This window comes from Coregonus lavaretus (assembly GCF_964263955.1).
Source record: "Coregonus lavaretus genome assembly, chromosome: 5".
Classification (NCBI taxonomy): Eukaryota; Metazoa; Chordata; class Actinopteri; order Salmoniformes; family Salmonidae; genus Coregonus; species Coregonus lavaretus.
In genome coordinates, this window is record NC_139992.1 from 29,387,436 (window position 1) to 29,445,219 (window position 57,784).

Sequence of the window (57,784 nt, forward strand, 5' to 3'; positions counted from 1 at the left end):
AAATTATAATTTGAAATAAATTGCACTTTTCAAGTTTTGAATAAAAATCTTTAATGAATATGAATTTAAATACAATTGACTTGAGGATCAGAGCAGTCAGGCTGACTGGCTAGCCCTGAAGGCCCTCTGCCTCTACCTCTGTGTGGTTAATCTCAGCCAAGAGGTTGTATGGGTTGTCTGTCTCTCTCTGGGTGTGAATCACTATCACTATGACCTCTTGCTCAGCCTGCCCGTTGGCCTGATCAGAAGGCTTCCCCTCTCATTCCTTGCTCACAGGAGCAGGGGTGATGGCATCTGGGGTAACCTCTTCCTCTCCTGTATCTAACCCATCTTTCTGGCTGTGAGTTCGACTGAGGTCACTCGTTCTCTCTCCCAGGGTGTTGGATAGTTCCTCCTCCTCTGTGTCTTTGTGTGTTTGGAGGGAGTTATCCTCTTCCGCCTCTCCCTCTCTTTCTCCCTCTTTGGGGGTGTGCACCTTAATCTCTTTCGGTGTGTTGAGGGGTTCAGTGGTTTTGGGGGGAGTCTGAAGTTCGATCTCTAGCGATGACTGTGGGGGCTGTCCCGTGGTGGTGTCCCCCTCCCTCCTAAACTGTATCCTCAGCAGAACAATGACTGCAATGATGAAAAAGTAGGAGGAGCCACTAAGACATGTGATGAGGCCCAGGAAGATCACCCTGCAAGGACAGGATAGGACACATCACAACACTGCTGCTCATTCATATTCAAACACACCTCAGAGTATGCACAGACACATGAACGCACGCACACATTGGCGCATGCCCACACACACACACTATGAACTTACCTGTACATATCAGAGTCATACAATCGACAGGCACCTCTGCCCCCGCATTTCTTGATCCCCCACCTCAAACATGTTGTGTCAATCAAAGCCCCGAAGTACAATGGTGCTGGAATACCCCCTACAGAGAGATCAGAGTTCAGTACTCTGTATTAAGGACCTCTATGATATCAAGGCGTCTTTAGGTACAACAGAGAAAATTGAGACGTTTACCTAGGGTTCTCATCACCAAAGTTTGTATACCTAACGCCAGGGATTTTAGCTCGGGCTTGATGCACCTACAAACACACATCACACATCACATACACAGTCCAACACAGTCTTATGGCAGCAGGTGACCCAGGTTCCAACCCCGGTTGGTCACACAAGTATTGGACATGGCGACTGACCGTATGATGACCATGTATCCAGGTGTGGTCCCAAGGGAGTTGATAAAGGAGCTGAGTACGGACACAGCCATGTAAGAAGTGAAGCTGTGGCTGCACTCTCTTCTGCGAGGACACTGGCCTAATGTTACTGACATACTGCCCCCCGGTGCAGGGGAGGACAACACACAGCTGCAGTTGTGGAATACCTGGTAGAACAACAACAAATACAGCAGCTATAGTTTCTCTGTTATGGTCTATGATCTCTCTTTATGGTTGTTTTTTTTCACTATTTTGTAACTTTGAGAGTGCACATATCACAGACTTTTCTGCTATTTCACAGTGTCAGTATAGTTCAGTGGAGAGAAGAGCACAAACTGTTAACCTCTACTGGATCGGTGTCCCGTATTACGGACGGTTGAGCTAATGTGCGCTAATGTGATTAGCATGACTGTTGTAAGTGACAGCAAACTTTCCAGGACATAGACATGTCTTATATGGGCAGAAAGCTTATATTCTTGTTAATCTAACTGCACTGTCCAATTTACAGTAGCTATTACAGTTAAAAAATACCATGCTATTGTTTGAGGAGAGTGCACAACAACAAAATACGTAATCACGGCAACTGTTTTGATACATTCACCTCTGAAGGTAAATAATGTACTTACATTCAGTAATCTTGCTCTGATTTGTCATCCTAAGGGTCCCAGAGATAAAATGTAGCATAGTTTTGTTTGATAAAATACATTTTTATATTCAAATGTGGGAACTGGGTTCTACAGTTTCAACCCCTGCTGTCTCTGGCTCCCCACCCACCCCGCCCGGCCATCATGTATGACATTCCTGGGAGTGTGTAAACTTACATTTTATATTACCATATCATTTTTGTATGTTCTCTATAGTTATGTACTTGAAAATGTATCAATTGACCAATTCGGCACATTTGGGCAGACTTGATACAAAATAGTCCTTCACTGGATCAATCTGAAGCTTTGCACACACACTGCTCCCATCTAGTGGCCAAAATCTAAATTGCACCTAAACTGCAATATTATATTGTGGCCTTTCTCTTACATTTCAAAGATGATGGAACAAAACAATAAATAGAAAAATCATGTTTTTTTGTTTGTATTATCTTTTACCAGATCTAATGTGTGATATTCTCCTACATTAAGTTCACATTTCCACAAACTTCAAGGTGTTTCCTTTCAAATGGTATCAAGAATATGCATATCCTTGCTTCAGGTCATGAGCTACAGGCAGTTAGATTTGGGTATGTAATTTTAGGCGAAAATTGAAAAAAAGGGTCCGATCCTTAAGAGGTGAATTATTTACACCTTGTAGTTCAAACAATAGACAAAACATGGCTGTAGACCACAGGAGGCTCATAATAATAGCGTGAACGGAGTGAATGGAATGGCATCAAACACATGTTAAAAACGTGTTTGATGTATTTGATACCATTCCACTAATTCCGCTCCAGTCATTACCACAAGCCCGTCCTCCCCAATTAAGGTGCCACCAACCTCCTGTGCTGTATACTGAGAGACTTTCTCTGCTCTGATCTGGTGAAGTATTTGCTCTGACATGACTATCTACTATTAGAAGCCATAGGAGACTATAGCCTTGTCTCAGGATAGGTGCAGTAGGGTCTAGTATGTAATGATGGGATACCATGTTTACCCCATATCCTGTGTTTGTGTCGATTGTCACACCAGCCTTCGCTTTGGCTCCCCCTCCTGTCCAGCTCAGGCGTTCGGTGTCGCCGGCCTTCTAGCTGCTGCCGAACCTACTGCTGGCAAACGCCCTTCACTCATCAACACCAGACTTGTCTCGTCATCATTACACACACCTGGTTCCAATCCCCACTCTATCACTGTGTATATATACTCCCTCTGCCATTTGTCTTTGTCAATGTTACTTGTTTTCCTGAGAGGAATCTCGCCTACTATTTCCTGAGTACTTTATATTTTGCACTTTGGGTTCGCCCTGCACCTTTTGTGTATGATGAGAGATTTTGAGCACAACAGCGTTTGGGTTTCGTCCCGCTTTGATCTATGGTGCTTAAATAAATTCAGTAGTTCTAAACCTGCGACTGCCTCCTGCCTACGCCTCGCTACACCAGTGACATTGATGTTGAAGTCATATTGAACAACTACCAGACAGAACCTTCTCTACATGGGACTTGCATACCATATTTTTCCATACATTAAAATAACTTTATTGCCAATCAGCAATTACTTACTTCGTCCCAGGTGGGAGATAAGGCCCCAGGCAATGGTTGAAAATAACTTTTTTCAGTGCCATTGAGTTACACTGAGTGTACAAAACATTAAGAACACCTGCTCTTTCCATGACAGACTGAGCAGGTGAATCCAGGTGAAAGCTATGATCCATTATTGATGTCACTTGTTCAATCCAGGTTAAAAAAGAGACGGGTAAAACAAATATTTTCAAGCCTTGAGACAATTGAGACATGGATTGTGAATGGGAGAAACCAAATATTTAAGTGCCTTTGAACGGGGTATGGTGCCAGGTGCACCAATTTGTGTCAAGAACTGCAACGCTGCTGGGTTTTTCACGCTCAACAGTTTCCTGTGTATCAACAATGGTCCACCTCCCAAAGGACATCCAGCCAACTTGACCCAACCGTGGGAAGCATTGGAGTCAAGATGGGCCAGCATCCCTGTGGAATGCTTTCGACATCTTGTAGAGTCCATGCCCGATGAATTGAGGCTGTTCTGAGGGCAAAAGGGGGTGCGACTCAATATTCCGAAGGTGTTCTTAATGTTTTGTACACTCAGTAAATGAATAGTATTTGTACCGTGTTCTTGCCGTATCCTGTAGAGCTGGAGCAGCCTGCGAGGCAGGGGGAGGTGTAGGTGATGCCGTTGTCTGAACACACAGGGTCCCACTCCCCAGCCAAACAGGAGCAGTCTCTGTTACACTCTGACAACAACAGGCTGCCATCAGAGACCACACCAGGGGTCCTGGGGGACAGAGACAATGGCTGGCAATCATAATGATGTTTAAATAATAGTTGCTGAACTATCCTAGACATAGGCACAGTGACAAAACAGCCAGGGGTCCTGGATCAGTAACAACCATACTGTGTATTCCCACAAGAGGGAGCCCCGGCACAAGCACATGTGTGTTTTGGTCTCACTCTCCCACATATTCCACTGATCAAAACGTTTATTAAAAAATATATAAATGATTGAATTAATGAATCAACCAACCAATCAGATGTCATATTTACCCGTTGTAGGACACGGTCAGCCCAGCTACCTGAACGTTGTCACACTTAGTGCCAAACTGCAGAAGGAGGAGGAGGTAGGCCATGAAGGAGGTGACGAAAGACAGCTGAGCTCCAGACACAACGCCAAGCTTATACCTCTTCATCAGTAGACCGCCCAGGAATATCCCCACAGCAACAGCAGGCAGGTTCAACACACCTGGAAAAGTTATACTCACACATTTATAGATCATCAGTGTGCTTGAGTTTCCTGTCTACTCAGGTTCAACAAACCTACAGGGGACAGGAAAGAACAAACCAAATGGTAGTTAATGCCATTTAACATCAATGCAGACAAGAGGGAACATTTCAGTTGGAGTATGTCCAGGTTTCCATGGCTTCGTTTAGACAGGCAGCCCAATTCAGATCTTTTTTTCAGTAATTGGTCTTTTGACCAATCAGATCAGCTCTGAAAAAGAGCTGATGTGAAAAGATCTGATGTGATTGGTCAACAGACCAATTAGTGGAAAAATATCATAATCGGGCTGCCTGTCTAAACACAGCCCTTGTCACTCTGTTTCTGACCCAAACCCAAATCTCAGGCCCACTCCAACCAACAGAGTTTGATTTTACAACAAAAAAGGAGCAGAAAGAAACGTGACGGAGGGGCCATAGTTGGTTTATAAAGAAGGTCGCTGATTGAGAAACATGTAGCTACAGTGTCTAACCAATGAGGAAGTTGGCTCTGGCTGCTGATTGGCCAAACTGCTGTTCCATGTACTTGGCTTTGAATGTGAGCAGGCCAATGAAGGAGTTGAACTTCAGGATGCTGCCACACAGAAGCAGAAAGTACGCTGGTGTGCTCAGTAGCTTCTTCAGTGACGGTATGAAACCTGAAGATATAAGAGAATATCATACAACACGGTTACTTTTTCTGGTTTGGGTTATGTGAATGATTCAAGTCTTTTTTATCTGCAGTTAGAGGGCCCTGTATATAATGTATTGTTCCTGTATAGGAATATAAATGTCCATCATAAAAGATAGGCACAGGATTCTATTTTCTATACATCATATATAGGGCCAGGCATTTTTCTTGTCCACATGACCTGAGTGACTAAGACAAACTTTGGGCTCTAGATTAGTCATAAATTATCTGAAAAGCGCCAATGAAAGTCTGACCACCTTTTGCAATCACAGCAAGCGTCATGGTCTGATGTGGGGTGGCGTCGCTGTTCCCTGCCCCATCCTGAGTAGTGGTGCTGGGGAGCAGCTTGCTCTCCTCTCCCTGCTTGGGCAGCGAGCGGGGCAGGAACCAGAAGGGGATGCCTGACAGGAGCATAATGACAGAGGAGACCAGGAAACCCAGCCACCAGGCCCCCACCCACCGGGCATCCTTGGGAGTGATGGTCACAGTCTCTGGAATAGGTGAGCGACATCTCTGTAATAAGCATTGATACACATACTATACTGATAATAGTAACAATATAAAGGAGAATCATTTGGCTATTTTTGAGTGGTTTTGAATTCATTTGGATCCAATATTAATATGCAGGACTAGTAAAAGTTTGGACACACCTACTCATTCCAGGGTTTTTCTTTATTTTTTACTATTTTCTACATTGTAGAATAATAGTGAAGATATCAAAACTATGAAATAACACATAAGGAATCATGTCGTAACCAAAAAAGTGTTAAACAAATCAAAATATATTTTATATTTGAGACTCTTCAAAGTAGCCACCCTTTGACTTGATGGCAGCTTTGCACACTCTTGGCATTCTCTCAACCAGCTTAATGAGGTAGTCACCTGGAATGATTTCAATTAACAGGTGTGCCTTGTTAAAAGTGCATTGGTGGAATTTGTTTCCTTCACAATCAGTTGTGTTGTGACAAGGTAGGGGTGGTATACAGAAGATAGCCCTATTTGGTAAAAGACCAAGTCCATATTATGGCAAGAACAGCTCAAATAAGCAAAGAGAAACGACAATCCATCATAACTTTAAGACATGAAGGTCAGTCAATCTGGAACATTTCAAGAACTTTGAAAGTTTCTTCAAGTGCAGTCGCAAAAACCATCAAGCGCTAGGATGAAACTGGCTCTCATGAGGACCGCCACAGGAAAGGAAGACCCAGAGTTACCTCTGCTGCAGAGGATAAGTTCATTAGAGTTACCAGCATCAGAAATTGGCAATTAACTGCACCTCAGATTGCAGGCCAAATAAATGCTTCACAGTTCAAGTAACAGACACATCTCAACATCAACTGTTCAGAGGAGACTGCGTGAATCAGGCCTTCATGGTCGAATTGCTGCAAAGAAACCACCACTAAAGGACACCAATAAGAAGAAGAGAATTGCTTGGGCCAAGAAACACGAGCAATGGACATTAGACCGGTGGAAATCTGTCCTTTGGCCTGATGAGTCCAAATTTGAGATTTTTGGTTCCAACCGCCGTGTCTTTGTGAGACGCAGAGTAGATTATATTTTGATTTGTTTAACACTTTCTTGGTTACTACATGATTCCATGTGTGTTATTTCATAGTTTTAATATCTTCACTATTATTCTACAATGCAGAAAATTGTAAAAATAAAGAAAAACCCTTGAATGAGTAGGTGTCCAAACTTTTGACTGGTACTGTACATTGCTTAGTAGAAAGGACCCTAACACAATAATGTGTACAGCATGTGATGCTCTTACCCAGATCGACATATCCAATGTCTACATAGAGTCTGGCACACAACGACCCCAGCAGGAAACCAAACATGGGACCTAGCAGTGTGATGGTCTGTAGACATGCTGTTATCATAAAACACACAGTTAGGCCTACAGCCCTGTCTCCTCAGTTACATATGTCATGACTATGGTTGCAAAATTCCTGGAACTTTCAATAAATTCCCTGGTTTTCCCGAAATCCCAGTTGGAGTAGGCAATCCGGAATCATCCAACCAGGATTTCTGGAAATCCAGGGAATATTTACAATACATGACACACACTCATTGTACAGTTAACAAACACACACACACACACACACACACACACACACACACACACACAGTGGCCTCCTCTCTGCTGCGAGTAGAATTAACTCACCAATGTAAAAAGCAGAGTTTTCAGCTTTAGCGAAGTCGTCGATGTAGGAGATACCTAGTGGGGTGACGGGTGACTCTCCTATCCCCCTCAGAGCGTTCCCCAGGAACACATAGATCCACATGTGGGAGCTGGAGTCCCGCACACAGTCTACAGAGGGAATCATACAGAGACACACAGGTACACAGCCTCCCTCCTTTATCAGGGACCATGCATATATTGTACAACTTGCATGTTGCACCACGGTTACCTATAAAGCCAATTGGCATCTGTAGTTCCTGCAGAAATAGTCTTGTAAGTAAAGTCTCATGCTAGCTCAGCCTTCGACAAGTCAGGCCAAGTGAGACTACTGCAGGGAAGTACAATTATAGGTGTTAGAGACAGGTGAAGATGTTTCTCAGCTGTGAGTGGTACCTGTGTTGAAGTCAGAAGATGGCTCCATCTGGATCTCTGGGATGTCTGTCTGCTTTAGAAGGTCCAGACATGGAGTTATACTGACACTGTCATTCATTGAGCCTTGGATGACTGTGTCAAATGTGTAGCTGAAGTAAAGACAGACCAGTTAGTTGTCATGACATGTTCTGTTCTGTAGGCCTTATGATGAATAAGGATTCAAGTTTAAGTGTAACAAAGATATGATTATTTGAGATGAGACATTGATTAACATCTAATCTCTCGTGGAGAGACCTACATAAACATACAGTGGGGAGAACAAGTATTTGATACACTGCCGATTTTGCAGGTTTTCCTACTTACAAAGCATGTAGAGGTCTGTAATATTTATCATAGGTACACTTCAACTGTGAGAGACGGAATCTAAAACAAAAATCCAGAAAATCATATTGTATGATTTTTAAGTAATTCATTTGCATTTTATTGCATGACATAAGTATTTGATCACCTACCAACCAGTAAGAATTCCGGCTCTCACAGACCTGTTAGTTTTTCTTTAAGAAGCCCTCCTGTTCTCCACTCATTACCTGTATTAACTGCACCTGTTTGAACTCGTTACCTGTATAAAAGACACCTGTCCACACACTCAATCAAACAGACTCCAACCTCTCCACAATGGCCAAGACCAGAGAGCTGTGTAAGGACATCAGGGATAAAATTGTAGACCTGCACAAGGCTGGGATGGGCTACAGGACAATAGGCAAGCAGCTTGGTGAGAAGGCAACAACTGTTGGCGCAATTATTAGAAAATGGAAGAAGTTCAAGATGACGGTCAATCAACCTCGGTCTGGGGCTCCATACAAGATCTCACCTCGTGGGGCATCAATGATCATGAGGAAGGTGAGGGATCAGCCCAGAACTACACAGCAGGACCTGGTCAATGACCTGAAGAGAGCTGGGACCACAGTCTCAAAGAAAACCATTAGTAACACACTACGCCGTCATGGATAAAAATCCTGCAGCACACGCAAGGTCCCCCTGCTCAAGCCAGCGCATGTCCAAGCCCGTCTGAAGTTTGCCAATGACCATCTGGATGATCCAGAGGAGGAATGGGAGAAGGTCATGTGGTCTGATGAGACAAAAATATAGCTTTTTGGTCTAAACTCCACTCGCCGTGTTTGGAAGAAGAAGAAGGATGAGTACAACCCCAAGAACACCATCCCAACCGTGAAGCATGGAGGTGGAAACATCATTCTTTGGGGCTGCTTTTCTGCAAAGGGGACAGGACGACTGCACCGTATTGAGGGGAGGATGGATGGGGCCATGTATCGCGAGATCTTGGCCAACAACCTCCTTCCCTCAGTAAGAGCATTGAAGATGGGTCGTGGCTGGGTCTTCCAGCATGACAACGACCCGAAACACACAGCCAGGGCAACTAAGGAGTGGCTCCATAAGAAGCATCTCAAGGTCCTGGAGTGGCCTAGCCAGTTTCCAGACCTGAACCCAATAGAAAATCTTTGGAGGTAGCTGAAAGTCCGAATTGCCCAGCGACAGCCCCGAAACCTGAAGGATCTGGAGAAGGTCTGTATGGAGGAGTGGGCCAAAATCCCTGCTGCAGTGTGTGCAAACCTGGTCAAGACCTACAGGAAATGTATGATCTCTGTAATTGCAAACAAAGGTTTCTGTACCAAATATTAAGTTCTGCTTTTCTGATATATCAAATACTTATGTCATGCAATAAAATGCAAATTAATTACTTAAAAATCATACAATGTGATTTTCTGGATTTTTGTTTTAGATTCCGTCTCTCACAGTTGAAGTGTACCTATGATAAAAATTACATACCTCTACATGCTTTGTAAGTAGGAAAACCTACAAAATCGGCAGTGTATCAAATACTTGTTCTCCCCACTGTAACTGGTTATGTAGAATCTGTCAGGAAGGAATGGGACGTGTGGCCTAACGAGCAGCAGTAGTTCCGGTGTTTTTGTTTGTTTTGTCACTGGTTATTTTGTGTGTTAGCATCTTTCAAATTTCAGAAGGGGAGGGGACATTCGGCCCATAGACTTGTCCATAACTTGTAAAAAGATAAGGTGGAGCTCCTCGTTATAGCATCTCTTAATCCCATTTCTTAACATATATGGCCCCATAACATAATCAGGCAGCTGACCGATTACGCAAGGCTTTAGTTCTAAGTTAACCGTGATTAATCAACAAATGGATACATTTCTTTATTTCTAATGTGAAACTATCATCCGCATAGGAGTATCTCTACAAGTATAAGTTTAACCAGTATTTCAGTTGTTTTACCGTCCCATGAAGAAGTGTGGCAGGCCTGTGAGGAAGGATCCTACAGCCATGAGGAAACAGCCCATAGCGATGAGCCTGGGCCGGTGCAGCTTTGCCCCAAAATGGCTGACCACAGCCAGGAACAGCAGGTTACCTGCAAGAAACCACAACACTACAGTTTGGATTCCAGACTACCACAACATAGCAGCACATCGAACAATGTTAGGGGTTTGACAGTAGAGTTATGGACAAACTTCCAGAACAACTACAAAACTGGACAGTATTGAGAGCAGACTCTGATTGAACCACAAAATAATTGGACCATACTGTAGTCTGTAGTGTATATCTGGTTTTTACTACATGAATTCTCAAGCAACTCAATGTTATGGTTGATACCCATCTCAAAGCTTCCGTCTATGAGTCCGATGAGAGAGCTGGACAGGTCAAAGCGTCTCTCTATCTGGGTGATGGCACTCTTCATGTAGGTCCCTGACAGAGCCTTGGAGAAGTAGGCGAACGACAGGGCCACGATGAACAGCTGACAAACACAAGGGAGAGAACATTAGTGTGTGTGTGTGCATGTGTATGTGCTTGCCAATGGTTGTTTGTCTGTGTGTGTGTGTGTGTCTGCATGCCAATGTGTATGTGTGTGCGTGCATGCTTATGTCCGTGCCAATGTGTATGTGTGGGACCGACGTGAGTGCATATGTTCGCACGTGTCTGTGTGTGTGTGCCTGCGTGGGTGTGTGTGCAGACAGAGTGCATGCGTGTGCATTTTTTAAGTATTATTAAGCACCTTGAGTGTGGAACAGCAGGAGCGTTTGGTGGCCTGCTTGTCAGGGACACACAGTTCCTGTTGGCTGGTCAGCTTCCCTCTGTCCTCCGCTGGATCACCCATCCTATCCAGTCAGATGCAGGACAGCACACTGCCTCTCAGCTGGCTCACCCTTATGCAAAAAACCACATGAATTTCACATGTTTTCATGTGATCACATGTGATCTTATGTGAAGTTAATGTGCTAACATGTAAAGCAACATGTGATTACATTAAATTACACATGAGAAAACGTGATCACGTGAAGTGTTCCAAAACATGTTTTCACATGATTTCACATAAAATGTAACATGTGAAATCGTAAGGGCAGGAATATAAGATGCTTTTTGATGTTATGTTTGATGTTATATGATCTTGAAAAGACAAAGGGTTCTGGAGGAGCTGCAGCACCCATGATGAATTATAGATTTGTTTTGCCAAAGTTATAGAATTAATGCTGTCTGTTCAGAAATAAATAAAATCATTATTTTAGGTTCTTCCATGTTCCTTTCCATTTATTTTACTTTTTACTTTTCCTCAGTCCTTTTCACTTTCCTTGGCAAAACAAGCTCTGTGTCAGTCAAGACATATTCAGAGGCACCATGAATTGAAAGCAGCTTTTGATGGATTTTAAACCATTCAACAAATAGTTTTATAACGAAGAGTAGACCCAACTAAACACTCTTGATTCTTTACACACACATTGAAAGCCTAAAGGACTGTGATTAGCCCAAAACTGAGCATGGTAGCCTATTAATATGAGTAAGAAAATAGTTACTTCACAACTCTCACCTGTGGAGTACGAGAATCCAAAAGTGGCTATTCACAAACACCTCGGCACAGTTACTGTCAGGTACTGGAAATCAAATCCATGTTCTGAGATGACGAAGATGATTCTGGCTTCATTTGAACACTAGAAACAATAGGAAACACAGGCCAACACAATGCAAATATGTACATGAGTTAGATGGTGGAAGCAGGGAGCATAGCTGGACAAAGGCACAAGCACTTTTTCTGTTTTCTGATAATCCCCCCCAGATTTAGCCTGGCTAATTCTTTATCCCCTCCCAATTCGCAGCACTCCAACCTGAAGTCTTATAATAGCAGAGTCAGAATTAACTCAAAGTACCGCCAAAACACACAGATACACACCCATGCGTGTACACACACGCACGCACACACACACACACACACACACACACACACACACACACACACACACACACACACACACACACACACACACACACACACAGAACCTGACTGGATACATGTTAAAGTACCTGACCTGAGTTGGGGCTCCTCTCACCTCCTGTGTATCCCAGACAAACAGCTGAGTCTCCCTCCTCCCTCCTTGTCTCTGGAGGCAGACCTTTCCCCTCCTTCTCTCTGCCCCCTGAGCCCCTATTCTGTGAGCTGGTGGCAGTGGAGGTACTGACGACTGGCCTAACAAAAGGCCTGGCACATTTCTATTCCACACACACGCCTACCCAGGAGGGGATAGAAACAAGTGGAGAGAGAGTAGAGAGTGTAGAGAGTGTAGAGAGAGTGGGAAGAAAGAGAGAGCGAGAGAGAGAGAGGAGAGATATTCCTACTAGGGACAAATCAATTTAGTTGCACAGCATCTCCCTTTTTCACACAGCCTGCATTCCTCAAAACCAAACTTTCTGGATGCCAAACATCAAGCACCCCTAATTGCCCTTGGGGGCACCTGTAAGTGCAGTTTGCAGGTTTTGTACACCACAAAACCCTCAGCTGCACTTGTTAAGCATTTATTCTGTCAGAAGACTATAAGAAGGCAAATGGGATGGCTAACATTTAACGACATTGCTGGTTACAAAACCAGATCGGCCAAATGTGTCCCACTGGGTGGACCCAGCTGGGTCTGAGTCAGGGGAATGTGTTATTAGCATATTTACCCAGCATGCATGTGGTGGAGGCAGACAGGTCGCTCTGCAAGCAGCTTTGCCCCAACAGGAGTTTTAGGGATTAACAGTTAAGAACCTGCCACATTCCTGGGCACCAACCAAGGGAAAGTGCCCTTTGTGTAGAGACCTGTCTATTGTCTCATGCTTTTGTCAAATGGCATGGCAGAGACAAATTTGTGTGTCAAAGTTCCATACTGTAGGTAATTGAAGTGCCAGTGGGTGATGTTAGGAAGGTACTGCAGGTTAAGATAGATATTGAACATACAGGTTTAACACTTAAGTGGATTTTACATTGTTTGTACTACAATGCATGTGCAGACTCAATGTCTAATAAACCTTAATTCCTTTCCTTTCACAGTACTGTTCAGCAGTTGAATATCAGTGCAAAGCAGATGTTATACTTTCTGTAGACAGTGGAGCCTACTGGTGATATTTGTTACTGCTTATTTTCACCAGTTGTTGAAGCCATGTCAATGGTTGAGATTAAAGTTAAATATCAAGAGGGCACAATCCCCACACAAATTATTTACAAGGATTTATACACTTGTTTAATGACCAATTTACAAATGATATCAGTACTACAGTCAAACAGAATAATTGGAAATCATTGAAAATGACAAGAATATGCAAGTTTAACAATGTCACAACAAAATATCACCATTGCGGTATATACGTGTCCTAATCACTGACTACAGTAATGTGTATATACAGTATTCTCAATGTTGACAATAATTATATCTATTCATTCACAAGACGGCTTAAAAACAGGGCTTTACAAGGTACAAATAGTACAACCAACAACATTCCATCGCCACTAATATGTTCTCAAACTAATATTCTTAAATTGCAAAGGATAGATTACAACATTTAGAACAAAGCTAAAATTGAGGGTAAACAAAGTTGATAAAAGCATATATGACCTGTGTAAGTCTGTGTACAGTATGTGAACATACAGTGCCTTGCAAAAGTATTCAGATCCCTTGGATTTCTTAACATTTTGTGTTACAAAGTGGGATTAAAATGTATTTAACTGTCCACAATCTACACAAAATACTATGTAATGTCCAAATGGAAGAAAAATGTAATAACTAAAATATAGCTCCCTGAGTCAATACATTTTAGAAATGCATTTGGCATCGATTACAGCTGTGAGTCTTCTTGGGTAAGTCAATAAGAGCTTTGTACACCTAGATTGTGCAATATTTGCCCATTATTCTTTTCAAAATTCTTCAAGCTCTGTCAAGATGATGGGGATCATACCTATCCCTTACGGAAAACCCACATGATTTCATGTGTTTTTGGAGCACTTCACATGTGATGATATTTCATGTGAAGTTTCAAATGTGGATTTTCACATGTGAAATAATGTGAAACTATGTAACATAACCTTTCACATGTGGATTAACATTTTCACATGAGATTTTACGCAAACAAAAATGAGGAATATGATACACACACAGTGATTTTAACAATGTTTTCAACACACATATTTGACACACGAGTCATGACTACTTTGTGTATTTTTATTTATACAGTAGTTATTATTCAACGTGTGCTTAACTGGGATTTGAACTCTCAACCTCTTGGTTCACGACGTTCCAATCGTCCTGCTACCCCACCATGTCTGTGTCAGTAACTGATTTAACCTATACTCCTACACTTTGGACTTCTAAGTAAATCTCAAATACACTCAAGAAAAATAATTATATCTATCATAGTGATTCAGATGTAACATTAAAACAGAACAATATATAAGTCTCCCGAGTGGCGCAGTGGTCTAAGGCACTGCATCGCAGTGCTAGCTGTGCCACTAGAGATCCTGGTTCGAGTCCAGGCTCTGTCGCAGCTGGCCGCGACCGGGAGACCTGTGGGCGGCGCACAATTGATCCAGCATCGTCCAATGTAGGGGAGGGTTTGGCCGGCAGGAATGTGGGTTCGTTTCCCACGGGGGACCAGTATGAACAAAAAAACAAAAACAAAAAAAAACATGTATGCATTCACTAACTGTAAGTCGCTCTGGATAAGAGCGTCTGCTAAATGACTAAAATGTAAATACCCTACAAACATTAGACAATTATATAGAAAAACCTAAAATTGCTGAAATAAGTAAATTAAATCAATGATGTAAGAATAGTCAGAATAATTGATAGGTAAAATAGCAGTGCAGATGGACATTAAGGCCTAGATTCAATCAGATAAAGCTTAAACACGTGATAGCGTTAGAGCTGTCAAATCAGTGAGTGGGTGGTCATTGTCACGAAGCCACACCCATTCTACTCGAGTTAGAAGTTCAGAACGAGAAAATGTAGGCTATATACAAATAAGGACACTCAAATTGAAAACCATTAAAGAAAATAATGAGGATTTCTATCAGTCTTCTCGAGGTGTAGAATACATCACATTAAGAGATTAAAGAGTTCAAAAACCATATTAATAGATTGCTTATTATAAATAATGTTTTGTTGTTACAATTAACAGACTAAAATGCTGTTATCGAGGTTATTTCCTTAGTAGGTGATGTCAGAGGTCAACATGTGGGAGAAGTTAGAGCTCAGGGACGATAGACGCATTTCTCACCAGTAATTACCAGTTGGAGGGCCATTCAAGTAGATTTTTCCCAGTCGTATGTGATCATTTCCCACTTCCCACTTGGCTACGAATGCAGCATTAGGTACACTCATTACTGCACTTTGAAATGTAGCATATTTGGGAGCATGGTTTAAAATATGTTGTATTTGTGCCAACCGTCAGTAGAAATGTTGTACCAGTTTAAGTGGTTTTATTGTTATGCTGTTCAAGATTGAGCACCTCTTTTGACATGGTCAGTTCTGCAGTCTTTGTATGAACTTGTGACGCTCAAGAGCTGTGATGTTAAGCGGTTACTGTGCATTTTTCAGTAGCTTAATGGCAGTTGGTTTACAGAAAGGTAATGTTTTAAACCTAAATAACTCACTGTCAACTACACTGAACAAAAATATAAATGCAACAATTTCAAAGATTTACATGTTGCATTTATATTTTTGTTCAGTATAGTTAAGTGGGTTATTGTAAAATGCACCTGACTTACTATAAAAATGTATCACACTCACCAACCTGATGGTCTGGTAGGACCATGAGGTCTAGCTATAAATTAAATATAGTATGATTCTTTGAGCTCACATGTATTTATGTCAGCCTTTAACAAGTCTACAGAACTGAAAGTGTACAAGTTTAGAGATGAACAGACGACATTAACTGGGGTGACATTCCCACTTATGGGAGACCAAAAAGAGCTAGCTGAAAGCCACACCTCGAATAAACCATGCCTGCAATCTTCTGATAGGCTGCCACTGTTACAGTATGCTGCCAATCAGCAAGTGAGGTCCATGTGGTCAACAGAAGAGTCAGTGAAGGCACAGTAGGTTACTGCACGATTGCAAGTGTCCGCAAGTGTCCTGTAGGTTGCTGGCAACAAGCTGCTGTTAAGTTATTGGAAAATGCACAATAAACTCTTAACATTGCAGCGCATTACTGACACATTCTCATACAAAGTTTGCAGAACAGAGGAGGTGTTCTACTTGCATGGCATAACCATCAAACACTTAAACTTTCATTGATGGTTGGGCGTGGTCAAATACACATATATTGACCACACCCCCGAATATGCTAATTATCCCAACCAGTACATTGCCCCCACCTATCAAAGTGCAGTGATGATTGTACCTTATATAAAACATATTGGGTAGAAAGAATTTCTATTATACCTACAGTGCAACTCCACGAGGTGAGATCTTGCATGGAGCCCTAGGCCAAGGGAGATTGACAGTTATTTTGTGTTTCTACCATTTGCAAATAATCGCACCAACTGTTGTCACCTTCTCACCAAGCTGCTTGGCGATGGTCTTGTAGCCCATTCCAGCCTTGTGTAGGTCTACAATCTTGTCCCTGACATCCTTGGAGAGCTCTTTTGTCATGTGCGAGGAGTGGTCGGGAGAGGTAAGCTTGGCTTCTTATATGGTGTTGAGTAAAGCTTAAACCATGTATTTAGATTGTAGGTAGGTATTGCAGTTAGGTATTGTAGGTAGTAGGTAGTTTATTTAGGTAGTTATTGTAGGTTATTGTAGGTAATTATTGTAGGTAAGTATTGTATTCGGCGGAGCCCGGCGAAGCACGAGGCTAGCTAACCCACTACCTGGACCAATAAAGCTAGCTAGCTAGCTAGCGGGTAGCTACTGGTAACTTTTAGCAACTGTGGATAGTTGTTTCCAATGTTATTTCACGCTTAAGAGTACCTGTAATTAAGCCAGCTAGCTACCTACCATTCAGCTGTTTTTCTAACCTCATTATCTGAGGCATTAACGTTAGGTAGTTAGTAGCTACTGTACTTAATTACAGCTACTGATTGCAGAAGACCAATGTCTTCTTGTCTGCCACCCAGACAGCTGGCGTCGGGTAAGTTTGGCTTTATACATAGCTTGGGCTTTGTCGAGTAAGGCTTAAACTATGTATTTAGATTGTAGTTAGGTATTGTAGGTAGGCATCGTGGGCTGTTGTGGGTAGTTATTGTAGGTTAGCATTGTATTCGGCGGTGCCGGGTGTAGCACGAAGCTAGCTAGCTAGCTAACTCACCTCCTGGACTAGCTGGCGAGTAGCTATTAGCAACGGTAGCAACTGAATACAATATCCTTTTAGCCAGCTACATTTGTTCGCAGCGCCGCCGTTTTTCAAACAAAGTCAACACAGCAGCCATTGCTAGCTAGCCAACACGACCAGCTAGCTGTACTGTAGCAGCTAAATACAATATATTTGTGCTAGCTAGCCAACGTTTAATTATTGCTGCGTTATGAAAGGAACTAGTCACGGACACAAATTATCTGTTTAGTGTGTTAACACACTATTGGTAGTTTGTTGTAACCAAGTATTGGTGCTAAACTGTGTGTTATTGGATGCTAGCATGCTAGTTAGCTATGGCGTCATAGTTAGCTAGCTGAATAAAGTAAGTTGAGTCTATTCCTTGAAACATTGAACCGCTGTAGTTCACAACAATTCTAATTTCTAAAGTGGAAGTTGGGAGAGTTTTATTCGGGTGGTTCAGTGAAACAATTATAGTTTCTGAGGTGGAAGTTGGGAGAGTTATATTTGGGAGTTTTGGTGAGGGAGGCCCTACTCTCTCCTTTCCCAGATGTTTAGTTCATTTCATTCCGATCTCCTCTGCATTATTGTAGCCATTTGCTACAGCCTGTCAACTATGCCTCTGCCTATCCCTGTTCTCTCCTCTCCACACAGGCTACACAAACGCCTCACACCGCGTGGCTGCTGCCTCTCTAACCTGGTGGTCCCTGCACGCACCCCACACCTGGAGTTCCAGGTCTCAGGCAGCCTCTGGAACTGCCGTTCTGCTGCCAACAAGGCTGACTTCATCCCAGCCTATGCTACCCTCCAGTCCCTCGACTTCCTGGCGCTGACGGAAACATGGATTACCACTGAAAACACTGCTACTCCTACTGCTCTCTCCTCGTCTGACCATGTGTTCTCGCATACCCCGAGAGCATCTGGTCAGAGGGGTGGTGGCACAGGAATCCTCATCTCTCCCAAGTGGACATTCTCAATTTTTCCCCTAACCCATCTGTCTATCTCCTCATTTGAATTCCATGCTGTCACAGTCACTAGCCCATTTAAGCTTAATATCCTTGTCATCTATCGCCCTCCAGGTTCCCTTGGAGAGTTCATCAATGAGCTTGACGCCTTGATAAGTTCCTTTCCTGAGGATGGCTCACCCCTCACAGTTTTGGGGGATTTCAACCTCCCTACGTCTACATTTGACTCATTTCTCTCTGCCTCCTTCTTTCCACTCCTCTCCTCTTTTGACCTCACCCTCTCACCGTCCCCCCCTACTCACAAGGCAGGCAATACGCTTGACCTCATCTTTACTAGATGCTGCTCTTCTACTAATCTCACTGCAACTCCCCTCCATGTCTCCGACCACTACTTTGTATCCTTTTCTCTCTCGCTCTCCTCCAACACTACTCACTCTGCCCCTACACAGATGGTAATGCGCCGCCGCAACCTTCGCTCTCTCTCTCCCACTACTCTCTCCTCTTCCATCCTATCATCTCTTCCCTCTGCTCAATCCTTCTCCCTCCAATCTCCTGATTCTGCCTCCTCAACCCTCCTCTCCTCCCTTTCTGCATCCTTTGACTCTCTGTGTCCCCTATCCTCCCGGCCGGCTTGGTCCTCCCCTCCAGCTCCGTGGCTTGATGACTCATTGCGAGCTCACAGAACAGAGCTCCGGGCAGCGGAGCGGAAATGGAAGAAAACTAAACTCCCTGCCGACCTGGCATCTTTTCACTCCCTCCTCTCTACATTTTCTTCATCTGTTTCTGCTGCTAAGGCCACTTTCTACCACTCTAAATTCCAAGCATCTGCCTCTAACCCTAGGAAGCTCTTTGCCACATTCTCCTCCCTGCTGAAATCCCCCCCCCCCCCCCCCCTCCTCTCTCTCTGTGGATGACTTCGTCAACCACTTTGAAAAGAAGGTTGACGACATCCGATCCTCGTTTGTTAAGTCTAATGACACTGCTGGTCCTGCTCACACTGCCCTACCCTATGCTTTGACTTCTTTCTCCCCTCTCTCTCCAGATGAAATCTTGCGACTTGTGACTGCAGGCCGCCCAACAACCTGCCCGCTTGACCCCATCCCCTCCTCTCTTCTCCAGACCATCTCCGGTGACCTTCTCCCCTACCTCACCTCGCTGATCAACTCATCCTTGACCGCTGGCTATGTCCCTTCCGTCTTCAAGAGAGCGAGAGTTGCACCCCTTCTCAAAAAACCAACACTCGATCCCACTGATGTCAACAACTACAGACCAGTATCCCTTCTTTCTTTTCTTTCCAAAACTATTGAGCGTGCCGTCTTTAGCCAACTCTCTTGCTATCTCTTTCAGAATGACCTTCTTGATCCAAACCAGTCAGGTTTCAGGACTGGTCATTCAACTGAGACTGCTCTTCTCTGTGTCACGGAGGCTCTCCATCTGTAGCCTTGGATGTGAAAGTGTTTCTCCTCCTTTGAATAACAGAAAAAAATAGCAACCTTGGGTTATGACAAAGAAACACTATGACAACGTTACACAGTTGGTGATACAGTTCATCATTTACCCAGTTTAGATACGCTGTTTTATTTTCTTCTGTCATCTCAGAATGTGCAGGCAGCCCATAGCTACTGTCAAAAGTTCCATGCAGAAAAATGTTCGATGTCTCACAAATATGAGGTGTGCAAAAACAATAAATGTGACATTAAGCACACACTTTTATTCAAAGCAACAGTTATGCATTCATTCATTTTCCGTTCGTGGCCCCCGGAATGGAGCCCACAATCATGATGTTTCGAGCGCCATGATTTTTTTTCCATTAACTGTCATGGTGATTATTTATTTTGCAATTTTAATAGGCTATAGACTACATTTGTATCGATTTAATAGGCTATTGCAATAATTCAACATGCATGGCTGCATCACTCCTTCAGCCTAGGTAGCAGATTATCAAATGGAAGATGTAGGTACGTTTTTAGAAAAGAAAATGATTATACCTCCTAGGCTACAACAATACAGTGCAATGAGGTATTTATTATTGTTAGTTCACAATTATTGTCTAGGCTGTAAACTGCATTGATGAAGACCAATTTGAATGACCGCTCAAATGTCCTTTAGTGTTTAATGCCGAAATAAAGCCCTGATTATACAACCATTTGGATCAGTTATGGGTTTATTCTCGACAGTTTACAAGGTTCAGAAAATTACATTAGGCCACTCATGTGGTGTATTTTGTCAGGATGTATTGGCGTTTGCAGATAGGCCTACCATAGAAAAGTAGGCTATAGACTATGACACTGAGATGTGCTTTCTGTCGTGGATCATATATCCCAAGTCATCCTATAATTGACGTGGCCACCAGCATATGCCTAAAAATCACTAATGCCATTATATTAAGCCAGGATTGGCCGAAATACAGAAATTAGTGTGAGTGGGGTTGGGGTTCCAAAAAAAAATCTGTAGTAAAATCTAATTCATTTATAGCATAGATTCTCTACGGCCCTTCTCCATCTAATAGCCTAATGGGACGAATTGTAGCTTGCAAATGACCTACCAAATGCGAGGTGAAATTATTACATTAATTCGTTTTTTTATTCTTCCAACACCTGCCAAATAAAAACCTCATAATGCCCTACTTCTGAGAAAGTTAATCGGGCCAGATATGCTGAAGTGGACTCGGCCCGAGTACCATTAGCCAGAACCCAGAGTAATATGATTCTGCCGGACTTGGGAAGCCCCCTGAGTCCGAGTCGATGCCGAGTCCGCCAAGTCTCAAACGGAAATGGGCCCGAAATCACCGTGTTGACTGTTCAGTAATATGGTGTCGTAGCTCAGTTGAGTATTGAATGCTGTTGCTTTAAGAATGTATCAGGCACGTTGTGCGTGTATGGATGTGTGATGAGGGGACGAGTGAGTTTGTACGAGTTGTTAACATGCTGAGCTGAAGTAAAGACGTTCAGTTGCACAACAAGCCTCCGTGCATTTGTAACATTTGGTGACGAGGATGGCCGAGTTTAGCTTACCTCCGTAGCACAGTTTGTCTCCTCCTTGAGAGAGCTAGTGGGACCATGCAGATTCAAACCACTCGAAAACGAATTTCTACGTGATCAGCTCATTGAAAAAACATAATGTTTTCCACTGAGGGAGAAATTATTGTTAGAGACCAATGATCTGACACTGGAGAAAGCACTTACAACTGGAAAACAAATGGAAGTTGTTCTCGCTGACCTACATAAACTACAGAGCGCATCTCAGGGGGCGGGGCTTCACACACCGGCTGAGGCACCAGTGCAAAATGTTCAGGAAACCACTGTGGGGCGACTTTGTTCTAATTGTGGCTCCAGTGGGCATGCTACATGTCCAGCAAAGGGGCAACGCTGCAAGAACAGCAACAAAATGCAATCATTTTACCCGTTGTTTTCGTTCAGCAGCAGCAGGACAACATCCAGCAGATGCAGGTCGAAGTTCACCAGTCTCCATTAACTCTATACATGATGACTCAGTTGCATTCAATCAATGTGACTGCTACATTGATGGTGTTAAAACCCCACTGGTAATTGACACTGGAGCAAAAGTGTCACTTTTGAAACAAAGCCACTTATGAGTCATTCTTCTCACATGTGCCACTGCAGAGACCAGCAGTATCCCTTTACAGCTACAACCACATGCCGATCTCAATCATTGGGACTGTCTCACTGCCAGTCTGTTACAACAACAAAACTACACCAGCCACCCAGTTCTACGTTGCAACAAATGGTGCTAACATTCTCGGACTGGACTTACTTCATGCCCTAGGGTTCAAGTTGTCAGATTCAACTGGTGCACATGTGCAGCACTTGCCTACACTGTGCCTACGGAGTACTCACAACTGTTTGAGGAGCTAGGTCACCTCAACGGTTTCATCCATCGGCCTACAGTCAGCCATTGCGGAGGGTTCTGCTGACCCTTTGAGAGCCCACTGATAAGGGACTTGACAACCTCCTGGAGGATGACATCATCAAGCCCATTGACGCCTCATCATGGGTCTCAAATCTGGTTGTTGCGCCCAAGACAAATGGTGATATCCGGATCTGCATGGACCTCAGGGCTGTGAACAAAGCGATTATCCCCGACAAGTACCCGCTACCAACAGCTGAGGAGCTCACAACCCATTTCTATGGGTCCACGGTATTCAGCAAACTAGACCTGAGGCAGGGATACCTCCAGGTTCCCCTGGAACATGAGAGTCGAGATCTCACTGCGTTCATAACACACGGGGGGCTGTTCAGGTACAAATGCATGCCATTCGGACTCAACAAGTGTTAAACAAATCAAAATATATTTTATATTTGAGATTCTTCAAATAGCTACCTTGATGACAGCTTTTCACACTCTTGGCATTCTCTCAACCAGCTTCACCTGGAATGCTTTTCCAACAGTCTTGAAGGAGTTCCCACATATGCTGAGCACTTGTTAGCTGCTTTTCCTTCACTCTGCCGTCCGACTCATCCCAAACCATCTCAATTGGGTTGAGGTCGGGGGATTGTCGAGGCCAGGTCATCTGATGCAGCACTCCATCACTCTCCTTCTTGGTCAAATAGCCCTTACACAGCCTGGAGGTGTGTTGGGTAATTGTCCTGTTGAAAAACAAATGATAGTCCCACTAATCCCAAACCAGATGGGATGGCGTATCGCTGCAGAATGCTGTGGTAGCCATGCTGGTTAAGTGTGCCTTGAATTCTAAATAAATCACAGAAAGTGTCACCAGCAAAGCACCCCCACACCATAACACCTCCTCCTCCATGCTTTACGGTGGGAACTACACATGCAGAGATCATCCGTTCACCTACACCGCGTCTCACAAAGACACGGCTGTTGGAACCAAAAGTCTCAAATTTGGAATCCAAATTTGGACAAATTTCCACCGGTCTAATGTCCATTGCTCGTGTTTCTTGGCCCAAACAGGTCTCTTCTTCTTATTGGTGTCCTTTAGTTGTGGTTTCTTTGCAGCAATTCGACCATGAAGGCCTGATTCACACAGTCTCCTCTGACCAGTTGATGCTGTGTCTGTGACTTGAACTCTGTTAAGCATTTATTTGGTTTGCAATTTCTGAGGCTGGTAACTCTAATGAGCGTATCCTCTGCAGCAGAGGTAACTCTGGGTCTTCCATTCCTGTGGCGGTCCTCATGAGAGCCAATTTCATCATAGTGCTTGATGGTTTTTGCGACTGCACTTGAAGAAACGTTCAAAGTTCTTGAAATTGTCCGTATTGACTGACCTTCATGTCTTAAAGTAATGATGGACTGTCGTTTCTCTTTGCTTATTTGAGCTGTTCTTGCCATAATATGGACTTGGTCTTTTAGCAAATAGGGCTATCTTCTGTATACCCCCCTACCTTGTCACAACACAACTGATTGGCTCAAACGCATTAAGAAGGAAATCAATTCCTAAATTAACTTTTAAGAAGGCACACCTGTTAATTGAAATACATTCCAGGTGACTACCTCATGAAGATGGTTGAGGTAATGCCAAGCTGTCATTAAGGCAAAGGGTGAATATTTGAAGAATCTCAAATATAATATATATTTGGATTTGTTTAACACTTTTTTGGTTAATACATGATTCTATATGTGTTATTTCATAGTTTGGATGTCTTCACTATTATTCTACATTGTAAAAAATCATAAAAATAAATAAAAACCCTTGAATGAGTAGGTGTGTCCAGACTTTTGACTGGTAGTGTACAGTGAGGGAAAAAAGTATTTAATCCCCTGCTGATTTTGTACGTTTGCCCACTGACAAAGACATGATCAGTCTATCATTTTAATGGTAGGTTTATTTGAACAGTGAGAGACAGAATAACAATAAAAATCCAGAAAAACGCATGTCAAAAATGTTATAAATTGATTTGCATTTTAATGAGGGAAATAAGTATTTGACCCCTCTGCAAAACATGACTTAGTACTTGCTGGCAAAACCCTTGTTGGCAATCACAGAGGTCAGACGTTTCTTGTAGTTGGCCACCAGGTTTGCACACATCTCAGGAGGGATTTTGTCCCACTCCTCTTTGCAGATCTTCTCCTAGTCATTAAGGTTTCGAGGCTGACGTTTGGCAACTCGAACCTTCAGCTCCCTCTACAGATTTTCTATGGGATTAAGGTCTGGAGACTGGCTAGGCCACTCCAGGACCTTAATGTGCTTCTTCTTGAGCCACTCCTTTGTTGCCTTGGGCGTGTGTTTTGGGTCATTGTCATGCTGGAATACCCATCCACGACCCATTTTCAATGCCCTGCTGAGGGAAGGAGGTTCTCACCCAAGATTTGACGGTACATGGCCCCGTCCAGTGTCCCTTTGATGCGGTGAAGTTGTCCTGTCCCCTTAGCAGAAAAACACCCCCAAAGCATAATGTTTCCACCTCCATGTTTGACGGTGGGGATGGTGTTCTTGGGGTCATAAGCAGCATTCCTCCTCCTCCAAACACGGCGAGTTGAGTTGATGCCAAAGAGCTCCATTTTTGTCTCATCTGACCACATCACCCAGTTCTCCTCTGAATCATTCAGATGTTCATTGGCAAACTTCCAACGGGCCTGTATATGTGCTTTCTTGAGCAGGGGGACCTTGCGGGCGCTGCAGGATTTCAGTTCTTCACGGCGTAGTGTGTTACCAATTGTTTTCTTGGTGACTATGGTCCCAGCTGCCTTGATATCATTGACAAGATCCTCCCGTGTAGTTCTGGGCTGATTCCTCACCGTTCTCATGATCATTGCAACTCCACGAGGTGAGATCTTGCATGGAGCCCCAGGCCGAGGGAGATTGACAGTTATTTTGTGTTTCTTCCATTTGCGAATAATCGCACCAACTGTTGTCACCTTCTCACCAAGCTGCTTGGCGATGGTCTTGTAGCCCTTTCCATTTTTGTTGTTGTTATTCTGTCTCTCACTGTTCAAATACACCTACCATTAAAATTATAGACTGATCATTTCTTTGTCAGTGGGCAAACGTACAAAATCAGCAGGGGATCAAATACTTTTTTCCCTCACTGTATATGTACTTTATTTTTACTGCAACTTTAGGCAAAGTGCAGAAATGTATTCGTGCCAATCTACATTATATCCACAGACCGGGTGGTGCACCAGGAACTTCAGGTAGCTAGCAACCAAGCGGTTGTGAGTTCAAATCCCAAGCGAGGTTGAGTCCAAGTAATAAGCATACAGCAGCATACTGTCCATTAACACCTGAATTTAGGTGTAAGTAGTTGTATATTTAGCATATTTTCACTGCAACTAGACAACAACCTCCAGGGGATCATGACATAACGTTCTAAAAAAGTCCAGTTGGGACGTCTCTGGAACAAACTAGACAAAACCTGCAGGGGACCATGACTGTTTAAATTGAATTAATGTAAATTATGCATTTAAAAATAAAATATTCTTGAGACACCTGGGTTTTCACGTGCTCAAATGTTGTCACGTGTAGTGTCATGGTATCACATGTTGAAATGTGGCATCCCCATGTTGTCACATTTATTTCACATGAGATCATGTTCTCACGTTCTCACGTTGTCACATGTGTAGTTTTGTGTTATCACATGTTGCTTCACATGGCACATGTTATCACATTAACTTCACATCAAATCACGTGATCACATGTGAAATTAATGTGGTCTATCCATAATGGTAGGCAGCAATTTTCAAGTCTTGCCATTGCTTTTCAAGCAGATTTAAGTCAAAACTGTAACTTGGACACTCAGGAACATTCACTGTCTTCTTGGCAAGCAACTCCTTGTGTTGTTTGGTCTTGTGTTGTGGTTATTGTCCTGCTGAAAGGTGAATTCCTCTCCCGGTCTCTGGTTTAAAGCAGACTGAAGCATGTTTTCTTCTAGGATTTTGCCTGTGCTTAGCTCCATCCCATTTATTTATATCCTGAAAAACTCCCCAGTATTTGCCGATGTCAAGCATACCCATACAATTATGCAGCCACCACAATGCTTACAAATAAGGAGGCAGTTACTCAGTGATTTGCCCCAAACATAAGGCTTTGCATTTAGGCCAAAAATGTAATTCCTTTGTTTGTTTTTTCAGCATTACCTTAGTGCCTTGTTGCATACAATATGCATATTCTGTATATTTGTATTCTTTTCACTCATTATTGTGGAGTCACAACAATGTTGTTGATCCATCCTCAGTTTTCTCCCATCACAGCCATTGAACTCTGTGGCTGTTTTAAAATCACCAATGGCCTCATGGTAACATCCCTGAGCAGTTTAATTCCTGTCCAGCAGCTCAGTTCAGAAGGACGACTATTTTTGATGTGTCTGGGTGGTTTAATACATAATCCACAGCATAATTATTAACTTGACCATGTTTAAAGAGATATTCCATTTCTGATTTGTTATTGTTGCCCATCTACCAATCACTAACCGTCTTTATGAGGCTTTTGAAAAGCTCCCTGGTCTTTGTAGTTGAATCTGTGCTCAAAATGCAATACTTGACTGAGGGACCTTACAGATGTTGTACGTATAGGGGACAGAGGAAGGGTTAGTAGTAAAAAAAATAATGTCAACCCCTATTATTTCACACAGACTGAGGCCATGTAATTTATTATGTGATTTATTAAGCCACATTCTACTCCTGAACTAATTTAGGCTTGCCTAAACAAAGGGGTTGAATACTTATGCAACGACTATATTTAGTTATGATTTTCTTTATTTATATATTTTAAAATATAAACATCTTCCACTTTGACATTAGAGTATTTTGTGTTGATTGTTGACAAAACATTTAAACTAAATCAATTTTAATCCAACTTTGTAACACAATAAAATGTGAAGAAATATAAAGGGTCTGAATACTTTTGCAAGGCACTGTATGTAACAAGAGAGCAATCGGAATTGGACAGAAGTCGAGTTTCGAAAGCAGTTGTAAGAGTTTTTTGGTTTATAGTATGTACAAGGGTCCTTCAGATAGGAAAGGGGGAGATAGAGGCGGTCTGTGGTTGGCAAACTACTTTTAATGAACTCATATGGAGGAATACTTAATTGGGATCATATATTTTGAATACTGCATTAATAACATTAAGAGGATGGTAAATCTATCAGGGCTTTGGTCGAAGAGGTCTAGCAGCAAAATCAGTTTCCCAAATAGCGACCAATTCCTACCAATGTACTTGGTCTTGGCTTAAGACTGTACCGAGTTATGGCAAAAAAAAGTGGGTCACCAAATACCCCAACACACTTCAGGTGGATCAAGGGCATGGCACAATACAGGATCAGAAACCATTGGTTTGGAAACCTCTTCGGTATCTCAGATAGTGCTCTCACTGTCCCTGTCCAGATCATCTTTGTTCTTAAAGATGCTGACCATGGCATGTCCATTGGGATTGTTGTTCCCGTTGGCCTCCAGGGCTGTAGCCTTGGCCTGGCTTCGCAGTACCAACTTCTTCTGCCGATTGGACAGCTGCCGGTACAGCACCCCCCACAGCAGGTAGGCCAGGCCGTATAGACCATAGATCAGACCCAGGAACGTTATTCTACAGGGGAGAGAAGGGACAGAGGTTATAACAAAGTCCATCAATCCATTCATCCATCCATCCATTTATCAGTTGAGTTCAGTTGACTGTACCTGAATGCATGTGAGTCGTAGAGTCTGCATGCTCCTTGACCCCCACATCGCTTTAAACCCCACTTCAGACATGTCCTGTCAATCAACGCTCCGAAGTATATAGGGGGAGGGATTCCACCTGCAAACACAAGTTACTGAAGTGTTTTACTTTCTCAAGTCCCTTAACCATAGACATTGAAGGAAAATATAACATTTTGAGAATGTTCCACAAGGTTCTAAGATTGTTCATACCCTCCACAAACTCATCTTACTTACCCAGAGTTCTGACTATCAATGTCTGCATGCCAAGAGCCAGTGATTTTAAATCGGGGTGTATAGATCTGAAACAAAACAAAAGCAACACATTGAGGGTAAACAAAGCTTGCAAACAAAATCAATACAAAAGTGATTCCAATCACAGGTGGGCATTCCAGTGGAGTAAATGTAATTGCGAAAATATACTTAAGTATCAAAAGTAAAAGTAAATGTATAAATCATTTCAAATTCCTTATATTAAGCAAACCAGAAGGCACCATTTTATTTTTTTAATTATTATTTACGGATCGCCAGGGGCACACTCCAACACTCAGACTTAATTTACAAATGAAACATTTGTGTTTAGTGAGTCTGCCAGATCAGAGGCACTAGGGATGACCAGGGATGTTCTCTTAATAAGTGTAAATTGGACCATTTTCCTGTCCTGCTAACGAGTACTTTTGGGTGTCAGGGAAAATGTATGGAGTAAAAAGTACATTATTTTCATCAGGAATGTAGTGAAGTAAAAGTAACATTTCTCAAATATAAATAGTAAAGTAAAGTACAGATACCACAAAAACTACTTAAGTAGTACTTTAAAGTATTTTTGCTTTAGTACTTTACACCACTGCACTAAACACAAATGCTTCATTTGAAAAAAAAAATTGTGCCCCTGGCTATCTGTAAATAAAATAATAAAAAATATATTGTGCCGTCTGGTTTGCTTAATATAAGGAATTTGAAATGATTTATACTTTTACTTTTTATACTTAAGTATATTTTACCAATTACATTTACTTTTGATTCTTAAGTATATTTCAAACCAAATATTTTTAGACTTTTACTCAAGTAATATTTTACTGGGTGACTTTCACTTTTACTTGAGTCATTTTCTATTAAGGTATCTTTACTTTTACTCAAGTATGACAATTGGGTACTGTTTCCACCACTGGACAGTTCCATCCATCCTATTGTCTTGTTTTACCTGAGCAGGACGATATATCCAGATGTGCCCCCACAGGCAGAGACGAAGGCCCCCAGGACAGAGACAGCCATGTAGAACTTAAACATCCTGTCACAGTCACTCTTCCTGGGGCACTGGCCCAAGATGGCTGACATGTTGGTTGGAAGAGCCAACATTTGCCCCTTCAGCTCCCCCATACATGTGCAGTTATGGAACTCCTGTGGAACAGAGGGAGAAGATGGAGAAACAGTGACTTTAAATTAATCAAAGTTGGTTATGGGTTCGACCCACAGGGTGTGCAGGTTTTTGCTCCTGCCCAGTACTAACACACCTGATTGTGTGGTATAGTATATCACATTCAGAAGTGTTCACTGGAGTTCAACACTCATATGTTATCCTTATGGAAACACATAGTGTTCCTAAAGAGAGTATTGTGTCATAAAAGTGAGATGTACTGTATGTGTAAATGAACAAGGTAGGAGGAGTTGAGAGTAACTAAGAACACATTTAGACATTTAGTCATGAGATGTCTCACCATCTCCTTGCCTACGCCCGTGGAGGTCTGGCAGCCAGCTAGACAGGGGGTGGCGTAGGTCATGCCATTGCTGGCACACACAGGGTCCCAGTGTTTCAGGGAACAGGAGCAGCCCATGTTACACTGAGACAGCAAGCTCTCCGGCTGGTAAGACACCTCTGGAGCCCTGGGAGACAAAGGTAACAATATAGCTATGAGTCAAAAGCGTGAAAATGTATTGTGTTAATTGTTGATACGGCAGTGCATAGATAATGAAGACAATGAAGGCAAAGATCAAAGTTTGTATTTTGTTATCTTATATTATCTAATTCAGTAGCAATTACAATAGCAATAGTCAAGCAAAATCAAATTTTGTAGCAATCAAAATAGAATATTTGATGAAGCACACTCACACTGTGCTTTAGGCCTTCTCTTAGAATCAGTGTATAAACAGTAAGTCTCTAGCTATTACAATATTTCTACTAAATCATTTACTCTATTCATGCAATATGAACTAGAGTACATGTATTTACCCTTGGTAGAACAACACTGTAGGCAGTATTGGATGAGCAGGCGGCAGAAGGAGAGGAACTAACCTTAACTATAACCCTTAACCCAACATTACTGTATTTACAGTGCTTTCAGAAAGTATTCATACCCCTTGACTTATTCCACATTTTGTTGTTACACAGCCTGAATTCAAAATGGATGAAATATATTTGTTCTACTCACAATACTCCATAATGACAAAGTGAAAACATGTTTTTAGACATTCTTGCAAATTTATTGAAAATGAAATATCTAATTTACATAAGTATTCACACCAGGTCAATACTTTGTAGATGCCTCTTTGGCAGCAATTACAGCTGTGAGTCTTGCTGGGTAAGTCTCTAAGAGCTTTCCACACCTGGATTGTGCAACATTTGCCCATTATTCTTTTCACGCTCTTTCAAATTGGTTGTTGATCATTGCTAGACAACCATTTCCGGGTCTTGCCACTCGAGAACATTCACTGTCTTCTTGGTAAGCAACTCCAGTGTAGATTTGGCCTTATGTTTTAGGTTATTGTCCTGCTGAAGGGTGAATTCATCTCTCAGTGTCTGGTGGAAAGCAGACTGAACCCGGTTTTCCTCTAAGATTTTGCCTGTGCTTAGCGCCATTCTGTTTCTTTTTTATCCTGAAAAACTCCCCAGCTCTTAACAATTTCTAGCATAACCATAACATGATGCAGCCACCACTATGCTTGAAAATGTGGAGAGTGGTACTCAGTGATGTGTTTTATTGGATTTGCCCCAAACATAACACTTCATATTTAGGACAAAGAGTGAATTGCTTTGCCAATTTCTTTGCAGTATTACTTTAGTGCCTTGTTGCAAACAGGATGCATGTTTTTGAATATTTGTATTCTCTACAGGCTTCCTTCTTTTCACTCTGTCAATTAGGTTAGTATTATGGAGGTGGTACGATGTTGTTGATCCATCCTCAGTTTTCTCCTATCACAGCCATAAATTCTGTAACTGTTTTAAAGTCACAATTGTCTCATGGTGAAATCCCTGAGAGGTTTCCTTCCTCTCCGGCAACTGTTAGGAAGAACACCTGGGTCTTTGTAGTGACTGGGTGTGTTGATACACCATCCAAAGTGTAATTAATAACTTCACCAAGGGATATTCAATGTCTGCTTTTTTATGTTTACCCATCTACCAATAGGTGCCCTTCTTTGCGAGGCATTGGAAAAACCTCCCTGGTCTTTGTGATTGAATCTGTGTTTGAAATTCACTGCTGGACTGAGGGATCTTACAGATAATTGTATGTGTGGGGTACACGGATGAGGTAATCATTCAAAAATCATCTTAAACACTATTATTGCACACAGAGTCCATGCAACTTCTGTTGACTTGTTAAGCAAATTTGTACTCCTGAACAAATTTAGGCTTGTCATAAAAAAGGGGTAGAATAGTTATTGACTCAAGACATTTCTGCTTTTCGTTTTTTGTAAACATTTTGAAAAACATAATTCCCACTTTGACAACATAGGGTATTGTGTGTAGGCCAGTGACAAAAAAATCTCTATTTGATCCATTTTAAATTCAGGCTGTAACACAACAAAATGTGGAAAAAGTCAAGGGGTGTGAATACTTTCTGATGGCACTAGCATATTATGAACTACAGTGCTTACCCTTTATAGGTCATGGTGAGGCCAGCCACCTCTGAGTTGTCACACTGTAGGAAGTACTGGATGAGCAGGAGGCAGAAGGAGAGGAAGGAGGAGATGATGGAGAGTCGGGCTGCTCCCAGAATACTCAGCTTGAACCGCTTCATCACATAGCCTCCCACGATGATCCCAATTGCCACCGCAGGCAGGTTCATCGAACCTGGCCAGAGACAGACAAGTCAAGTTTGTAGTGCATTTGCCATGCATCACATTTTACAACCACATACATTACAAACATTAAACACAAAAGGCTAAATTGAAAGATTTGTAATGACTGTCAGGAAAGTAGTAGAATATATTCAGTTAGGAAGCATTGATGGATACATGTGTATCAGCATGATTTATAATGTCTAGCATGTGTACAACTAATGCATAGCAGAGTATTGTAAACACACTAATGTTACTGCTGAGAGTATAAGTTGTGTGGGAAAGGTGTTGCATGACAGTCATGTACAGTATGAACGAGATACTCGTGGTGGTGAGTAATCAGGCTAGCTACTGTACTATCTAATAACAGTTCAGAGTGCTCTTTCAGTTTAAAGTTGCCACCCGCACACGCGCACACACACAAACACACACACTTGTAGTCATGTATACCTCAGTCACATGTTCTTTCAATGACAACATTGCTTCGGCTTTCTTCTGAGTGAAGGAGAGAGAAGGAGAGAGAAAGTGTACGTGTGTGCCTCCTGCACTGTAGCCTACCAATCAAGAAGATTGCCCTGGAGGGAGACTGCCCGTAGACCTGCTCCATGAACTTAGGTTTGAAGGTGATCATCCCTATGAAGCCGTTAAATGCCACCACAGATGTCAGGATGATCAGCAGGTAGACTTTGTTGCTGAACAGTCTTTTCAGGGACGGCCCAAAATCTGGAAATAACAAGAAATAATACAATTCAGAAAGCATCCAGAAAGGCATATTCTAATATTCAATAGCGTCAAAATAGTTGGCAGGAAAATCTAATGTTTTTTGGGTGTATCATGCTTTAACAATACATTGACCACTCTAGGATAATTTCATAGATAAGGTATCCACCATATAAATGAAATGTGGCCAATGGAATGTGGTATTTGTAATAATTTGGCTGCAGTCAGAGTCTGTACTGTCGCAAGTAGTAGCCAAAGTATAAGTGACCAGCACTAAGGTGTCTGTCTTGAGCAACGCTTGGTCCTATATTAGTGCTGAAATGGGGTCAGGGGTTGGGGGTCTGTTAAGGGTCAGTGGCCAGACTCTGGGTCAGGTCTGTCAAGGCTGAAATGTTCATCAATGATTGAGGACACTGCAAGAATTCTACATCCCCAGTTCCATTAGTCACTAGCCTCTTTCCCCAGCACCTAACAACTCTGTGATCACAGATTTGAACGTATTGGACAGATGAAGGTTGGTCAGCAGAAACTCAACTTTGGGCAAAGTGGAGCCATTACTATTTCCAACACCTATCCTACCCTCTCTGAAGCTAGGTGAAAGGGCTAGGAATCTAAATGGAACCAATCCCACAATACCTTTAGCCATGGCAGCCATGGTGACAGGCTTTGGTGCATCCTCCTCAGTATTGTCCTCTGGTAGGAAACTGCCCTGCTCCTGCTCCTCCTCTGGGGTGTCAGATGAGCTCTTGGCCTGTATGTCATCCTTCTGTTTCTTTTTGCTGGGGCTCTTGCCCTGTTTAGGCAGAGTATTGGGGAGGAACCAAAATGGAATCCCAGCCAGGAGCATCAGGAAGCCAGATACCAGGAAGCCTAACCACCAGGCCCCCACCCAGCGAGAGTCCTTGTGGTTGATGGAGATGCTCTCTGTGGGTGGGAGAGAGATAAAGATGTGGGTGAATATGAGGGTGAACATGGTCAATTGATCAGACATTCCCTTAAAATAACTAACTGGGCTGCTGAATTTATAGTGCATATTCCATTATAATCTCAAATAAAATCAATAATATCAATGTTATCAAGTAATGATAAAAATGTGTAGAATCAGTTATATGGCTCAATCAGCTCTACAGAAATCCCTGGTAATCTTATCTCTCTAAGGAACATCATTACTAATGTTTGTACACAACAAATTCTCCAGTTGAATAAACTCTGTGTTACATTTAACACTGTTCCAGTGTCTATACGGGTCCACAATTTCAGTGTTAAATTTGCTTAGTGTAAAGCCTTATTTGTATGTTTCCCAGTGTGCCTTTTGATTTAATTGTAGAGTTATCACCGATGACTGTATTTGTTAGTGACAGAGACATGGTTGTTACATTCATTCTGTAGCTCAGCTGGTAGAGCATGGCGCTTGTAACGCCAAGGTAGTGGGTTCGATCCCCGGGACCACCCATACACAAAAATGTATGCACGCATGACTGTAAGTCGCTTTGGATAAAAGCGTCTGCTAAATGGCATATTATTATTATTATTATTATTCATTTTCAATCCTGTGGCCTTCACCAAGTGAGATCCTAAGTAAATATTTTTTAATTAAAATGTAATTCTTTAAGACAATACAATACACACACTGAGTGTACAAAACATTAAGAACGCCTTCATAATATTAAGTTACATACTGTTCCAGATACTTTTGTATATACAGTGCATTCAGAAAGTATTCAGACCCCTTCCCTTTTTCCACATTTGTGACCCGTTTCAGGAAACAAGGCATATGTCGCGGGTCACTAATTCGCAGGAGAGCCGTTTGAATGTAAAAAATGTTTTTACATCAAAATGCGTTTTTTGGCAGAAATCCCTTCTCGAACATGTGAACTTTCATGTGCCTTAATAACAAACTTGTATGGCATCTGTAAATACAATTACAATTGTTAAATTACGAGCCTAGTTGGTTTAGCCAAAGAAAAAGACAGCAAATCTCCCGCTAGCCATGATTGGCTGAGATAATGAGTGGGCTGGACATGCCAAGAGATGTGTTTGGATTGGTCTGCCATATATCACGCTTCTGTCTATTTGAGCTGGTCAGTATGTCTAGGTAATCCGGTCTAATGCGGCTTTAATTATTTTTTATTGTGTATTAAAACTGCATAAGTGTTACTCTCCACTTTCTGGAGGACCGAGTTTTGAAATCAGTGGAATTCGAGTATGATAGCTAAGGAGATGGAGAAAACACCTCCGGATTACATCTTCAAACTAAGGGCAACCTTGTATCTGACAGATTTCTAATTTTGACAGAAAGAGCAATTTGCTTGGCTAGCTATAGTCTAATGTTAGCTAGCTAACATTGAACCTGGTTGGTTAGCTACCTGCAGATTCATGCAGGGTAGTAATGTCATGAGTTCTGACAATGGTTAATTGTTTACCTAGCTAGCTAACTAATGTTAGCTGGCTGGCTCGCTAGCTAACGTTACGTGTATGACCTTATTATTCGTACCTCAGAGACATTTGCTTAGCTAGCTATAGCTAATGTTAGCTAACATTGAACCTGGTTGGTTAGCTACCTGCAGATTCATGCAGGGTAGTAACGTCATGAGTTGTGATTATGGTTAATTGTTAACCTAGCTAGCTAGCTACATGTCTTAACAAAAGACTCCACTATGCAAGTAACCATTTCAGGTGTGTTCGTAAATTCAGTCTGGCCATTACTCCGATATCAGAGCACTCTCGTCTGAGTGTGCCAGAGCGCAGAATAACTGATGAATTTACGAATGCTCAACACCCGTTGAATATGACCGGTGTCAGTAAACGTCAGCAAAAGTGTAATTAAATTGTTGCCAGCAGCACAGTTACAGTCAACAACACTCTGGATAAAAAAAATATATTATGCACTCACTAACTGTAAGTCGCTCTGGATAAGAGCGTCTGCTAAATGACTAAAATGTAAAATGTAAATAACATGAAAACAGCCTAACCAGCTCTGCTAGGTTGAGTAAAATGGTCAGAGTGGGGTGTTCTCTCATTATGTTTCTGGAAGTAGCTAGCAAGCTAGCCAATGTTAGCCAGAATGCCATTGTGAGGTCAGAACGTTCGGATCAAATCTACTCATCGGCCAGAGCGTCCGGTGTGCGCTCTAAACGCTCCGAGAGCGACACGTTTTGAATTTACGAACTGACAATCTGACAGCACAGTTGCAGTCACCAACGCTCTGGATAACATAACATCCTAACCAGCTCTGCTAGGGCGAATAATGTTCAGTGAGCTGTTCTGTCATTTGTGTCTGGAAGTAGCTAGCAAGTTAGCTTGGGCGCTTGACTTCTGTTGTTAGTACAGAATGCTCGGATCAACCCTTAAAGAGATGGGTGGGGCTAAAGCTTAAGAGGGTGTGAACGATGTTGAATGGGTGTTGACAAAGAAGGGCTCTCCAGTAGTAGTACCAAAAGATTCAAAGGCCATTTTCTCAAACGTGAGTTTACAAGTTTATCATCTTTCAAAGAAAAATTACTTTCCCATTGTTCCTCAACTGTAGTGTATGATATACCATTTTGTAGCTCTGAGTCTCTACTTTTATCCAATGTAAAAAACACAATTTCAAATTTGTATACATAACACCGATTTGAGCCGGTCGGTCACATTTTGCCTTACATAAGTATTCAGACCCTTTGCTATGAGACTCGAAATTGAGTTCAGGTGCATCCAGTTTCAATTGATCATCCTTGAGATGTTTTTACAACTTGATTGGACTCCACCTGTGGTAAATTCAATTGATTGGACATGATTTGGAAAGGCACACACCTGTCTATATAAAGGTCCCACAGTTGACACTGCATGTCAGAGCAAAAACCAAGCCGTGAGGTCGAAGGAATTGTCCGTAGAGCTCCGAGACAGGATAGTGTCGAGGCACAGATCTGGGGAAGTGTACCAAAAAATGTCTGCAGCATGGAAGGTCCCGAAGAACACAGTGGCCTCAATCATTCTTAAATGGAAGACTTTTGGAACCACCAAAAAAACCACCTAAAGCTGGCCGCCTGGCCAAACTGAGAACTGAGCAATCGGGGGAGAAAGGCCATGGTCAAGGAGGTGACCAAGAACCCGATGGTCACTCTGACAGAGCTCCAGAGTTCTTCTGCAGAGATGGGAGAACCTTCCAGAAGGACAATCATCTTTGCAGCACTCCACCAATCAGGCCTTTATGGTAGAGTGGCCAGACAGAAGCCACTCTTCAGTATAAGGCAAATGACAGCCCACTTGGAATTTGCCAAAAGGCACCTAAAGGACTCTCAGACCATAAGAAACAAGATTCTCTGGGCTGATGAAACCAAGATTGAACTCTTTGGCCTGAATGCTAAGCGTCACGTCTGGAGGAAACCTGGCACCATCCCTACAGTGAAGCATGGTGGTGGCAGCATCATGCCGTGGGGATGTTTTTCAGCGGAAGGGACTGGGAGACTAGTCAGGATCGAGGGAAAGATGAACGGAGCAAAGTACAGAGAGATCCTTGATGAGGACCTAAGACTGGGGCAAAGGTTCACCTTCCAACAGGACAACAACCGTAAGCACACAGCCAAGACAACGCAGGAGTGGCTTCGGGATAAGTCTCTGAATGTCCATGAGTGGCCCAGCCAGAGCCCAGACTTTAACCCGATCGAACATCTCTTGAGAGACCCGAAAATAGCTGTGCAGAGACGCTCCACATCCAACCTGACAGAGCTTGAGAGGATCTGTAGAGAAGAATGGGAGAAACTCCTCAAATACAGGTGTGGCAATCTTGTAGCGTCATACCCAAGAATACTTGAGGCTGTAATCACTACCAAAGGTGCTTCAACAAAGTACTGAGTGAAGGGTCTGAATACTTATGTACAGTACCAGTCAAAAGTTTGGACACACCTAGTCATTCAAGGGTTTTTCTTTATTTTTACTATTTTCTACATTGTAGAATAATAGTGAAGACATCAAAACTATGAAATAACACATATGGAATCATGTAGTAACCAAAAAAGTGTTAAACAAATCCAAATATATTTGATATTTTAGATTCTTAAAAGTAGCCACCCTTTGCCTTGATGACAGCTTTGCACACTCTTGGCATTCGCCCAATCAGCTTCATGAGGAATGCTTTTCCAACAGTCTTGAAGGAATTCCTACATATGCTGAGCACTTGTTGGCTGCTTTTCCTTCACTGCGGTCCAACTCATCCCAAACCATCTGAATTGGGTTGAGGTCGGGTGATTGTGGAGGCTAGGTCATCTGATGCAGCACTCCATCACTCTCCTTTGTCAAATAGCCCTTACACAGCCTGGAGGTGTGTTTTGGGTCATTGTCCTGTGAAAAACAAATGATAGTCCCACTAAGCGCAAACCAGATGGGATGGCGTATCGCTGCAGAACGCTCTGGTAGCCATGCTGGTTAAGTGTGCCTTGAATTCTAAATAAAATCACTGACAGTGTCACCAGCAAAGCACCCACACACCTCCTCCTCCATGCTTCACGGTGGGAACCACACATGCAGAGATCATCCGTTCACCTACTCTGCGTCTCACAAAGACACAGCGGTTGGAACCAAAAATCTCAAATTTGGACTCATCAGACCAAAGGACCGATTTCCTTCAGTCTAATGTCCATTGCTCATGTTTCTTGGCCCAAGCAAGTCTCTTCGTATTATTGGTGTCCTTTAGTAGTGGTTTCTTTGCAGCAATTCGACCATGAAGGCCTGATTCCTGCAGTCTCTTCTGAACAGTTGATGTTGAGATGTGTCTGTTACTTGGACTCTGTGAAGCATTTATTTGGGCTGCAATTTCTGAGGCTGGTAACTCTAATGAATGTATCCTCTGCAGCAGAGGTAACTCTGGGTATTCCTTTCATGCGGTGGTCCTCACGAGAGCCAGTTTCATCATAGCGCTTGATGGTTTTTGCGACTGCACTTGAAGAAACTTTCAAAGTTCTTGAAATGTTCTGTATTGACTGACCTTCATGTCTTAAAGTAATTATGGACTGTCGTTTCTCTTTGCTTATTTGAGCTGTTCTTTTTATTTTTTTATTTTTTTGTGTGTATTTAAAAAAAATAAAAAATAAAAATAATAATATATATATATATATATTTGAGCTGTTCTTTCCATAATATGGACTAATATGGTGGGGGGTGGGGGGGTTGGGAGGGGTGATGGGGGGGAGTGGGTGGGGGGGGTGGGGGGGAGGGTGGGGGGGGGGGGGGGGGTGGGGGGGGGTGGGGGGGGGCACCCACCACCTGTTAATTGAAATGCATTCCAGGTGATTACCTCATGAAGCTAGTTGTAAGAATGCCAAGAGTGTGCAAAGCTGTCATCATGCAAAAGGTGGCTACTTTGAGCAATCTCAAATATAAAATATATTTTGATTTGTTAAAAAAATGTTGGTTACTACATGATTCCATATGTGTTATTTCATAGTTCACTATTATTCTACAATGTGGTAAATAATAAAAATAAAGAAAAACCCTGGAATGAGTAGGTGTGTCCAAACTTTTGACTGGTACTGTAAATGTGATCAGTTTTTTATTTTTAATTAATGTGGAAACATTTCTAGAAACCTGTTTTTGGTTTGTCATTATGGGGTATTGTGAGTAGATTGATTAGGAAAAATAACTAGTTAATCCATTTTAGAATAAGGTTGTAACATAACAAAATGTGGAAAAAGTCAAGGGTTCTGAATACTTTCCGAAGGCACTGTAAAGTGCACGTGGACACCCCTTCAAATTCGGCTATTACAGCCACACCCGTTGCTGACAGGTGTATAAAATCGAGCACATAGCCATGCAATCGCCATAGACAAACATTGGCAGTAGAATGGCCTTACTGAAGAGCTCAGTGACTTTCAACGTGACACCGTCATAGGATGCCACCTTTACAACAAGCAGTTCATCAAATTTCTGCCCTGCTAGAGCTGAGCCGTTCAACTGTAAGTGCTGTTATTATGAAGTGGAAACATCTAGGAGCAAAAACGTCTAATCCGCGAAGTGGTAGGCCGCACAAGCTCACAGAACGGGACCGGCGAGTGCTGAAGCGCGAAGCGTGTAAAAATCGTCTGTCCTCGGTTGCAACACTCACTACCGAGTTCCAAACTGCCTCTGGAAGTAACGTCAGCACAATAACTGTTCGTCGGGAGCTTCATGGGTTTCCATGGCCAAGCAGCCGCACACAAGTCTAAGATCACCACGCGAAATGCCAAGCGTCGGCTGGAGTGGTGTAAAGCTCACCGCCATTGGACTCTGGAACGGTGGAAACGCGTTCTCTGGAGTGATGAATCATGCTTCTCCATCTGGCAGTCCAACGGACGAATCTGGGTGTGGCGGATGACAGAAGAACGCTACCTGCCCGAATGCATAGTGCCAACTGTGAAGTTTTATGGAGGAGGAATAATGGTCTGGGGCTGTTTTTCATGGTTTGGGTTAGGCCCCTTAGTTCCAGTGAAGGAAATCTTAACGCTACAGCACACAATTACATTCTAGACGATTCTGTACTTCCAACTTTGTGGCAACAGTTTGGGGAAGGCCCTTTCCTGTTTCAGCATGGCAATGCCCCGTGCACAAAGCGAGGTCCATACAGAAATGGTTTGTCAAGATCGGTGTGGAAGAACTTGAGTGGCCTGCACAGAGTCCTGACCTCAACCCCGACGAACACCTTTGGGATGAATTGGAACGCAGACTCGAGCCAGGCCTAATCGCCCAACATCAGTGCCCGACCTCACTAATGCTCTTGTGGCTGAATGGAAGAAAGTCCACGCAGCAATGTTACAACATCTAGTGGAAAGCCTTCCCAGAAGAGTGGAGGCTGTTATAGCAGCAAAGGGGTGACCAACTCCATATTAATGCCTATGATTGTGGAATGAGATGTTCGACGACCAGTTGTCCACATACTTTTGGTCATGTAGTGTAGATAGGCTAATTCCTCTCTTAATGAAAACAGATTTAAATGTTTCTTGTTTTAGAAATGACCTTCAGCACCCAGCAGGTGCCAACCAATAAACCGAGATGACCCAACCCGTCTGCAAACAGACCATACACAAACAACTATCCTCTCACATGATTTAGCAACACCCACTTGCTGAGGATTATTTCTGTCTGTAAAACTCATTCTGAGTGGGTGGGTCTGGTTGCCAAGTAGGTGGGCTTATGCCCTCCCAGGCCAACCCATGGCTTCACCCCTGCCCAGTAATGTGAAATCCATAGATTAGGGCCTCATGAATTTCTTTCAATTGACTGATTTCTTTATATGAACTGTAACTCAGTAAAATCTTAGAAATTGTACGTGTGTCGTTTATATTTTTGTTGAAGACACATATTAGTAACACATATTCCGCCATAAATACAATATTGATTTGCACATATAAATACAACACAGCTTACATAAAATAGACAATGTATGATTTGTTAATTCAAGGGTCGGTTACCTAAATCCACAGAGCCAATGTCCACATAGATCTTGGCACAGAAGGAGCCAAACATGAAGCCAAATACGGGCCCCAGGATGCCAACAGTCTGTAAACACGCTGAGGCAGAGGAGACAGAGAGAGTTGGTCAGGTACAGTTCAACCAGCAAGCAAAAGAAAAGACAATAGATTTAACTGAAGTCACTTCAGTTGTTTGGCCACATTCGTTTGCCATATGGTTTGCCATAGCTGATACATCTAAATCAGCTACTGATATTTGTAGGATAGTGTAAGGGATCGGGGGTTGGCTGGGTCTAGACAGAGTCTGACACTTCCCCGATCTACAGAGAGGGGGAGTCATCAGACTCGATCTGGTTCACCTGAGTTCTGAGCACACCTGTCAGTAATTAGTGTAGGATTTAAGGTGTGCTCAGAAGCTCAGTCGGCGCGAGGTATTGTTCCTTTGTGACTTGCTAAGCGTTTTGTTCAGAGAGAGAGAGAGAGAGAGAGAGAGAGAGAGAGAGAGAGAGAGAGAGAGAGAGAGAGAGAGAGAGAGAGAGAGAGAGAGAGAGAGAGAGAGAGAGAGAGAGAGAGAGAGAGAGAGAGAGAGAGAGAGAGAGAGAGAGAGAGAGAGAGAGAGAGAGAGAGAGAGAGAGAGAGAGAGAGAGAGAGAGAGAGAGAGAGAGAGAGAGAGAGAGAGAGAGAGAGAGAGAGAGAGAGAGAGAGAGAGAGAGAGAGAGAGAGAGAGAGAGAGAGAGAGAGAGTTGTTTTGATTACCCGTGTACCCGACCTGTGCCTCGTTGTTTGACTCCCCGAATTGGTTAATCCTCTGCTTGTCTATCCCAGTGATTACCGTCCTCTGATCCTGTGCCTGTGCCCTCGACTACGACTAAGCCCGCTCCCTTGGTACCTCTGCCTGTCTCTGCCTGACCCGGTTTTGACCACAGCCCGCCCGACCACGATTAAGCTATTCCCTTGTCTGTACTCTAATAAAGCATCGCTATTCTGCGATTGGATCTTACCACTCTGTCCGAGTATTCATTACAGATAGCAGATTTTGATATGGAATGCCTGAAGAGGTTGTTTCTAACCAAGGTTTACATGATTTGCCAGACTAAAATACAGTTTGATACAAATCAAGTAACAACAGCTCACATTTTTATGTGTTAGGTGTTGGGTGAAGTTGCCAAGTTGCAGATCTTGGGTCAGTTTTGCATTTCCCTCACTAATGGTTAAGCTTAGAATTGAGGAGGGGAATCCTAGATCTACGCCTTGGGGAAACTTCAACCGGGAGCGATGTGGTATGGAAGAGGTTGAAGAGATACAGTATTTACTATCCAATGTTGATATGGTACAGCTGACAGTTTTTTTTTTTACTAACCAAGGTAGATGGCAGTGTTCTCCTTTCGGGCGTAGTCGTCCAGATAGGATACTCCTAAAGGCATGACAGGCGTCTCTCCAATCCCACGCAGCATGTTACCCAGGAATACATAGATCCACATGGACGAGCCTGCCTCCTTCTCACATGCTGTGGGAACACAATTTCTGCTTAGAACACCATTTCTTAATCTTGGTCCTGGGGACCCATTTTTGTTTTTGCCCTATTAATAAGGCACTTGATTCAACTAATCCACTCAACAATCCTTTGATTTAAATCAGATGTGTTAGGGCTAGGACAAAAACAAAAAAGTACAACATTTTGGGTTCTTAGGACCAGGATTTGGGAAAATAATTGCTTATACAACTAGGATAGGATAGGATCAACTTTTCTGGAATGGAATTAATGGAACGGAGTCAAACGTACTTTCCATTTGTTTGATACCGTTCCATTGATTCCATTCCATTTATTCCATTGAGCCCGTCCTCCTACTAGCCTCATCTGGTTTGCCGGTAATACTTTATCTACACTTGAATTCATAGGAATCATTTATTGAACAAGGTTCCCAGATGCAGCCAGACTGATGCTGCAGTGATGGTGATTGACTCGTTACCTGCTTTACTCGCAGCTGTAGCCTGATCATTTATGACCAGATGACTTGTGTTGGCCAGACAAGGCAGAATGCTCTCTGTAGTGTTTTCCTCAAGTATATGTGACAGGGTTGTTTCATATACGTACCTGCATGGGAAAGAAATTAAATGTATCTTTCCTCTATAAAGTGGGACAGTAGTTGTGAGAAGTTCTGAGAAGCCACATATCCCTTCTTTATACCCAAGCATTTCTTTGTTGTTTTTTGTACGACTTCTTCAGAAGTGTTAAGATTTTCTTTCAATTCTTTATCGTCATGCCTTATGTTTACTTACATGTACACTACTGTTCAAAAGTTTTGGGTCACTTAGAAATGTCCTTGCAATTTTATTGTCCATTAAAATAACATCAAATTGATATGAAATACAGTGTAGACATTGTTAATGTTGTAAATGGCTATTGTAGCTGGAAACGGCTGATTTTTTATGGAATATCTACATAGGCGTACAGAGGCCCATTATCAGCAACCATCAGTCCTGTGTTCCAATGGCATGTTGTTTTTGCGAATCCAAATGTATCATTGTAAAAGGCTAATTGATCATTAGAAAACCCTTTTTCAATTATGTTAGCACAGCTGAAAACTGTTGTGCTGATTAAAGAAGCAATAAAACTGGCCTTCTTGAGACTAGTTGAGTATCTGGAGCATCAGCAATTGTGGGTTCGATAAAGGCTCAAAATGGCCAGAAACAAATAACTTTCTTCTGAAACTCGTCAGTCTATTCTTGTTCCGAGAAATGAAGGCTATTTCATTCGAGAAATTGCCAAGAAACTGAAGATCTCATACAACGCTGTGTACTACTCCCTTCACGGAACAGCGCAAACTGTCACTAACCAGAATAGAAAGAGGAGTGGGAGGCCCCGGTGCACAACTGAGCAAGAGGACAAATACATTAGAGTGTCTAGTTTGAGAAACAGACGCCTCACAGGTCCTCAACTGGCAGCTTCATTAAATAGTACACGCAAAAAACCAGTCTCAACGTCAACAGTGAAGAGGCGACTCCGGGATGCTGACCTTCTAGGCAGAGTTGCAAGGACATTTCTAAGTGACCCCAAACTTTTGAACGTAGTGTATATACTATTAACATATATACACAGTCTATAGATAGTCAATAAACCAAATAAGAGGTAGACTTACTTTCCCTGGAAGAAGTGTGGCAGAGCGGTGAGGAAGGCCCCAGCAGCCATGATGAGACAGCCAATCCCTATCAGTCTGGGCCTGTGGAGCTTCGCCCCAAAGTAACTCACAAATGCTATCACCAGCAGGTTACCTGGTAGGAGAGAGAAGAGACAACCATGGTATAATCAATGAGTAATGTTTATGGAGATAAAGTTAAAAGGCAAAACCTCACAGGGCACAGGCTTTTATTGTTCAGAATCAAATAAACCCTTATACTTCTTTGATTATATATCTGAAAGGATTGTGAGAAAATTCCACCTAGCCCATCACAGTGCTTTAACTTTCAACCTTATTTGTCCCAGAGGAATTTTGGTTGTGCAGCAAGACCACACATAAAAAGACCCAAAATAGGTGGAGCCCTATATCTGTACTGCTTACACACTTTCAGATGTTCAGGACAAGTATCTCGGGCTAAGGGCGAGGGGTTGATGTCCTCTTAAAGAACAATAAACATCATCTATTGATTTCGGGGACTGGGCAAATACGGCCTTAGGACTAGGTATTTAGGAAATTAGGATTTAGGTCTACCCATCTCAAAGCTGCCATCGATGAATCCTATGAGAGAGCTGGGGATGTCGAAGCGTCTCTCTATCTGGGTGATAGAGCTCTTCATGTAGCTTCCCCCGAAGGCTTTGGCGAAGCACACAAAGGACAGGGAAACCAGGAACAGCTGTGAAAATAAACACAAAGCAGAGTTAGATGAAGGCAATGTCCCTACAGTCTAGATGTTGATCTGAGGCCAGATTTGTGTTTCCCAGATTATTGGGGTTTGGGAAGGGTAAACTGATATCCTAAAACTACCCAGAGCACACAAAACAACTTTGAAGGGTCAGAAAAACATGAGTTTGGTTTGTTTGACATCACTTCAGCTGTCCTACATTCAGTTGACTGTTTGATTTGATTTGATTTAATCAGACAGAACATCTACTGTAGTTCAAGACAATCCTAAATCAACGAGTGATACCCAGACACAGAAAACCAGACTCTGACCCATTTGGAATAGGTGTTTTCATCCAGCCATGTGCTCATGTCGCCTGAGTTATGCAGTCATAACAGACAAAGTAAAAGGTTATCGACCATCATAACAGTCAGTTCTAGGGAATCATTTGTGTACGTATCTATAAGTGAATGTATGTGTGTATACAGTATGTATGGCTGAATAAATACAAACGCTGTGTTTCAACCAAATGTTTAGGTTGAAAAACTGCTTTGTCATTTTACAGGTCTGGCTGTTGGATGACACAGCAAAACATGTAACTCTTGTATCTGCCCCCTCCTCTCCACCCCTCCTACTTACTAACCTATTTCCCTATTTGGCCTCCCTCCCTTCAGTCCCTTCATTTACATTACATTTTAGTCATTTAGCAGACGCTCTTATCCAGAGCGACTTACAGGAGCAATTAGGGTTAAGTGCCTTGCTCAAGGGCACATCGACAGATTTTTCACCTAGTCGGCTCGGGGATTAGAACCAGCGACCTTTCGGTTACTGGCACAACGCTCTTACCCACTAAGCTACCTGCCGCCCCATTTCAGATATAGTTAAGAGTTTGTTTGCTCTTTTATTAGTCAATCTGCCATTGGTGTTTTTTGTAAAAGACTGAACCTGAGCTGTAAACAGAATACACAATTAAAGAGCTGTCGGTAAAGGTCTGGGTCAGAGGCTATCCATTAACTACGTTTACACAATCACCTTTATCCCATTTGCAATAGTCAACGGCAGCAAATATAAAAGCCAGGCTGTTATGTAAAAATCTTCCCAGCTTGAAATAGTTCCCAATCGTTCTGATCGTGTTCTGATTGTGACGTCATGCTGTAAAGTTTCACAAAGTTAGAACATTTTCCCTGTTCAATAATTGCATGCACATCTCTTTATGTGGATGGCTGAGCTCGTGCGGATGCCTCCTTCTCACACCCTCCCTAGACCTCGAAAAACTATTCTGTGGGCAGTTAAGTTCTCCTTGCAAGTTCGGTTTGGACCACTATTAAGTTCCAAATGTTTCTTTCACAGTACATCTAATTTGACTGTTTCTCTACATCATCTACTAGGAGGCATACGTCCTTACTACCCAGAAAACCCTGAAGATTAAATGAGTGCCAACTAGTTACCATCACAGAGAGTCAGGGTGATGATATTAGGAATTAAAACACTGACCTTCAGTTTGGAGCAGCAAGGCTCCCGGGGTGCCTTAGTTTCAACACTCATGATGACCTCCGCAGTTGACACAGGTAAATGTAGAATGAACCAGCGGACCTACAGACAGACGGCAAGATCTGGGGTTGACTACTGTGATTATCAAAACCTTCTGGAGAACCTAATTTTCTTAGGTACAGCAAATCATTGCAGCTATGCAGGTTAAGCATTACATAATAATTCTATCCTCCTGTTGCTCTAGTCATTATACCAATTATCAATCAAATCAGTCAACATACTGTGCACAACACACACTATCTAGCACAATGAATGTTGTGAAATACAATATATTGATAAAAAAAATACAAAAATACCTGTTTTTACCAGTGCAGCAGCAGAGGTCCCACAAGGAGATGGAGAGATGTGTTAGAGTGGCAGAGGATTTCACTGACAGGACTTTGGTCGAAGAGCAAACCTTTATCTCAGAGGCATTATAACACAGGGAGTTTGGATCCTGGATGTTGATTGGCTGAAACTATAACATCCATTCTACAGTAATCAGTAACCCGCAGGACACCACTTATGTGAACTATTTGATCATGTCAACATGCAGGTCGTCCCCTAAAAAAACGTGAGTGTCCATGAGAGAGGTAGGACCCAATCATAGGAATCCTAGAGCAGAGAGTCCACAAGGTTCACGGAATACTATGGCACAGACGCAAAACACATAGACATAAACACGCTCACACATTTACACACACACACACACACAACTGCTGTCCTCATGGAGAGAACATCATATGAGAGACTCCATGATACACTGTAAATCCTCTTCTTGAGTCCTACTACTAAAAACAGTGTATTTTACAAGCCTGTCATGTGTAGAATTAAAGTATTAATCTTCTACAGACTTGCAGTGATTAAGGTCCTTTTTCCTCCCTCATGAAACTCAGGAATCTTTTTATAAAGCAGGGTGTAGCCATGCCAGTTCAAAGTCTTCCAGGTCTTTGATATAGAGTTTCAAACAATGTCGCTCTCCCATAACTGCGGATGGGACAGGAGGCTGTGGAACAATGGTTCTCAACCAGGGGAGTTAGAACACCTAGTGGGCCTTACAGAGTTCTGACGGGTCTATGGAAAAGCATAATAAACGAACAACATGCCAACATGAATAGAAAAACATCAGCAACAAGAACAAAACATTTTATGGAAGAGCATTGTTAGTTGTTTCAATGTGAATATGTTGTTCTTGTTTAATATGAAGACAAAAGGATTAGTGTTTGTGACAATGTTCCATTTAATTTCAGTGGGGTTTCCTCTTTAAAATGTTATCTCAGAAAATATTTATATAATTCTTACAGGTGGTCTCCAGATTTGACAGGTGTCACAGTAGGCCCCGGAGAGGAAAGGTTGAGAATGCCTGGCAGCCATAGAACTGCCATAGAAACAGATCCTGATTGGTAGGTAATAGTGCATCTATACATCTCTGATAGGATTAGCACTGAATTAGCAACTTTCGTTGAATTCAGCTAATCAATACTGATGTTAATTTATCAGATTAATCTTAATCAATACTTATGCTAATTCAATTAATGCTAATTAATCAATGAAATTCAACTGATTGTGTTAAGTAAATGGTTATTCAATGTAGACGCTTCAGTACTTTATTTAAAATAAATCAGCAAAATCAATGTGGTTACAGTTCTTGAAACGATTGGCAAACATACAGTACTTGTATAACTAAAATAAACATTTCAATATAATAAGAAAATCACATTAAAATTGGAGATGCAGTCATTTAGATTAAAAAGTGCTGGGTTGATTAGTAAAATATTTCCTATGTGAAATCTATGGAATACATACAATCAACAATATGCTACATACAATGTTCCACTTCCTGCACTGGAACAGCGTATATGCAATATAGAAAAAGGCCTTTCGACCAATGTGCACTAGCTGAAAAACCTATTATACTAATGAAAATGTAAGACATTGTTCTGCACGTACCATACTGTATACCCTCAACACACAGACCAAGACATTATTATAAGGAGCAAGGTAGCAGAATCTAGAAAAAACATGGATTTGGCAAATTTTCACCATCTTAATAACAGTTCAATATTAAATGTTTTGTTTGTGTGCATATACGTTCAGAACACAAGGCAATGTTTACCGCAATATACTGCAGTCATGGCACTCGCAGCTGGTAACATGTGCATACAGGTGGTGCATAACGGAGCCCCGTGTACAGGTCAGATTCACTGACTTCCTCTCATAACTCCTCACTCTGCAACACTCACACTTCTGTTCCAGTTGGAGAATACTGCCAGCAACAACCCATCTGAGGTTTAGAGAGAGGGAGGAGAAAAAGACCAGAGAAGATAAGACCTTCACATTGTAGTTATGTCACACTCTTATCCAGAGCAACATACAATAAGTGCATTAATAATCTTTGACCAGTCTCACCTTGTCTCTGTCCCACACTGGCCTTGACATATGGGCAGTTGTAGTGTTGCTGTGCAGTTGTCTACAGTGATGTTCACACTAGAAACCCTTGGAGCACAGGTCTGGTTACCTGGGGTAGAGAGAATGGCAGTGTGTGAGTGGAAAGAATGCATCAACCTCATTATCATCACAGTTTTTGCTCTGAACTAAAGTGCTCTATGTTGAAAACTTTAACAATTGTTTTAACAGTGGACTAATAAACAAAATACTAAAATACAACTTGAGTGAACTAACCCTTTAATACAGTTCAGAGTTACATTGTAAATAATCATCCCTTGGAGCTATAAGCAATAGATACACAAAGAATAGGAAACGTTCTATTGTTGTTGATTTTCTAGTCTCTTCTTGCAGTGGAAACGTCCACATTGAATAAGTGAACCACCTCATTTCAACCACTAGATGTCCGGCTCCCTCTCTCTTCTCTCTCAGTGGTCAGCGTGACCAGATATGATAATTTACGTACAACAGACTGGAGATAAGAGTTAGCTTACATGTGTAGCAGCAATGTTGTTCGTCCCATACTCTGTCCTCCTAGAAACAAAACAAGTTATACTGAAAATAATTGGATGTCATATAGTTCCATACTTTGTGACAGCTGTTGATGTAAAAATGTCTTTTTAAATACATTTGATACATTTGATTGATACAGAGAAAGAGCAGCAGGTACCTCTGAGCAGTTCTGATGGGGACACACCCTTCTCTCTGTCTGAGTGCCTTCTCTGGTACAACTATATGACTCACAGGGCAGGGCAAGGTCTGTCCATCTGTCTCCCACCTAACCAAACAGGCACATAGACATCAGATAAGGAGAGCTGCCATGATGGAAATGCTGTCAATGTGTTTATTTTCCTGGTACAGTAGCTATATAAAGTTGGTATTTCTAAACATCTGGATGCTTACTTTGTAGGTCCTTCCGTTATAGTTACACGTCTTCTCAACTGCAAAGTAAAGTGAGGTAAGGTGAGCACTAAGAAGGTGAGTGTATTTAGAAACACACTATACAAAAGACATGTATCATTATTATTCAGTATCAGATCCATTATCTTACCACACGTCTCTTTGCCACAGCAGTCAGAGACCAGGACGGAGTTCTGACTGCAGAGAGGAGAGGGGGAGGGGGGTTCGGGTTGGCACTCCTCTGTCTTGGTCAGGTGGTTACACTTACACACCTGACAGTTGGACTGCCATGTCTCCCCAAGCTGTAAAACATAAGAACATTAATACTAATACTAAAAAGTACCAGTATATCAGCTCTGTAATAACAGTGTTTTAATCATGGAGCCATGAAAGCACATGGTCTTCTCACCTGCTTGTTTTCTCCCAGTGGACCCTTACAGTCTGGAAGACATGATGAAGAGGTTGAACTTATTCCGCATAAAACATCAGTATAGTATGCAGGGTTGGGGCCAATTCCAATCTAATTTGAAATTCCAATTCAATTCTTGAATTCACTCATGAAATGGAGAATATATGTTGAATTCAATTCGAATGTCAACAATCTTCAAGTTCTTGAATTTGAAATTATTTGGAATTAAACTGTTTGGACTGTTTGAATTGGAATTGGAATTGAAAAACATAAAATGTTTGGAAGTGAATTGGAATTTAATATTTGTATATTTCCCAGTTAATGAAATGAATGCACAAAGTATGACAAAATGACTGCAGGATTTATTTTAAAATAATTTCAACTTGTATTTCTATATTTCCAGTATAGCTAGGCTGTCTAAACAGTGACATGATCAGTCTGAAAGCCTGAAGGAATTGAATTAAAATGTGTGGAATTGTTGGGGATAATGTTGAATTACAGTGAGGGAAAAAAGTATTTGATCCCCTGGTGATTTTGTACGTTTGCCCACTGACAAAGACATGATCAGTCTATCATTTTAATGGTAGGTTTATTTGAACAGTGAGAGACACAATAACAACAAAAAAATCCAGAAAAACGCATGTCAAAAATGTTATGAATTGATTTGCATTTTAATGAGGGAAATAAGTATTTGACCCCTCTACAAAACATGACTTAGTACTTGGTGGCAAAACCCTTGTTGGCAATCACAGAGGTCAGACGTTTCTTGTAGTTGGCCACCAGGTTTGCACAAATCTCAGGAGGGATTTTGTCCCACTCCTCTTTGCAAATCTTCTCCAAGTCATTTTCGTAGGCTGAGGTTTGGCAACTCGAACCTTCAGCTCCCTCCACAGATTTTCTATGGGATTAAGGTCTGGAGACTGACTAGGCCACTCCAGGACCTTAATGTGCTTTTTCATGAGCCACTCCTTTGTTGCCTTGGCTGTGTGTTTTGGGTCATTGTCATGCTGGAATACCCATCCACGACCCATTTTCAATGCCCTGGCTGAGGGAAGGAGGTTCTCACCCAAGATTTGACGGTACATGGCCCCGTCCATCGTCCCTTTGATGCGGTAAAGTTGTCCTGTCCCCTTAGCAGAAAAACACCCCCTAAGCATAATGTTTCCACCTCCATGTTTGACGGTGGGGATGGTGTTCTTGGGGTCATAGGCAGCATTCCTCCTCCTCCAAACACGGCGAGTTGAGTTGATGCCAAAGAGCTCCATTTTGGTCTCATCTGACCACAAGACTTTCACCCAGTTCTCCTCTGAATCATTCAGATGTTCATTGGAAAACTTCAGACGGGCCTGTATATGTGCTTTCTTGAGCAGGGGGACCTTGCGTGTGCTGCAGGATTTCAGTCCTTCATGGCGTAGTGTGTTACCAATTGTTTTCTTGGTGACTATGGTTCCAGCTGCCTTGAGATCATTGACAAGATCCTCCCGTGTAGTTCTGGGCTGATTCCTCACCATTCTCATGATCATTGCAACTCCACGAGGTGAGATCTTGCATGGAGCCTCAGGCCGAGGGAGATTGACAGTTATTTTGTGTTTCTTCCATTTGCGAATAATTGAACCAACTGTCACCTTCTCACCAAGCTGCTTGCCAATGATCTTGTAGCCCATTCCAGCCTTGTGTAGGTCTACAATCTTGTCCCTGACATCATTGGAGAGCTCTTTGGTCTTGGCCATGGTGGAGAGTTTGGAATCTGATTGATTGATTACTTCTGTGGACAGGTGTCTTTTATACAGGTAACAAACTGAGATTAGGAGCACTCCCTTTAAGAGTGTGCTCCTAATCTCAGCTCGTTACCTGTATAAAAGATACCTGGGAGCCAGAAATCTTTCTGATTGAGAGGGGGTCAAATACTTATTTCCCTCATTAAAATGCAAATCAATTTATAATATTTTTGACATGTGTTTTTTTCTGGATTTCTTTGTTGTTATTCTGTCTCTCACTGTTCAAATAAACCTACCATTACAATTATAGACTGATAATTTCTTTATCAGTTGGCAAATGTACAAAATCAGCAGGGGATCAAATACTTTTTTCCCTCACTGTAAGAATTGAATTAATGTAATTTACCTTACATTGGAATTGAGAGGAATTAAAGTATCACTGAATTTAAAGTGACCTGGAATTTGAATTAAATTAAATGGAATATACAGGGAGAGGGAATTGAATTATAATCTAATTAGTGAAATTAACCCCAACCCTGATAGTATGTATAAATTGCATGCCTGGAGGTCATGACAGTCAATGTGTTCAGATTAAATCCTGATTTGGGATACTCTTAGAACAGCATTTCACAAACTCGGTCCTCGGGACCCGAAGGGGTGCATGTTTTATTTTTAGCCCTAACACTATCAAAGCTTGATGATTAGTTTTTTATTTGAATCAAATGTGTAGTGATAAGGCAAAAACCAAAATGTGCACCCCTTGGGGTCCCAAGAACAGAGTTTGGGAAACCCTGTCTTAGCATATCTAAGATGTTCACAAGTTAAACTTCAACCTATGCAAGTGGATTTCTCAAGTTAGGATTTGGCCCTAGGCTCAAGAGAGAATCCCAAACTCCACTCACAGGGACACTCCGACACACAAATGTACTTGTGCTCTTCAGCTCTGAACTGTCCTCTGAGACAGAAACATCCAGCCTTAACTTCCTGCAGTACTCTCCCTGGAACACGGACTCTGCAGAAAGAACGTGGAACAATTAGAAGACTAACTTTTTAATAAAAAAAATTGAAACTTTTAGACACACGTAAAATGTACTGTGTTAAATAGTGTTAGGACAACGGGAGATGGATTCACTTACCCTCCGTTACAGTAGTCATCCAACTGGCCTTGGCACTCTCTGTACACCATCCCAGTTGGGCACCCAACAGCTGAAATAAATAACAAAGTTATTTAGGGAATAAATGTTATTTCTCTCTTCTTGTCCTTGTGTCTTAATGAATTTCCCCAGCACCAGTACACCATGATGGATGAATGATTAAAAAAATAAAAAATAAAAATACAACTACATTTCTTAATTTTTTTATCAATGTCCCAGTTGATTTTCCAAGCACCAATACACATATCAGGAAGTTTTAGAAACGTTAAAAAAAAAAGTTAAATTACCACAGGTCCCGTTGGTGAGTTGTCTCCAGTTCACACAGATGCCTGCTTTCTTACACTCCTCAACAGCCTGCTCCAGAGGAGAACAAGCCATGTCGTTCCTCTCACACGAATCAAACCTACAGTTCCTCTCAAGCTGGCTCAGATCCACCCGCCAACTGCAATCTGCAAAAACTCTGTAATGACACATACCAACAGACTGATCAACATACAGGAAAATACACCTTCTCAATACTTTTACAACATTGTTTTTGGCACAAAACAAAATCAGTGTTTATGTTGCATTGTTTTATCTCAATATAATGATTTATCATAGCTGTCACATCAACATTGAATGAAACGCCACAGATTTCTGACCATTTGGGAGATCGTCATGTGAAACAAATCAAATCAAATTGAACTGAATTGAATCATCCTACGGGTGATGGAGAAGGTCACAGAGGGGGCTGCCAGGACAGCTGGTGGTTGTGGTTGGAGGAGTAGGATGGCAAGGGACGTCCCTGGGAGCAGCGCTACACTCAGGCTTCAGAGGGTCCTCATAGATCCAGTCATAGGCGGTCTTATCACAGCAGCTGTCAGCTTCAGTCTCCCCACTTCTACGCACACAAGAGCTCCCACCGCACACACCTGCCAATAACCAAAATGTAGACGTAAGCTTGGAAACGCACACATGCATGTACACAGGCAGGCATGCACACACACTGACACACATACAGACACACACACCCACACACACTTCCTTGTCTAATACAAACCGCATTGTCCTTGGGTGTTATGCAGGAAATGCTCCATGGCCAAGGTGACAGTCACAGTGTTGGATGGTGTGAGAGAGATATGTGAGCGGATCTCAGGGATGTATACAGACACCATATAGCCTGTCGTCTCAAACCTGATACCATTCTCCTCATAGGGAGGCTCGACGGTCTTCTGGTTCAGAGTAGACTAGGAGAGAGAGGAGCAGAATGGTTTGAGTGAGTGAGATCTCAGAAAGATCACTATCATGGCAATATATATTCAAGAGCCAATCAATCAAATGTGGTGACTACTGGAATGAATGAACAAATAATTTAATGAATGGATGGATGGATGAATGAATGCTTAAACCAATCAATCAATCAATAAATGAAGAACGGCAGTACCTTCACCCTGTACTCGTCCGGTACGATGCTGACAGTGGCCGTGTTGTTCTGGTACTGCAGGATGATGCCTTTGGCACAGGCGCCGTCCAACTCGGGAATACAGAAGTAGTTGTCCACGGCAACAGTCAGATGGTGACGCAGCGTTTTCTCCTCGACCAGGATGTAAGTACAATTATCCAGGAAGTCAAAGGTCACGCCCTGGAAGGAGATGTAGTGAGGGTCTCCATAGAGGTCACAACGACCTGGGGGACAGGGGGAATAAGAGAACAGGGGGGATAAAAGAAGATGGGGAATAAGAGTAGAGGGGGAATAAGGGTAGAGGGGGAATAAGAGAGGAACTGACTTATAATAAGTGCATTCCCATAAGGAAGACGAAACTACTACATAATAAGAGCATCAGACTGTGCAGGAAGTAAAACCCTCTTCAAAAACAAGATAAAAGATAGACAAACTCTAGCACTTCACACAAAGGAACAGACAGGCAGGCAGACAGACAGACTCACAATCACACTTCCAGTAGTCACAGCATCCGTCTGAGACTCTGACCATCTGTCCCCTGGGGCACATGGTGGGGCGAACTGGATACGGACAGTTGACCGAAGTCATCTCTATCTTTCCACCGTTACACGTCTTATTGAAGCAGTCTTCTGTCCACTTCTCTCCACATGCCCATATCTGGTTCCTCTTCAGGTCTCTACACTCACAAACTGGAAACAAGGTGTAGATTTGACTCAAACATAGTGGAACAACTTCTACATCTATTTCTATAGTATATTTGTAAGGTCAGGTAGATTTTAGAGATATCAACCAATATCAACAATCAAAATTGCCAAAAATATATTTAAATATGTTGGCCTACTTGTAGGTGTTGTAGACTCTGTATATATTTCTGTTGACATCGTTGTTGGACCCGTAGATGTGGTTGATTCAGAGATAGTGGGAGATTGTGTAGAGGAAGTTGTTGGTCGACTTGTGTACAGGGTTGTAGCTTCAGTCGATGGTCCTTCAGTTGTTGATTCAGTTGTAACGTCAGTATCTGAAGTAGTTGGTTTGGTTGTCATTTCAGTATGTGAAGTAGTTGGTTTGGATGTCATTTCAGTATGTGAAGTAGTTGGTTTTAATGTCATTTCAGTATGTGAAGTAGTTGGTTTGGTTGTCATTTCAGTATGTGAAGTAGTTGGTTTGGTTGTCATTTCAGTATATGATTTAGTTGGTTCGGTTGTAGATGTTGGTTCTACATATTTGGTCATAGAATATGAGAATGTAGTTGTGGGTTGTGTTGTAGTAGTTAATATAGTTGTTGTAAGTTCAGGTGTAGTTCTTGATGTAGTGGATTGTTTAGGTGTGGTAGTAGGTTCAGGTGTTGTAGTGGGTTGTTGAGGTGTGGTTGTAGACTCTGTAGACATTGTTGTTGACATTGTTGTTGGAGCCGTAGATGTTGTTGATTCAGAGGTAGTGGGAGATTGTGTAGAGGAAGTTGTTGTTCGACTTATGTACAGGGTTGTAGCTTCAGTCGATGGTCCTTCAGTTGTTGATTCAGTTGTAACGTCAGTATCTGAAGTAGTTGGTTTGGTTTTCATTTCAGTAAAAGTAGTTGGTTTGGTTGTCATTTCAGTAAAAGTAGTTGGTTTGGTTGTCATTTCAGTAAAAGTAGTTGGTTTGGTTGTCATTTCAGTATGTGAAGTTGATGGTTTCGTTGTCATTTCAGTATGTGAAGTAGTTGGTTCGGTTGTAGATGTTGGTTCTACATATTTGGTTGTAGAATATGAGAATGTAGTTGTGGGTTGTGTAGATGTTAATTTAGTTGTAGTTTCAGTGTATGCTGTAGTTGCTTCTGCAGTAGTGGTTTGACCAGCTGTAGTATTCCACACTACTAACTCAGATGGATTAGATAGAGTAGTTTTAGATCCTGTAACTATCGTTGGGAATCCAGTTGTGTATTCCAAACTGTGTGTAAATGTGGTTGTAAGTTCAGGTGTAGTTCTTGTTGTGGTGGGTTGTTTAGGTGTGGTTGTAGGTTCAGGTGTTGTAGTGGGCTGTTGAGGTGTGGTTGTAGATTCAATTGTGGTTGTAATTTCAGGTGTAGTAGTCAATATAGTTTCTGTAAGTACAGGTGTAGTTCTTGTTGTAGTCGGTTGTGTAGGTGTGGTTGAAGATTCAGGTGTAGTATTATGTTGTTTAGGTGTGGATGTATATTCAGGTGTAGTAGTCAATATAGTTGTTGTAGGTTCAGGTGTAGTTCTCATTGTAGTTGATTGTGTAGTTGTGGTTGTAGGTTCAGGTGTAGAAGTAGGTTGTTCAGGTGTGGTTGTATATTCAGGTGTAGTAGTCAATATAGTTGTTGTAGGTTCAGGTGTAGTTGTCATTGTAGTTGATTGTGTAGTTGTGGTTGTAGGTTCAGGTGTAGAGGTAGGTTGTTCAGGTGTGGTTGTATATTCAGGTGTAGTAGTCAATATAGTTGTTGTAGGTTCAGGTGTAGTTCTCATTGTAGTTGATTGTGTAGTTGTGGTTGTAGGTTCAGGTGTAGTGGTAGGTTGTTTAGGTGTGGATGTATATTCAGGTGTAGTAGTCAATATAGTTGTTGTAGGTTCAGGTGTAGTTCTCATTGTAGTTGATTGTGTAGTTGTGGTTGTAGGCTCAGGTGTAGTAGTAGGTTGTTTCGGTGTGGTTGTATATTCAGGTGTAGTAGTCAATATAGTTGTTGTAGGTTCAGGTGTAGTTCTCATTGTAGTTGATTGTGTAGTTGTGGTTGTAGGTTCAAGTGTAGTAGTAGGTTGTTTCGGTGTGGTTGTATATTCAGGTGTAGTAGTCAATATAGTTGTTGTAGGTTCAGGTGTAGTTCTCATTGTATTTGATTGTGTAGTTGTGGTTGTAGGTTCAGATGTAGAAGTAGGTTGTTTAGGTGTGGTTGTATATTCAGGTGTAGCAGTGGGTGGTTTAGGTCTGGTTGTAGGTGTAGTTGAAGTTGTAGGTGTAGTTGATGTTGTAGGTGTAGTTGATGGAGGTTCAGGACCTAAAAGAGGCACATCACATAAATGGATGTGGTAATACTGCATTTCTGATAATATAACACTT

The 57,784-nt window shown here is 42.1% G+C and overlaps 3 protein-coding genes across 4 annotated transcripts; all 3 read right to left on the reverse strand.

Moving 5' to 3' along the window:
• Nucleotides 1–109: 109 nt before the first annotated feature.
• slco1e1 (solute carrier organic anion transporter family, member 1E1) lies at nt 110–11,068 on the reverse strand (the record flags this gene model as incomplete). The annotated part of the gene is given in 15 exon segments (XM_084161108.1): nt 110–259; nt 263–674; nt 806–923; nt 1,016–1,080; nt 1,192–1,376; nt 3,992–4,157; nt 4,427–4,622; nt 5,131–5,295; nt 5,585–5,818; nt 7,099–7,197; nt 7,492–7,638; nt 7,903–8,030; nt 10,192–10,324; nt 10,567–10,708; nt 10,967–11,068. Coding segments are annotated over 15 exon segments (2,442 nt in total).
• A 15,957-nt stretch (nt 11,069–27,025) lies between these two features.
• Nucleotides 27,026–47,090, reverse strand: slco1d1 (solute carrier organic anion transporter family, member 1D1). Of its 2 annotated transcripts, none has more exons than XM_084161110.1 (15): nt 46,988–47,090; nt 46,625–46,723; nt 45,001–45,142; nt 44,431–44,563; nt 43,261–43,385; nt 42,651–42,797; nt 41,291–41,389; nt 33,507–33,794; nt 32,709–32,873; nt 31,968–32,163; nt 29,813–29,978; nt 29,299–29,495; nt 28,335–28,399; nt 28,080–28,197; nt 27,026–27,987 (listed from the first exon to the last, which is right to left on the reverse strand). In XM_084161110.1, exons 2-15 carry the CDS (start codon nt 46,673–46,675, stop codon nt 27,762–27,764), a joined length of 2,118 nt encoding a protein of 705 aa, XP_084017236.1. In that variant the 5' UTR covers nt 46,676–46,723; nt 46,988–47,090; the 3' UTR covers nt 27,026–27,761. The 2 variants fall into 2 exon arrangements, with proteins under 2 accessions (XP_084017236.1, XP_084017235.1); XM_084161109.1 differs by having other exon boundaries at nt 46,978–47,084.
• Nucleotides 47,091–48,407: 1,317 nt separating this feature from the next.
• Nucleotides 48,408–54,403, reverse strand: LOC311128924 (apomucin-like). The gene is made up of 12 exons (XM_084161160.1): nt 54,326–54,403; nt 53,990–54,197; nt 53,574–53,746; nt 53,269–53,338; nt 53,035–53,144; nt 50,415–50,446; nt 50,157–50,307; nt 50,009–50,046; nt 49,776–49,883; nt 49,600–49,639; nt 49,070–49,178; nt 48,408–48,944 (listed from the first exon to the last, which is right to left on the reverse strand). Exons 1-12 carry the CDS (start codon nt 54,360–54,362, stop codon nt 48,773–48,775), a joined length of 1,248 nt encoding a protein of 415 aa, XP_084017286.1. The 5' UTR covers nt 54,363–54,403; the 3' UTR covers nt 48,408–48,772.
• Between the last annotated feature and the right edge of the window lie 3,381 nt (nt 54,404–57,784).

What these genes read in the sequence shown, in the direction of transcription:
- slco1d1 (XM_084161110.1), bottom strand. Translation starts at nt 46,675, where the DNA reads ATGAGTGTTGAAACTAAGGCACCCCGGGAGCCTTGCTGCTCCAAACTG. An exon ending in GAACACTGCCATCTACCTTG is followed by an intron (nt 41,390 to 42,650) that starts GTTAGTAAAAAA and finishes CCTCTGCCTCAG; the next exon opens with CGTGTTTACAGACTGTTGGC. An exon ending in ATTGATAGTCAGAACTCTGG is followed by an intron (nt 28,198 to 28,334) that starts GTAAGTAAGATG and finishes TTGTGTTTGCAG; the next exon opens with GTGGAATCCCTCCCCCTATA.
- LOC311128924 (XM_084161160.1), bottom strand. Translation starts at nt 54,362, where the DNA reads ATGGAGCATTTCCTGCATAACACCCAAGGACAATGCG. An exon ending in CACTGGGAGAAAACAAGCAG is followed by an intron (nt 50,308 to 50,414) that starts GTGAGAAGACCA and finishes TATGTTTTACAG; the next exon opens with CTTGGGGAGACATGGCAGTC. An exon ending in ATAACGGAAGGACCTACAAA is followed by an intron (nt 49,884 to 50,008) that starts GTAAGCATCCAG and finishes CTGTTTGGTTAG; the next exon opens with GTGGGAGACAGATGGACAGA.